Source organism: Brassica napus, chromosome C8, assembly GCF_020379485.1.
Source record: "Brassica napus cultivar Da-Ae chromosome C8, Da-Ae, whole genome shotgun sequence".
NCBI lineage: Eukaryota > Viridiplantae > Streptophyta > Magnoliopsida > Brassicales > Brassicaceae > Brassica > Brassica napus.
Genome location: NC_063451.1, coordinates 16,182,651 through 16,254,003, shown reverse-complemented (window position 1 = coordinate 16,254,003; position 71,353 = coordinate 16,182,651). Strand labels below are relative to the sequence as shown.

Genomic DNA, 71,353 nt, shown 5'->3' with positions numbered 1-71,353 from the left:
TAGGGTTAGGTAATAGAATGTTGCTTGCGATTTTGTGATCAATGGAGTTGAGACAGTTCCATTTCCCGACACAACCGCATTAGTTCCAAAGTTGATCTTGCTTGTTTTATCGTTATCTGAAGAGAGAGGGACCAAGCAGTACGAGAATTTGCCATCGATTGAGTCTCCGAGTTGCGAAATGAGCGAAACCGAACCGCCACCAAGTCCAATGATTCCAGAGCCCTTCTTGCTGAATGTTCCAGCGTTATTGTGACCACATCCAATGACGATATTTTTGAGCTGCACGGGGCGGTTATCAGTGGAGCCAAGCGTTACGGTGTCGGCGGCAACATTACCCTTTGTGTAAGACTTGTCCCCGTAAGACAAAGTGTAGGAGCAAGTGTTGTCTTCTGTCGAACAAGTGGCTTGATTCTCAAGGGCAGTACATTGTCTTGAGGAGCAAGAAACGTCTTTGTATGTAGAAGACGCTTTAGGGTCAAAAAGAGGACCATCCTGAGTGTAACAGTCATCGCATGGCTTGCACTGGGTCCATAGGAGATCGCTTCCCGTGTCAGCGATCGCCATGATCGGGAAGGGAGGAGTCCCCAGCGATATATTCATGAGATATTCACCTCCATCTGAGGTTATCTCAGTTTGAGGTGAGTTAACTGATGCATCTTTTCCGTTGAAATGGACAACACGGTTTACGGATCGGTGAACCACGTTTCTTAGACGCTGAGCAGAGGTTTCTGTCGGATTGTAGAAAGGCGATTTAGGAGAGTCGCGGTGGATCAGATCCGCGCTGAAGCCAAGTTTTGTATGAGCGTTTGCGTTTAGGAGAAAGGGTGAAGAGAGTACTGATAGAGCCAAGAGAACTGAAAAGAATATAGAAGCCATCGTCTTTGTATTTGAAGTGAAATGATGAGTTTTTTTTATTAGTTGGCAATCTAATGTGTTGGTATATATAAGGTTTGTGGGATGGTGGTAAATTAATTGCAACGCGCATGCTGAGATTTTTTTAAAAGATTTAATACAATCTACAAAATTCATTTCCCATTTAGACCTTTATATCTAAGGCAATGAAGAAATTAAATCAAAGAAATAAACACAAAGACTTGACCAAAGACTAAGCAGAAGCTATTATAGAAGAGATTTTATCATTTTAATGCACATATTTTATTTGATTTTATCTTTCATTCATTACCAAGAGTGATTCATCTCATATAGACTTGTTTCTTGTATTTTTTATTCTGTGTTTTCTTTAAATACTAACATATATTCCTATCCTCTTTGGATCCTATATTATTCTTCAAAACACTCAATAAATTTAGACGGATATTTTCATACATTTGTGATTAACAAAACACTCAACATTTTAATTGTTCTCATTTGGATTCATGTACCATTTCACCAAGTATGAATTTTAATTTTTTTTCATATAAAATTTTCAAAATAAACAAATCGACAAAACACTCAACATTTTAAGTGTTCTCATTTGGGTTCATGTACCATTTCACCTAGTTTGATTTTTTTTTATTTTTTCATATTATATATTCATAATTTTAGTTCAGCTATATTTTATCAACAAAATTATCAAAATAAATAAAATATTGATTATCAGTATCTTACAATTTATTTATTAAGAGCACATTTTTTGAATTATTTTTATTTTTGAAATGAATTGGTCATTATATTTTCATGATTAAAAAACAATACATTAAGATATATAATCTAACTTTTTCACTCATGTAATCTTAAGTTATAAAAAGGCAAACTCTCTTCAACTTTCTACCACGTTGGGACGTATAAGATTGATACGTATAAAATATAATTTTTTTTTTTTTTGCAAGAATTTAATCCGCAATATGGATAACCCACATGTCAATTTCTGAAGTAGCAGTCACACCGAACCCACAATATAAGACATTGTGAATCGATGACATAGATTTTTTGTAGAAAACATGGAAAATGTAACACATATTATTTATTAACTATTTAAAGAAAATCCAAATTAAGTGTTCTAATTGTTGAAAATGGCTTGTTTTGTTTTTAGTTTTTACTGTCATTTTAAATTAAAAGAGACACTGCTGCTTATTGAACTAAGGTTAATTAAGTCCTGATTATGGGCTTTCAAGTCAAATTAGGATTCATTATGTGAAAACTGATGGCTTAATATATGTGAATGGTATTTTATGAGGACAAGTTTAACTTAGTTTTACAAATAGATAATCTACTTAATCAAATAGGTGATATTGGAGAAGATGACCACTTTTATAAACAGACTCGTGAAGACTCTGCAAAACAAGTTGGTAACTCCGAATCCATGTGAACGACAAACAACAGTTGTTTCCTTGCACTGAGTGCTAGGTTATCCGCATTTGAATTCTGAGTTCGGGATAAATGAATGAGTTCTGAATTGTAAAAAAAAAATTTCTGGATCTTGATATCTTCCAAATAACTTGCAGAAGCTGAACATTCTTCTGGTTCCAAAACCATCTTAACCAATTATGAACAATTGATTGCAAATGTGACATGAAACTGACGTAAATTCTTCATCTATTTCATTGCTCAAATGACGACATCCACTTCCGAGTGCTATACCAACCTTGTCTTGATAAAAAGTTCATGATCTTTCCATAACCAATCCGTAAAACACCATCTGACTGGTATGGATGGTAAGGTTATGACCTCTACCTCCCTATTTTGAGCCATCCTTTGTGTAAGTGAAGCATGTGCCTCAGCCCAAACTCCAAAGTAAAATATTCCGTTTCAGCCAATTTATAGTGTCCATGGGGTTAATATCCATATTATTGAAGACTGTTATTTCGTCCCTTCCATATGTACCATAAAATCCATGCAAATTGATGATTTTCCATTTGCGGAGAAACTCTCCAGTACAGATGATCCATATCTGCGAAGAATGATTGGGTAGGCAAAATATCTGGATTCGATTGAATCTATGAGAGTGTCCAAACTTGAACCATTGGTGGACAGTAAAAAAATACATGGTTAATTGATTCCTCTGAAGCTGCTTGACTACCGAAAAGAGGGAAACAACCATTCTTCTTATTACATTAATTTCATTTTGTACATAGACCATGGCTTAAAGTTGTGGAACCTTTTCCATCAGCTCACTGATATCATTCCTTAAACTTCCTTAAACTTATTAAACTTGGCAGCATACTGCCACATCTCACCCGAGAATGCAAAACAATGTTCCACATGATTATATGGTCAGCATAATTGCTGTCAATAGTTGTTGTTATATACTGATTTTGATCCTCTGAGATATACATTTGGTCCATAATGTTACAGATATTACATCAACCATTGCAGTATGAAATTGAAGCAAATAACCAAGTGGTGGTAGCCTAGTAGAAATCTCTTGGGGCTTGGTGTGTATCCACATCAGTCATGGGTTCAATTCCTCCTCGGAACTAAATTATCATTATTTGGTCAGTCTAGGCTTGGGCTTTGGCCCAAGTGGTTTACATGATGGATCGTAACAGATGATCGATTCACCCCCTGACATTAGTCGGAAAGTATTCCAAACTCGGGTCATGCAGTGTGGTAGCCAGTCCACTCTGTAGCACTAAGTGTGTTCCTCCCGGGGCCGACCGGATCAGCCGATAGGGTTTATCAAAAAAAAAAAAATTCAAGCAAAGTATGATAACATACAATTTTTATTACCTCACTATTTACATAAGTGTAGAACAGTGTTTCACGACTGGAACCGGCCTTTATGATTTGCAGTAGTGCTACATCACCACAAAAACAACGACTCAAAATCCCATATTACCGTATTGACGACTTTTGAAGATAAAGCGAGATGCAGATGATGGTGGATGTTGTTAAATCGGAATAAACTATTATCCTTATTCTAGTTTTACGAAGTACTAACCAATATTATATACTATATGAAAAAGTGACTTATAAACCAAGACAAAAACCATAAATTATGTGCATATCTATTAAATGGAATTCAAAACTCAAAATCCATATACAAAGAATGTCTCTTTCTTTTTATTTGCTTTTACAAAGAATGTCTTATTTTAAATAAAGTTACATACAAACAAACTGAAAATAAGCCGAAAACCGTCTAGTTCTAGGAAACAACCGTCTTTCGTCGTTCACATGGATGCAGAGTTACCAGATTGGTTTACAGAGTCATTATAAGTCTGTAAATATTTGATTCCAAAAGAAAAAAAAACCGGAAGCCCAAAATCATACTAACCATGAACCTTTAAAACCCAAAATTACAATAAGGAGGAAAAGAAGAAACCAAGGAAAATTCAAGGAGACAGAAAAGAGAAGGGAAGAATGAAAGAAACCCTGAAACCGGAAACCCTAGAAAATATTTTTGGGGGAAAAAATAAAAGAATTATTGAAAAAATGATAACATATGTTTAATTTAAATATTTAACAAAAAGTCAAACTAAGCGTTTTAATTGTTGAAAATGGCTTTTGTATTTATTTTTATTTTCATTTTAAATCTCGATCAGGGTTTTTCAAGTCAAATTTAGACTCATTATGTGAAAACCGATGGCTTAAGGCGATTCCATGACAATCCGTCATTTCAGATCTCTTATAAGAGAACATCGACTGATTTTTTCCTTACAATTTCAACTTTTATTTATGATGTGGTAGATAGAGATGTGTACCATGATGGCGAAGTTCATGAACAGAAGTATGAGAGCAGCTGATGGTCTTTCCTTGCAATCAGCTTGCGGAATACATCGTTTATGAATAAAACATGAACAAAATTTCATCGTTTCAACCTGAAACTCTTGAGAAGAAAGAAGACACTATTGACAACATGATACTAAGAAATTTTGGTTCACTATGAAATTGGGTATGGGAAAATGATGTTGTTTATCGTTAGAGAAGATGATTCTTATATATGTAGGCATCATAATATGAGTGGGTTGTTAAATGATAATGAATATGCTAGTGGAATGAGGGTGGTATTTAGGATGATAGGGTATTAGTCTTCTAGTAGTAATTAAAGTGGCGGGATAGGGCTGGAAGATCGTTTTGGTGCTAGTGAGTAAATTTGGTGCTTCTATGGTTGGTGATAATGAAAAAAATATTCATGTTGGGGCATTAGCTTTTGAGGGATATCAAGGTTGACAAGTCTGATAGCAAGCATGTTCTTTGTTTGAACCAAAATTCACACCGTCGATTTTCGTTAACAGAGGAAAGCAAAGAAAACTCTACTTTCCTTGAGGTTTGGATTCTCTGCGAGAACCGACGACAAATGACCAAATAAATGCGGAAAATATGGAAAGATAACAAAATGAATTTAGAAAACAACAGATCTTTATTTCGAATTTGCGTATGAACATTCCAGAGACAAAAGCATACATGAAGCTTGTCTGAAAATGGGATTACAAAGGAAATCTTCTAACACAAACAGTGAAACGAGACTAAGTTTACCATCATTACCACCTATGTGGAGAAAAACCTAGGTGGCCGAAACCCGCTTAGCAATAGACGAAAAAGACGAAAAAGGTTTAAAAGATTTCGGACAGGACCTTATGAAAGGCTGCCTACTTACCCCTTTCGAGGATCAAACCGAACGTAGTTCAATTAATAGAATGGAACAAGAGATCGAACTGCCTAGGCGAGTTCGTCTAATAATCGAGTGCCAGTCATAGAAACCGAAATGGTCGAGAATAAAGCCTAAGGTTTCTAAGTGCAAAGAGTTTGTGGAAGTCAGCCCTCTTTCTTACGCCTCTCGCCTTAGCATCCCTTATATACTCATCCTAGGTCGGTTTTGGCTTTCCTTTTCCACTCCTAGGTCGAGTTTATCTTCTCGCAAAAATATTCCATTTCTCTCGATCTTCATGATTATCCTTTGAAACTTGACATTTATCTTCGAAACTTGACATTTATCTTCTCCTGCGAGTAAAAGATAAGCCGTCATAGTAGTCTTGGGCTCATTCTGGTCTAAAATCGCAAGTAGGCTTTGTAGCAGCGTTTTTAGACCTATGTGGACTGTTTAACGACTTTAAGCAATATTACGATTACTTAGAGAAATTGCCTTTGGTACGACGTTGGTTTTATGAAAATGTTTAAATCAATCGTATACTCAAGGCAGCTGGTTTTTTTAACTTAACTGTTGTCGCTTTATACGATTGATTCGAACTTATACAAAAAAAAACAAGTCTTCGCAATTTTTATCGTATAGTTTCAACGGTAACTCCAATCGAGACGAAACAAGAGACAGTGCTTTCACGGTCGAAGAATGGAGCTAAGGGGATGAGATGAGAATGCGTGATATTGATATGATGCGGTAATAGTCGCCATACGAAGAATTGAGCGGAACGGACGCTTGGTCGCTACGTAGCGACCGAGCTTCGGCTCGAGCTCGGTCGCTACGTAGCGCGACGGACGCTCGGTCGCTACGTAGCGACCGGACAGCGTGCATGTGCGGTAGTAGCGTAATGACCGAGCTTGGTTAATCCGTGTTCCGATCGTCATACTCGGATTTATCCGTAACCGGTCTGGGTATGTTGCCGATGGCTTATGTTTGATCTAAATAGAATTCGGATGAAGCTTTATCTCGGGAACATACGTTGTGACGTTCTCTTGACCGAGTATGATTTGTTGCGAAAAGACATACTTGCATTTTGCGGGGATTTGGACGTTAACTTCGTCGTAACCGTTTTCGACCCCAACAGTTAGCCCCCCAGCTCGTTAGGATCGTGGATTTCTAGTGAGATCCCAACCTGCGGTACGGCGAGTTCGGACGAGATTGGTGTATTTGGGCAAAGTTCGTGTCCAAAAATCCGCAAGTAAATAGTAATATCTCATGCCTATAAGAAGGGAGGTAATTTCTTCACAATCTTTACACTTACTCATTCTCATATAGAGGTTTCTTGAAAAATTCTTTCTTCTTTTTCTTTCTCTCTATCATTTCCTTCTTGGTAAAAAAGAAAAACACGAGATGTCGAGTAAGAAGAGGAGTTCGAAGAAAGGGTCCTTGCCCGCTAATGTGGCTGAAGAGCTCTGTGTGCCAAAGATAGAATCCGTTCCTCATTCGGTAGACCCGGCCGAGAACGAGACATGGTGGGCGGCGTGTTATGGTTCGATCACGCCTCCCAAAGAGAAATCATTCCCGGTCATGAACCATCGCCCGGTCGAGGAAGGTGCACCAAGTAGGAGTACTAGCGAATTCCTCGAGGTCATGCGGTCGTTCTTCCATATTTTGGATGCGGTGGAGTTCAGGGTTCCTCGTCAAGGAGAGCGCGCTAGTAGTCCCCCAGAGGGTTATTTTACTTGTTACGAAGCATTCGTAGTGCACTGTCGTTTGTGGTTCCCGATTCCCGAAATTATCGTCCGTGTGTTGGATCGTTTCGGGGGTGGCGATAAGCCAACTGAATCCCCTTGGCATCCAGCACCTCATTGGAGTCCTGATCCTGAGCTATGAGCATGGTCTCTCTCTTACCGTCGATCATTTCGAAGCGCTTCTTAGGTTGCAGATCATCAAGGATACGGACAAGTACATGCTGGTCCCTCGGAACTTCATGTCAGTGGTTAAGGGGTTTACTTCTAACTTCAACTCGTGGAAGAAGTTTTTCTTCTTCGTTCGTGTGGACGCTGCGTCTATCGAGAAGAGTTGTATCACATTGTTCCGGAGGTTGCCGAACGATCGTCCCTTCATCAATCCCCTTGCTCCGTTTCCTGAGGACATTATCGCGGTTAGGGATCTGCTCAGGAACGGTCCTTTCTTCTGGACGGGGTTGAGGTTTGTGCATCCTAGTCCTGCTTTGGGCGGGGAAACAGGGAGTGATTCCGAGCCTGACGATCAAGGTCCCGACGCTGCTCCCGCAGTTGCGACGGGGCTGAATTCTTCGAAGGGGAAAGATATTAACCTCGGTGACCTGGAGTTTTCGGTGGACGATTGCATGCTTCCAGGATGGGATCCGGACCTTGCTTTTGGCGATGGAAGCGGTACGAGCGAGGTCCCTATCCCGGACTTTGATGATTTCTTCGCTGGTCTTCCCTCGGGCTTCGATGCTCCTCCGTACACAAATGAGTCGGGGAGGCTGAAAGTCGCCGTATCATCAACGGGGTATAGGCTTTGAGAATTTTGACGATCGTTTCAAGTGTATATATATATATTATTATTTTTATTTTTTTGCTTATAACGTGTCAATCGGTTTTACAGGGCTTGAACTTGCTTGGATCGGCCCTTGAGGCGAGCCATAGAGAAGCCATGATCTACCGCTTTAAAGCGGAGAAGGCGGAAAAGGATCTTGCTCGCATGCGAGACGAGATGTTGGCGCGAGATGCTCAACTCGATCGTGATCATGCGAGGACTGTTCGTAGGTCGGAACGGAAGGGCAAGAGGGAGATTGTCGAGGTGATGAAGACTCGCGCCTCTTAATTCCAGGTCGAGTACGGGAACCTCAAGGATGCATTTAACTCGGTGGGCGACTTCCATGAGTGTCGCGGTTCAGTTGGGAGCCTTTGGAAGACGCGGGCGGATGAGTACGTTTTCGAGAGGGAGATGGAGTTAATGAAAGGCGGCATGAAGGATCATGCTCACGCTGAGACGCTCATTTCTCCGATCGACGGGAGGATTCAGGGATTCTGGGATCCCATCCCGGTTTCTCCTGATACCATAGAGACCACGACCGAGTTTGCCGGTGGCGATGAGGAAGTGAACTATCCTGCGGATGCATTCGGAGCTTCCTTGTCCGGGAATTCTCACTTTGATCTGTGAGAGGTGAGTGTTTGACGGGAAGAAGTTTTTCCCTTATCTAGTATTCTGCGGCCAAGTGTGGCCTTCATTCATATATGTCTGGCCGAGTGTGGCCTTTCGAACTTTGTATGGGCCTGTTTTGGCCGCTTTTATTTTTATCGGGACTGGCCGTTGGTGGCTTTGAACCCCTACCGCTCTGCGGTTTATATATAATGGATGTTTGTTTGAGTTACTTTGTTTCGAGTGGGTTTGAAGTAAACATGAGTTGTCTTCTCATATTTAACTTCGTTGAGGCGTTCGATCTGTTGGTTTGTTCGAGACGTGAGTTTTCGTAAAAATTATTTATTCTTACGAACTTTCGAGAACGTTGAGATATGAACGGAGAGACATGTTATAGGATCTCGTATCGTTTAGATATCATGTCTTTGAGATGTCTGAGACCAATGCGATGGGTTTAGGGCAAGACCTAGGTTTACTCTCGGTTTTAAGGTTTGTGCGGTGACTAGCCGGCTATCGATTTTCCTGTTGCGATTTCTACCTGATTCGTACCGATTTAAAGTCCGTGATAGGTTCTCGGCTTATATGACTTGTATGGTACGAATCGAACATCTTTCCAGAGACAATTTTTAAGCCAACAGGAAGTGCCAGACCAAAATTTTGGATTTTTTTTTTGTAGCGCGCTTTCGTCCTTGTGTTGGACGTTCGAAGATCAAAAGAGTGATCAAGTTGCGTTTGTTTAAGACGGCTGATGTGTTCGTCGGGGCCAATCGACGAACGGAGTGTAAGGTTTTTGTGGTCGCGTTCGGACAATTTGTTCGCATCGTCTCGACTTTTAACTTGGCGACGTCTCGCAGTTATTTCGAAGACTATACGTATATTTTCGGTGCTGAAGAGCGATTGTTTTGTGATTTTGGGCCGTATGAGGCTGCTGAATCGCAAGTGTCTTAAAAAGGAGCGATGCATATTGTAGTAAAAATTTTCGAAATCTCTAAAAAACTCAATTACAATAACGCATCTTTTCCTATGTGGGGGTATACGAGTATACGCACCCACTCCCCCCCCCCTTTTTAGAGAGGGGGATAGGTGAACTCGTCTTTCGACGAGCTGCCTACGTACCTCTTTCGAGGATCAAGCCATCTCGTAGTTCTATTTTATGCCGCAAGCGTTTTTACTCGGCGATTGTCGCCGTGCTGACCGCCTTGATCGTGACGACCGTGGTCGGGTTAGTGTTCTCTTTCGGATGTTCCGGTTGAGTCGTAGTGTCGGCTTCGGACTCGTGTTGAGTTTCGACACCCGAAGCATTTGCGTCAGCAGACGATGTTAAATCGTCTTTTCTTGAAACGTTTTTGGCCGAAGATTTGTCTATCTTCGTGCGCTTGTGATTTGCAATTGCAGAGGTCGTCATCTGCCTTAACTTGTGCTCCGCGAGGAAGCATAGTCGCGACTGTTTATGACATCCCCAGATAGCTACGACTCCGTTTGGGGTCGGGAACTTGACGCCCAGGTGGTACGTTGATGGAACGGCTTGCATGGTGTTGAGCCATGGGGTTCCCATGATCACGTTGTAGATGGTAGGATGATCGACCACTGCGAATTCGACGATTTTCGTGATCTCCTTGGCCATGAATGGCAGCTGGATTGACCCGAGGGTCATCGATACTTCGCCTGAAAAACCCGTGAGCGGTTTCAGCGTTGGGGTTACTTCTCCCAGTTCGATGCTCATCCGATTGAGAGTGTCACGGATGATTACATTGACCGTGCTTCCCGTGTCAATGAGTACTCTGCCGACCTCCAGATCTCGTATGACGAGATCTATGACGAGCGGATCGCAGTGAGGTAGATCGATCCCACCGGCTTCCTCCTTCGTGAAGGTGATTGAGCAATTCTGATCATCTCGGTTAGGAGACCATGTAGGCCAGTTTGCGCTCGACTCCGCCTTCCGCTGGTAAGCCTTGATGGCCGAAACCGTATCGTTGCAGAATTGCGATCCTCCAATGATCATGTTGACTCTGTGACGATTGTTATCGTTCCCCTTGTCGTCCGGCCTTCCGCCGCGTTTATCCCCAGATTGGTTTCTTTGAGGATATTTTTCCACGGGAGGATTTCTGTCCGCTTTCGGGGGGCAATCGGTCTCGAGGATGAGATCTTTCACGCTGGTCACTTCCGAGAGCTCTCCAGCTAGTAGCTTCGCGGCCAGCCTTGCTCCCAAGACTTTGCAGTTAGTCGTGGAGTGTCCTCGGGACTGGTGGAACTCGCAGAAGGTGTTTTCATCGTATCCTTGATTGCGAGTCCACGTATTACCCGTGGTTCGGCCCTGGTCCGAGCTGATCGCGCAATTGTGCGCTCCTTGGAGATCTTTCCCCTCGTGATGGACATACTTGTCGTTACGAGGGTTCTTCTTCTTCGTTTTTGGATCTATATCTTTCGAGGATGATCTCGCCAACTTATGTTTTTGCGATAAGACTTACGTTTCTTCCTCGATCATGATGTAGTGGAGGGCGTCCTGGATCGTCTGCGGTTTGTCGAGGGCTATCCATTTTCTGAATTTCGACTTGTACCAGAGCGCTTTTCTGAGCGCATCAATGGCCACCTTGTCGCTTATCCCGCTGACTCTGAACATTACCAACTTGAATCGGCTGATGAACTCGCGGAGGGCTTCGTCTTCCCTCTGGGACAGACTCCAGAGATCGACATCGGAAGTTTCTCTATCTATGAACATAGAGTATTGCTTGAGAAATTCCGATGCGAGCTGTCGGAAACTTCCGATAGAGTTTCGCTTAAGGCGTGCAAACCATTCGAGGGCTGCCCCTTCCAGATTCTCGACGAACAGGCGGCAGTAGCCAGCGTCTTTTTCGCCATCCTTCAACCTCGCTCTTCCCATCGTGATGTGGAAAGCCTGAATGTGCGCCTTCGGATCAGTCGTACCATCATACCTCGATACTTTGAGTTTTCCCGGATCGGATACCCTCATATCTGAGATGCGAGTGGTGAAGGGGGTCTTCCGAGCCCCTTCCAGCAGCCTGTCGATCTCGGGTGCACCGCTGGTAGCGTGATGGATTTGGGATTTCACAGCTCTTACTTCTGCCGCAGTCTTGGTGATATAGTCGCGAAGACCGCGGATATCCGACGTCTCGCCAGTAGATTTCCGAGCCTGTCGGCGTTTACTGCGAGTAAGCTCGGTTTGCTTTTCAGCCAGCTCTTCTTGTTCGTTCCAATAGAGGATTTCCTCCTCTTCTGTCATTGGTTTGTCGAACGGAGAGCTTTCCCGAGTGAATCGGCTTCTGGTCCTCCTTGGATGTCTGTCGACGTCCTAATCAGTATCGTTCGAGACATCGCTAGGATCCAGGTCGAAGTGCTCGACTCCGTTGTCCTCCGAAGCCTTCGCGGGAGGCGGAGGACTTTCGGGGTTTCCCTTTTCGATGGGAGATTTCTCGCTAGGGTTTTGACCCGAAGGGCGTTCCTGCGCGGCTCCAGGTCTGTCGAGTGGGGTTGTGAAGTCGACTCTTTTCCCGCGGACTTTAGTGGTTCCGCGGGGGCGGATTGTTCGAGTCATTGCCGTTAAAGTTTCAACTTGTTTGGTCAAGGTGCTCACGAGCTTATCCTGTTCTTCCAACCTTTTTTCGTAGGTGGCGAACATCTTTTTAAACTCCTCGAGTGCCGTGGCGTTGGCTGGTGCGTTGGCCGCGGATATGTCCGCTGCGGGAGTGTGGAGATCAGTGCCACTGCTTCCGTTAAGAGGAGTCTGCACATTAACCACGTCGCCAGTTGACATATCTGGTTGAGCGTGATGTGGTTGGGAGTTAGATTGATCCGTACCCCCCCCCCTCCTTCTAGCGCCAAACTGTGGGAACCGAAATTCGCACTGTTGATTTCCGTTTAAATAAGGAAACTAGGAAAATCCTAATTTCCCAGAGGCCCTGGATATCTTCTAATACCACACGCCAAGCAATCAGAACACAAAAATAACAACGATAAAGTATAAGAAATCGAAAAGAGAGCAAAGTAGATCTTATTCCGAATTCGCGTTTTAGCGTTACAACAAGGTAAGAGCCTGGGTTACAAGAGCTGTCGGCGAGATTCCTATTTCTAAAACCCTAAGACGGCAATAACCTAGTTGATTCGCAACTCGAATAACAAAAACGGAAATATCCCTAATTGCTCTAAGTGCTAAGTCTACTCTGAGAAAAAGTCCTCCATTGCTTCTCGCATAGGACTCCTTATATACTGGCTCCTAGGTCGGTTTGCGCTTTTCCTCTTCTGCCTTTAAGCCGTCATAGCATAAAAATGGAGATATTCCATTTTTTCCAATCCTTGTAATTATCTTCCAAATTTCGTATTTATCCGCGGAAACTTGACATTTATCTTTCCTTGCGAACCAAGCGTAAACCGTCATGCGTCTTACGGGCTGCTGGTTAAGAAATCGTAAGTTGGGCCTCGAGTCATGTCTTAGGTCCCTTTGGGCCGTCTTCTGACTCGAAGCGTTTATTACGGCTTCTTTCGATAAAGAACGAAATTTCCGCGGTTTTTACCGTAAAGTTTGATCGATGACTTAGAATGGCGGGAAATATGAAATGGGTTCGCTACGGTCTTCGGGAGATAGCAACGAAGGGTAGACGAGAATGCATGGACTAATTGTCGTATCGATGTTTCGGAAGAGCTCGGTCGCTACGTAGCGACCGGACAGCGTGCATGTGCAGTAGTAGCGTAATGACCAAGCTTGGTTCGTCCGTGTTCCGATCGTCATACTCGGATTTATCCGTAACCGGTCTGGGTATGTTTCCGATGGCTTATGTTTGATCTAAATAGAATTCGGACGAAGCTTTATCTCGGGAACATACGTTGTGACGTTCTCTTGAACGAGTATGATTTGTTGCGAAAAGACATACTTGCATTTTACGGGGATTTCGACGTTAACTTCGTCGTAACCGTTTTCGACCCCAACAGGAGGTCGGTCCTCGCCCATGGGCGAGATGATCTCTGTGCGGGTCGTCCTCGCCCATGGGTGAGGTGACCTCGGCGCGGGTCGTCTTTGCCCATGGGCGAGGTGACCTCGGCGCGGGTCGTCCTCGCCCATGGGCGAGGTGACCTCGGCGCGGGTCGTCCTCGCCCATGGGCGAGGTAACCTCGGCGAGGTGACCTCGGCGCGGGTCATCCTCGTAAATGGGAGAGGTGACCTCGGCTCGGGTCGTCCTCTCCCATGGGCGAGGTGACCTCGGTGCGGGTCATCCTCGCCCTTGGGCAAGGTGACCTCGGTGCGGGTCGTCCTCGCCCAGGGGGTAGGTTACCTCGGTTGAGACGGTCCTCGCTTACGATCGAGACCTCCTCCAGACTGATCCTCTTCTCGACATTCCTCGGTTCGCATACGCGAAATACTATTTTTTACTTGATTAATCGTTTTCCGGGAATGTCTAGTTTTCAAGGATCGATCGAGAGTTGGTTTTCTGGGAACTTCCAGGCATTGATTATGTCGTGACCAGTTTTGACCCCAACAGTTAGCCCCCCAGCTAGCTAGGATCCGCGGACCTGGGTGTGAGGTCTTAGCTTGCGGTATGACTTGTTTTGATGGAATTAGACGTAATCATTTGCCGAAAGTCCGAGAATGAATTGTACCTTTTTTCCTATATATAGGTGGAGTAAGTTTTTTTTTTTTTTTTTTGCAGCGAACAGTATCCTCCCCGCGACCCCCAGGGACCTGTTTGCTAAGCGAGATCTTCTCCGCAATGGTCCGTTCTTTTGGGATTCCTTCACCCTAGACGGGATCCAAAATGCAGTGGCGCTCTACCGATCGCGAGGCATCTCCCGACCTTTACGTGCATCTGACATGGACGAGCCAAACCCCGACACTGTTCCCGATCAGAGGGAGAGAGTTAGGCCCCGAAAGGACAAGGGAATCACTCTCGAAGATAGAAACTTTGTCTCAGAAGATCTTCCGCTACCCGGATGGAACCCGGGTTTTACCCCGAGTGATGGGAGTGGAACCAGTGAGGCTCCTCTTCCGGACGACTTCTTTGCCAACCTTCCTCCCAGTATTACTACTCCAGCGTCACTGGATGAAGCGTCGAGGAGAGAAGTGGTCGCGAAAGGTTCTCGGTTGATCAACAAAGTTTTATTCTATGAAAAATTATTTTTTTTTGGCGAGTCTTCGTTTGTTGCTTCCATGTTTGACCCTTGATTCGTGTAGGGAATGCGGGTCTTTAATTCAACGCTTGACAGAAGTTTCAGAGAGGCGCGTCTTTCGCACTTCAAGGCCGAAGAGATCGAGAGGAAATTCATCTGTTTTCAGAACGAGGTTGCGGAAAGAGAGCGCAGACAGGCTGAGTCCCATTCCCGAGCTCTCATTCGTGCGGAGAGGAAAGGGAGGAGGACGATTGCTGCTGAGTTAGCGAGGAGAGCTACATTGTTTGATGCTGAGTTCAGGAGTTTCAAGGACGCTCAAGACTACGTGGGTGACTTCCGCGAATGCCGCGGTTCGGTTGGTTCCCTTTGGAAGTCGGGCCTCATGGATGGGTGCGCCCAGGCCGAGTCGATGGTTCCTCAATTCGAGGGGAGGATCCGAGAGCTTTGGGAACCCATCGAGGTTTCGGAGGACACGACGGAAGCGGGAGCCGATGCTGCGGACGAGGGAGGAGAAGTAGATCAGCCTGCGGACTCATTTGGAGTCTCGATGTCCGGGTATCTTGACCTTAATCTCTGAAGGTCGTCGGGATTGTTTTCCCTTTGCCTTTATCTCAAGATTTCGTGTGGTGTTTTAGGCCGAGTGTGGCCGTTTGTTATTTGAGTGTGCTATGGCCTTGCAAGGTCATTTGACTATGTATGCGGGACTGGCCGTTGGTGGCTTCGAATCCCAACCGCTCTGCGTCCTTTTTATATATAACGAATGTTCTTTTAGCATTCTATGTGTCGAGGGAAAGACACGAGTAGTCACTTCGTATCTTAACCTTAATTTGTCGTTCAGTTCGTTTGCTCTTTCGAGGGTATTCGAAAACGTTTAGGAGTTTTACGAAGTTTCGTGAGCGTTTTAGATGTGGACGATGAGACATGTTTTAAGATCTCATATCAGTTTCAATATCATGCCTTGAGATGTTAATGGACCAGTAGGACCGGTTTTAGGGCAAGACCTAGGTTTACTTTCGGCTCTAAGGCTATGCGACGACTAATCGGCTTTCGTTTTGCCCGTTAGCGATTTCTACCTGATTCTTTCCGGTTAAAGTCTGCGACTGGGCGCCGGCTTATATGACTTGTGTGGGAAGAATCGAGCACTCTCCAGAGAATGTCTGGTGTGCTAACCAAAATTTTGGATTTTCTTGTATAGTGCGCTATGGTATCCTTGTCGGATGTAAGAGAACCTTTAGTTTTTATGAAGGTTTGACTACGAGTTCTTTTTTAGAGAACGTTTTGGACTTGTCCGTCGGGGCCAATCGACGGGCATTTTGTATTTTAGAGTCACAGACGGACTGTGTATTTGGATAATATCTTTCGAGAAATATTTGCGACGTCTCGCTTTCTCGAATATATGTCTTTTGCTGTGAGACGGCTACGATCTTCGTTTTTATAGAAGATGCGTTTTTCCGGTCTTGCTTGACCATGAGTATGTGTGAATTATGTAGGAATTAGTTTTCATCCAAGGACTGCGTAGACGGTATGCCCTTATCTTGGGCGTTTCTTAGGCCAACCTTAGATTACTGTGACTTATTGCAAGTGAATCGTAAGGTCGAAAGAAGGTAGAATTTAGTGAAAAAATTTCGAAAATATCGAGTACATTCATGGATATTTCGGACTTTGTGGGAGTATACGAGTATACGTACCCCCCCCCCTTTTTAACGAGGGGGATAGCTGAACTTGTCGATATGACAAGCTGCCTACGTACCTCTTTCGAGGATCAAGCCATCTCGTAGTTTTTCTTGTTGCTGAAGGTGTTCCTACTCGCTGGATGGATCGTTCCGGTTACTTCAGCCGTTGGGGCTTCAGTTGGATCGACGACCGTTTCAGGAGTCGGGCTGTCCGCTGGCAAGGCGATGGACTCGGGGACTATGTCGCTGTCTGGAGTCATCGCCTGGTCGGGTGATTCTGGATCACTTTTTATGGAGCTCTCGGGAGCGTTTTTAGCTTTCTTAGCCCGCTTCGGGTTGACCGCGGGGGTGTTCTGAGTTTGTCGTAGTTTATGCTCGGCCAAGAAGCAGAGCCTAGACTGTTTCTGGCATCCCCAGATTATCGCTGTTCCGTTTGGAGTTGGGAACTTGATGCCAAGGTGGTAAGTCGACGGTACCGCTTTCATGGCATTGATCCAAGGAGTTCCCATGATGACATTGTAGATGGCCGGGTTATCGACTACCGCGAAGTCAATGATTTTCGTCACCTCTTTAGCCATCACTGGGAGTTTGATTGATCCGAGGGTCATTGACGTTGCACCTGAGAAACCGGTGAGAGGTTTTGGTTTCGGGACGACACCTCCGAGTTTGATGTTCATTCTCCGGAGGGTATCGCGGAAGATGACGTTGACTGTGCTTCCCGTGTCGATAAGGATCCTTCCCACTTCCAGGTCTCGGATTATCAGATCGATAACCAATGGGTGAGGTTTGTCGATTCCGATGGTTTCCCGCTCTTCGAAGACGATCGTATCGTTAGGGGCGTCATCGGTTGGGGACCAAGCCAGCCAGCTTGAACTCATCTCAGCCTTCCATCCATAAGTTTTGATCGACGAGATCTAATTGCGATAGAATTGCGATCCCCCGATGATCATGCTCACCCTTCTACGGTTGCTGTCGTTTCCTCGCTCATCCTGCCTCCTTCCCCGTTTCTCGCCCGACTGATTTACGCGGGTGTCTTTTTCGGGGGACTCTTTATCAGTTTTGGGAGGGCGATCGGAATCCAGGAGGAGGTCTTTTATGCTTGTGACCTTCGAAACTTCACCGGTGAGGACCTTTGCAGCAAGCCTTGCGCCGAGAACCTTGCAGTTCATAGTGGAATGACCTCTGGTCTGGTGGAACTCGCAGTAGGAATTATCCTTGAGCTGGTTCCTGGTCCAGGTATTTCCAGAAGTATTTCCCTGTTCGGGGTTGATAGAGTAATTATGCTCGCCCTGGAGATCTTCTCCCTCGTGGTGGACATACCTATCGTTGGGAGGGTTTTTCCTTCTCGCAGACATCTTCTGCGGGTTGTACTTCTGGGAGAGGACTTTCATCTCTTCTTCCAACATGATGAAGTCCGTTGCCTTGTGAAGAGCGTCCTGGATTGTTCTCGGTTTTTCAAGGGATATCCATTGCCAGAGTTTCGACTTGTACCAGAGAGATTTCCGCAAAGCGTCGACTGCCACTTTGTCGCTGATTCCAGTGACTCTTGCCATTACCAGCTTGAACCTGTTCATGAATTCGTGGAGTGGTTCGTCTTCTCTTTGAGATAGACTCCAAAGGTCGACGTCTGAGGTTTCCCTGTCCATGAACATGGAATACTGTTTGAGAAACTCCGAGGCGAGCTGACGGAAACTTCCGATGGAGTTTCGTTCCAGACGAGAAAACCATTCGAGCGCGGCTCCTTTGAGGTTTTCGACGAAGAGGAGTCAGTAGCCAGCGTCTCGTTCGCGTTCCTTGAGTTTGCACCTTCCCATCGCGATCTGGAAAGACTGCAGATGCGCCTTCGGGTCGGTGGTGCCATCGTAGACTGGAATTTGGATCTTCCCAGGATCTGAGATGTTAGTTTCCGTGATCCGGGCAGTGAACGGAGTTTTCCGCGCTTCCTCGAGAAGTCTGTCGATCTCGGGTGCAGCGCTTGTCGCGTGGTGAATCTGCGACTTTACGGCCTTGACTTCTGCCGCAGTTTTTGCGATGTACTCGCGGAGATCATGGATCTCATCAGGATTTCTAGCAGCCTTGCGAGCCTGTCGGCGTTGGCTGCGGTGGATCTGAGCCTGATTCTCGGCCAGTTATTCCTGCTCTACCCAATAGAGGTTTTCTTCTTCCTCTGTCATGGGCTTTTCGAACGACGCATCCTGCCGAGCGAACTGGCTTCGTGTTCTTCTCGGATGGACGTCGGCACCTCTGTCCGAGTGATCGGACTGGTCGCTTATGTCCAGATAAGAACATGCCACACGATCGCATGTGTGTCGTCTCGCATGCTTCCGGTCGCATGCGTGGCAACACATGGGCGTCCACATGCCCTGTTTCATGGCCCCTGGCCATGCCATAAGACACCTCCACGTCCACTTGCCCTTCAGCATATCTGGTGTTCATGCATCGCGACACATGGGCCTCTGCATGTCGGTTCGCATGCGCAGATCGCAGGTAATGCGACACCTCGTGCTTCTGTGTGTCGAGCTGCATGGAACTGCTTCATGCACGTCTACACCTCATTCTTGTGTTGACACTCAGCAAGTTTAATGGTTGATACCACGTCCTGATCCCTTAGATCAAGCCACCTCGAGCTTCTCGGTCGATTTGCGCGATTTCGGCCCTTCTGGTGAATTTTCGTCCCTCGATCAATCCTGAATATTCTTCCGCTCCCGTTCTGATGAGCTCAATATTTTTAATAGACTCCAGACTAACCTTAACCTTGAGGATAAAAATTTCCCGAGCCTTCGGCTTCCCTGAGAAATTCCATAAAACCGAAATTAGGGTTTTTTTTTTTTTTTTTTAAGACGGGGTATTACATTCTCCTCTCCTTATTAGAATTCGTCCCCGAATTCTCTAAGGATCCGGTGATCCCCCTTCTTCCATCACTACATCTTCGTGGAAGAACTCTGGATGCAATGCTTTGAATCTTGATTCATCCTCCCAGGTCACAACTACACGGTTCCGCTTACCCCATAAAACTTGGACTTGAGGAATTTCTCGATTCTTCAATCTTCGTATCCGACGCTCACCTATTCGGATTGGTCCCTCTAGATAAGTGCGGTTTGTTTGCAGGTTTTCGATTTTCTCTGACTCAATAGCATTGGGATCATAAACATGTTTCCGCAGCATTGATACGTGAAATACAGGATGTATTTGCATCTCTCCAGGTAGGTTTAGACGATAAGCTACCTCTCCGATTCGTTGTATAATCTGGTAAGGCCCAATGAATCTTACCGCTAGTTTCCCGACCTTCCCGAGTCGGTCCTTTCCTTTTTGAGCTGACACTTTCAGATAAACCCAATCACCAATACTGAACACCATTTCTCTCCTTGATTGATCAGCGTACTTCTTTTGTCTATCCTGCGCTTTCTTCATATTGGTTCGAATGATCTCCAACTTTTTCATCGTCTCTTCTACAATTTCGGGTCCAAACTCTCTTCTTTCTCCAACTTCGGTCCAGCATAAAGGTGTTTTGCATGGTCTCCCATAAAGCGCCTCATATGGTGCCATACCTATGCTAGAATGAAAGCTGTTGTTGTAGGAGAATTCGACTAATGGTAAATGCTTTTCCCAGCTTCCCGCCCAATCCAATATACATATCCGCATCATATCCTCTATGGTGCGAATGGTTCTTTCGGTTTGGCCGTCCGTCTCGGGATGATACGCGGTGCTTATGAATAACTTAGTTCCCACTGCTTCTTGTAACGCCTTCCAAAAATTTGAGGTGAATCTAGGATCTCGATCGGAGACTATATCTGTTGGCACACCATGCAACTTCACAATTTGATCCACATACATCTCTGCCAATACTTCTACCTTATTTGTTTCCTTCATAGGTAAAAAGTGCGCCACCTTCGTCAGTCTGTCGACAATCACCCATATTGCATTATTTGATCTTCCTCGAGCCGGAGGTAACCCAGTGATGAAATCCATGGATATGGAATCCCATTTCCACTGAGGTACTGGTAAGCTTTGTAACAATCCTCCTGGAATCTGATGCTCGACTTTGACTTGTTGACAAGTTTGACATTGAGCCACCCATCGCGCCACTGATTTCTTCATTCCTGGCCAATGATAATACCTTCGGATATCTCGGTACATTTTCGTACTCCCGGGATGGATACTGAGTAACGAGTGATGCGCCGACTTCAAAATCTCATCTCGTAGCCCTTCTCCCTGTGGTACTGATATCCTCCCATTAAGTAATAATGTACCATCTGCTGCCGCATGATAGCCACTTGCGTTTGGAGCTTCTTGATTTTTAACTTCTGCAATGATCCCTTTTAACTTTTCATCACATTGTTGCTCCTGTCTGATCCGTGCGAGTAAACCTGTCTGGTTTACGGCTCGCATGCCTAAAGGCTCAATTGGCTCCCCTTCAATTTCCCATAAAGTCATCAACTTGAGTTCACTTGATAACACTTCCACTTCCTTTCCAACATTAGAAGCCAACTTTCTACGACTTAGTGCATCTGCGACCACATTAGCTTTGCCTGGATGGTATTGAATCTTCAGGTCGTAATCCGCCACAAACTCCATCCATCGCCTTTGTCGGAGGTTCAAATCAGACTGTGTGAACAAGTACTTGAGACTCTTATGATCTGTGAATACTTCCACAACTTCTCCATATAAGTAAGATCTCCAAATCCTTAACGCAAACACCACTGCCGCCATTTCTAAATCGTGTGTTGGGTAGCTGCCCTGATGCATAAGCAATTACTTTGCCTTCCGCATCAACACACAACCCAACCCAACCCTAGAAGCATCTGCATACACAGTGTAAGGTTTACCTTGTTCAGGTAAAGCCAATACCGGTGTTGTGGTCAAAGCTTTCTTCAGTCTTTGAAATGCTTCCTACGTTTCTTTTTCCCACATGAACGGAACTCCTTTTCCTGTCAACTTCATCAGGGGCTTAGAAATCGAAGAAAAGTTCTTGACGAACTTTCGATAATACCCGGCTAACCCGAGGAAACTTCTTACCTCAGTTACCATTGATGGCCTTTGCCATTCCTCGATGGCTTTCACCTTATCCGAATCTACGGAAACTCCTTCTCCAGACACTTGGTGCCCCAAGAACCCGATCTCTCTTTTCCAGAAAGAACACTTGCTAAACTTGGCATACAGATTCTGGTTTCTTAATCGTTCCAACACTAGCTTCAAGTGTGCTTTGTGCTCTACCTCCGTCTTGGAATATATTAAAATGTCATCGATGAAGATTATCACGAACATGTCGAGATAATCGTGGAAGACTTCATTCATCAATCTCATGAAGGCCGCCGGTGCATTAGTAAGGCCAAAAGGCATTACTACGAACTCGTATTGTCCATACGAGTTCTAAACGAAGTCTTCATGACATCACCTTCTGAAATTGGAATCTGATGATAGCCCGACGCCAAGTCGATCTTTGAAAACCAACTTGCTCCCCTTAGCTGATCCAACAACTCGTCTATCCTCGGAAGAGGATACTTATCTTTGATGGTGATATTGTTGATTCCTCGATAATCAATGCAAAGCCGCATGCTACCATCCTTCTTCTTGACAAATAAGACCGGAGCTCCCCATGGTGAAGAGCTAGGTCTTATGAAACCTTTCTCCATTAAATCTTTAAGTTGTTTCTTCAACTCTGCTAACTCTGCAGGTGCCATGCGGTAGGGAGCCTTTGCTATCGGCTTCGCTTCAGGTTCCAAGTTAATTGTGAAAGGGTTACTCCGAGGTGGAGGTAATTCTTTCAACGCTGCAAACACATCCTCGAACTCTTGTACTACCGCAATATCCGTAATTTCAACTCCATTGCTAGTGGGCCCTTCACTAGCAGATATTGTTACCAGATATGCTTCTCCATCCTTAAGCAAACCTTCCACTCTCAAGGCAGCTACTAAAGACACAGACTTGCTTGGACTGATCCCGTAAAACACTATTTGTCTTTGCCCGTTCTCCTTGAACAAAATACGACCTTTTCCACAATCTAATTGTGCCTGATAGCCTGATAACCAATCCATGCCCAAGATAACTTCATATCCTTTTAAGGGAACCACCAACAAATCTGCCAAGAACATCTTCTCGCAAATGACTAACGGAACTCTTCTGAGGCATTCTTTTGCTTGGAGGGTTTGGTCTCCAGGAGTCATCACAGCCACATCCATCCTGTCAATCACAAATGAACCCACAAACTCGGCAGCTACCTCAGGGGCCACAAAGCTATGTGTTGCCCCCGAGTCGAACAATACATGTGTGGGACGTCCCGCAACATGTAAAGTTCCTGCCACAACATCAATATATATATATCAACAACATAAAAATTATCAAATAGAAGGTAACCAATCCATCACAAGCAATAACACGACACAAAATAAATCTAGTAAGGTTAAAGAACCCAAATACCTGTGATGAGACCTTAGATGGGCCTGGAAGTTTAGTATCCTCTAGTTCTAAAGCGTAAACTCTACCTCCTATAGCTTGCCTTTTCGGCGCTGGTGCGATTGCAGGTGGAGCTGGAGGAGGACGGACAGTGATTGGCGTAGCTGGGATAGGACGGTTGACGATGCACTGGGTAGAGATGTGCCCTTTCTTCCCACACGTGAAACATGTAGGATTGTAGGAGTTTGACTGAAAGGATCCAGGTTTCTTCCCGAAGCATTCACTTGACTTATGGCCTGTCTTGCCACAGTTAAAACATTTTCCTGTGAACAAAGATCGTCGACTTGGCCCTCCCGATTCTTTTTCCTTATCTTTACTCTTAAATGATCTTTGGTTTCCACCATACTTTCCTTCTTGATGCTGCTTGGATTTCTTACTTGCCGCCTTCTCAGCTTCCAATCCGATCTCCACATTCACAGCCTTTTCCACTAGCTCGGTGAGACTCTCGTAGTTACCCACTGCTAGTCTATTCTCTAACTCTAGTTTAAGACCAAACATAAAGTTAGATATCATGGTCTCCTCATCATCTTGTCCTCGCAGCACGTGTCGTCGCAGTCGCATAAATTCAGATTCATATTCTCTAACTGTCTTATCTCCTTGTACCAAGTTTGCAAACTGACGTTGAAGCCTCCGCTTAGATTCAGGAGTGAAGTACTTGCGTTCAAATTATTGTTTGAATGCCGCCCAAGTGGTGACCAGATGTCCTACTTGGCGATCCCTACTATCCCACCATTCTGCCGCGTCTTTGTCTAAGTAATACACTGCCATTTTCTTCTTAGATTCTTCGGAACACGTCAGGGTCTCAAAGTTTTTCTCCATTGTTCGAAGCCACTGGTCGGCTTGAAATGGATCTGTCCCTCCTTCAAAATGTGGTGTCTTCATATTTTTCATGGCAGTTATCAACGGTAACATCGGTGTACTAACTGAAGGTTGTGGTGAAACGAGTGGCTGAGGTTGCACCTGAGGTTGTTGTAATGACCTCGCTATCACGTCATGAAGCATCTTCAGAGTGTGCTCCATTCCTACTCCTTGTTGTGGTTGATCATGAACTTCTGGTTCAATCGGGTTGTTCCGCCTTATTGGTCTTGGTCCTTGAACACTCGACTCGCTATCATATGTTTCTGGTCTTCTCCTTACAGTACGGTTTGGTGGAAAGTTTTCTTCTGGTGGTATATCTTGATCATGTCCAAACAGATTGTTGTTTCTTCCTATGTTTTCTTCACTGAATCCTTGGTTAGTGTGCGTCAGTGTTTGCACTCTCCCCTCGGATTCATATCCCAGTATCCTTCTTCTTGGGACTCTGTCTATACCCAGCATCCAATCCTGTCCCCCATCACTCCTTCCCCTCCTTGCCATCTTCAATCCACAAACAAGGAATTCCTATTTAGAATACTAATTAGAGCGGAACTCTGCTGGTTTCCTTATACATATTTTGCGACACATTTGACTCGATAAAACACGAAAAACGCGTGATTGACCGCATGATCTAAACCATGCTCTAATACCACCTCTGTAACACCCCCGAACCGTTTTAGACATCGGTCAGTCAGCCGGGCAACAATCAAACAAGACCATGCCCGAACAACCTTCCTCTGCCAAGTCCGAAAGTGTTACGACGGGTTGAGAATAGACATTCCAAGTCACAAACATAATTTTGTAACCCAGAGAATCCATTCAAAACTCGTTTCCTCTAATCTTCGGCTTAAGGCTTTGCAACCCGTACCAAATCATAGAGTTGTGTTAGGTTGGATTAACCTAATATCAGATTCAACACGTCACAAATATAAAACATACTTTATTCCATATATATAAAACATGAAGTTCACAAGCCCAAAATATTATACATATGGTCCATGGACGCAGTCGAAAGTACAACATACATTTAGATATCTTGAAAACGAGTCTTTAGCAAAAGATGTCCAATCTACACCAGCTCCTACAGTTCCGCGAGCGCTATGGTCCTTTCTATTGGTCACCTGCAAAAGGATATGAGGAGTGAGTGAACTAGTTTCACTCAGTGAGCCAGGGTTCCCTATCTAGCATAAACAACTACCCGTCATTCTAAACTCAACCCCAAACACAAGCAAGACGGGTAGTTCAACAATCAATATTCAAATATTAAATCCTAAATGATTAATCAGTAAACAATTAAACCATAATAAATCCAAACACTCTTTATGAGTGTCCTCACATCAATCAACCATATATATACTCTTAGGGCCCAACAGAATCATTCTTCCTCCACATAAGGGACACCGACAATCCCTTCACTATTACACCACACAGGCGTAGGCGCTCGGGAATCGCCCGGTCACGGTCCTCAATCGGAATCGCCGTGCCCCGGTCCTCTATCGGACTCACCGGGGGCTGTCACATCCACGTGTGACACTCGGCCTTGGTGATCAAGCCAAGTTAAACCGAGCCCACCACTTTCCAGACCATGACCGGCTTAGTGGTACCATTTGAGGAAGCAATGACCTGCAAACTACTACTAGAACCACCACGAGGTTCTCACACAACAGTACCAACACGAGGTACACACTATAACAACATATAATAATCACACAATAACAATAATCCGGGTGCTTAGACTAGTCTTGCTATCCACTTAGCCCAGACATCGTCTCAAGCCTCGGATCCACAAACTGACACCTAGACCGGTCCGGCTATCCTAGCTCGGAAGCCGTCTCCAATGTCAGGAACCTGCATTAAAAATTGTAAACAAACAATTAACCGTGACTCACAGTGTTTAAGCGATGTGGCTCGACTCTTTGATTCTGGATGTTGACCAAACCCCTTTTATCCCCTCCAAATCTTCGTCTTGGTACCGTGATGTTAAATCCCAAACCCAACGTCGATGTCTTGAGTGGACTGGTCTGGACTGATCAGAACTCTGGAAAAAAACTTCTTTCACTTCTGGACAGTCTTTCAGAATTTCCCGGCAGTTTATCGGTCTTTGGAAATGTCTATACTTCTAAAGCACCTCACTTCTTTTTTTCTCTCTCTCTAGCCACGTTTTGCTTTGGTTTCTATGGAATGACATGAGTAAAAATGGTGAAGGGTGGCTGGGTATATATAGAAGTTTCCGGCCAATAAGAACATGCCATCCGATCGCATGTGTGTCGTCTCGCATGCTTCCGGTCGCATGCGTGGCGACACATGGGCGTCCACATGCCCTGTTGCATGCCTCCTGGCCATGCCATAAGACACCTCCACGTCCACTTGCCCTTCAGCATGTCTGGTGTTCATGCATCGCGACACATGGGCCTCTGCATGTCGGTTCGCATGCCCAGATCGCAGGTGTGTCGAGCTGCATGGAACTGCTTCATGCACGTCTACACCTCCTTCTTGTGTTGACATTCAGCAGGTTTAATCGTTGAGACCACGTCCTGATCCCTTAGATCAAGCCACCTCGAGCTTCTCAGTCGATTTGCGCGATTTCGGCCCTTCTGGTAAATTTTCGTCCCACCATCAATCCTGAATATTCTTCCGCTCCCATTCTGATGAGCTCAATATTTTTAATAGACTCCAGACTAACCTTAACCTTGAGGATAAAAATTTCCCGAGCCTTCGGCTTCCCCGAGAAATTCCATAAACCAGAAATTAGGGTTTTTTTTTTTTTTAAGACGGGGTATTACATATACTCTCTCTAGGTAGCGACTGAGCTCGAGCCAAGCTCGGCCGCTAAGTAGCGACCGAGCGTCCGTCTCGCTCGGTCGCTACGTAGCGACCGAGCGTGCGTTTCAATCGGTCGCTACGTAGTGACCGAGGTCTTCCAAAACGTCGATACGACACGAATCCATGCATTCTCGTCTACCCTTCGATGCTGTCTCCCGAAGACCGTAGCGAACCCATTTCATGTTTTCCGCCATTCGAAGCCATCAATCAAACTTTACGATAAAAACCGCGAAAAGTTTGTTTTTATCGAAAGAAGTCGTAAAAAACGCTTCAAGTCGAAAGACGGCCCAAAGGGACCTAAAACATGACTCGAAGCCCACCTTACGATTTCTTAACCAGTAGCCCGTAAACCGTGGTACGGTTTACGCTTGGTTCGCAAGGAAAGTTAAATGTCAAGTTTCCGCGGATAAATACGAAATTTTGAAGATAATTACGAAGATCGGAAAAAATGGAATATCTCCATTTTTAGGCAATGACGGCTTAAGGGCAGAAGGGGAAAAGCGTAAACCGACCTAGGAGCAAGTATATAAGGAGTCCTAGGCGAGAGGCATAGGGGGACAACTTTTTAGACTCAGAACTCTCGGCACTTAGAAACTCTGAAGCATTATTCTCGACATGCTCTGTTTCCATGACTGGCACCCGATTACCAGACGAACGCGCACAAGCTGTTTGATCTCTTGGTTCACTCTTGAACTACGTTCGGCTTGATCCTCGAAAGGGGTACGAGGCAGCTTTTCATAAGGTTCAGTCCGAAATCAATCAAAAACCTTTTCTGTATTTTCTTCGTCTTTTGTTATCGAGCTGCGACTCAACTAGGTTTGAGCTTTTAGGCCGCTAGAACTAGGTAACTCGCTGACAGCCTTTGCGGCCAAAGCTTTTATGATCTCTTGTAATGATCGCAACGCTCTTACTTGGACTCGAAATAAGATCTACTGTTTTCTCTAAACTCGTTTGTTATCTTTTCATGATTTCCGCATATATTTGGTCACTTGCCGTTGGCTCTCGCAGAGATCCGGGACCTCTAGGAAATTAGGGTTTTCCTAGTTTCCTAATTTAAACGTAAATCGACAGTGCGAATTTCGGTTCCCACAATTCACAATTCGCGGAATATGTTACTATAGAAGCGACACTTGAATTTTTACGGAATCTTAGGTTTCAGAAAACGTTTTAGTGGTGAGGATACGATCCCCCATTTTTCTTTGTTTAGTCTTCGTCAACCGTTTTAGGTTTCGAGTGACTTTATAGCAATTAACTTCATTTCTCCGAAAGTTATTCGGAAGAAGTCCAGCCATGGGGGATTGTCAACCTGATTTTTTGTGCTTCTATTTCCGTGAGTAATCTAGGGTTTTTCTGAAAGTTATGCGGAATAAGTACATCGGTGAGTTGTATACTCGATTTTCTGTGCTTCCCTTTTCCGAGAGTAATCTAGGTGTTTTTCGGGGTTTTAGGGAGAGCAAGTTTTATTTTTCCAAAAAAATTTTGAAGAACGCTTTTTGGTCAAACCCTTAAGCGTTGAGATTTCTTCAACTCGGTAATGAAATGAATTTTATGGGGTTTGATAGTAATTATTGTTGCCCTTTCTGTTAAGATAGAGAAATTGCGATCTCGCTTTTGTGCTCTTCCTGTGGTGAAAAGTCGCGACTAGGTTTTCGATTTTCTCGAGCAGGGCTTGGGAGGATGGGGCCGTGTGTAGCCAAGGCCGAACCAGGGCTTGGGTAAAGGCTAGGGGAGTTGGTTTTTGATGGAGAAACTGCCAGGAAGCAGTTGGACGGTTAAGAGGGCCGGTTGGGGGGCAGTTATAGGCGAAAGGGTGCAAGAGGACAAGTGGCACCATTTCGGCCAATCCCTTGCAACCGATCGGCCAGACAGTTCTCTGACCCCTCTCTCTATAAATATAAGTCTCTGGGGTCAATTTTGCACATGAATTTCCTTAGGGAAAACTCTGAGCAAATCGTGAGAGAGAGAAAGAGATCGGCGGCAAAGAAAGGAACCGTGGAAGTGGTGGTCTGATCTATTCCGGCAGGGCTTGAGAATGGATACCAGACAGAAGGAGAAGGACATGGCGGCAGGGGAAATAACTCCTAAAATTAGTGGTGTAGATCGAGAACCATCAGCCCTAGCCGTCGGTTGATCTGATCGGGCTTGTGGCCGGTTTGGTGATCGGATACATCCATCTCTCCCTCTCTTCTGTTTTCGCCTTGCTCCCTGTATATTATGTGATAATATGATAGATCAGATGTGGAGAGACTGAACCAAGGCCTTGGCCGGTTCAGAAGTGAAGTCCTTGGCCCTTGGCCGGACTTGGGCATGATCGGATACACCAAGGACTGTTTGGGTTGATTTAAATCGCTTGGGTGGGATCCGGTTTTGGCATAGTGTAGGCGCGCCTGATCCTATGAAGGATCTGAGTGTGGCCGGTTGTTATGGTGTTGTTTTGGAATAGGATTGGTTAAGGAACACTAGGGAACGAAACCATGCATGACTAGTTATTGATGTTAGGATATCGGCTATGTATTGATTGATGTGTATGGATTGGTTTCAGGATCGGACTTGGACCGTGGTAAAGGAAAGGCACCGTGAGGATTTAAGCCATGGGAAGATGTCTGGTGTTGGGTCATTATTGACAAGTGTGAAGTATTGATAGCCTATTGTGCAAACTGTGAACTTTTGATAGATTAAGTGTGTAACTTATTAGCATGAACATATGAATGATGTATCGATCTCATTTATTATATATTCAATCGATTTGCCCCTTATGTTCATCTTGTTAAGTTAATTTGTTCATGAACCTCAATTATAATGAAATGGACTTAGAACCTAAAGACTTAAAACCGGATTCATATAGACATAGGGAAATGGTAAGGTCGCGGATCAGCTTGAGCCTAAGGGCCGGGATCGGGTCATTACAAGTTGGTATCAGAGCATGCTTGATTCTATGATTTGTTTTGGGTTATGTGTTCACCACACATCTGGCTTTGGGTCTCATGGTAAGGTTGTGTAGTGATTGTTGAATTGTTTGACCGTATATATGGCTTGAGGTTTATGTTAAGTCATTGGACTAACTTGATGTATTTTGAAGTCCTAAGGGAACTAAGAAGTCTAAGACTCGGAAGGGAAAGGAAGCGGTTGGCGCATCCGGACAGATTGGGGTAGATGGGACTAATCCCACCCAAGTATTGCCAACCCAAGAGGGGCTAGTAAACAATGAGACCGGAGAGCCTTTGGTGCCGATCCTTCCTACTGAGGTTCAGGTAACTGACCTGGACAATCAACATGAGTTGAGACGAGCGGAGGAAGCTGAATCCTCTCACGCGGGAGACCAGGCCGGTCATGGGACTGGCGTAGAAGAAGTGGCTGAGCCGTCCATGCGTGAAGTACTGGACGCGGTGAAGACAACGGGCACGCTGATGCTGGCTTTGACTCAAGCATTCACCCCTTTGGTGAATTCCTCAGTAGGTCAGGTCACGCCAGCTCAGGCAGCCCGGAGGATAGCTTAGACAGCTGAGACCGCAGCTCAAGTAGTTCAGACCGCCGCATAGGTAGCTCGGGCAGCTGTTCGGGCAGTCAAGGATCGAGCTACGGTTGATGCAGAAGTAATGGAAATCGACCCACCAGCTCGGCCAGCTAGGAGGATCGATTACCTGAGCTTGTTAGCTGACATATCCAAACTGGGCACGAAACGGTTTGCTGGTAGTGTTGATCCCATTGAGGCAGACGAGTGGAGGAGCAGATTGGCTCGTAACTTCAGCTCAACTCGTTGCCCAGAGGAGTATAAGAAGGACATTGCAGTTCACTTCCTGGAAGGTGACGCACACAACTGGTGGTTAGCTCTGGGCAAACGCACCAACGGGTCTATTGAGCGTTTCTCAGACTTTGAGGTTGAGTTTAACCACAAGTACTTTCCAGTTGAAGCTTGGGATCGTTTGGAGTCTCAGTTCTTGGATCTGACTCAGGGACGCATGTCAGTTCGTGAGTATGAGGAAAATTTTAATCGGTTCCGACGCTACGTGGGTAAAGAATTGGCGGACGAGACGGTTCAGGTTCGCCGGTTCATCAGGGGCCTAAGGGTCGAACTCCGAACCTACTGCTCAGTTGGTACTTACCACACAGTGTCTGAGCTAGTGGAGAGGATGGCTATGGTAGAGACCAATCTGGCGGAGGAGGCCAAGCAGAAGTCAAGGAGCCACACGGCTTCTAGTGGTAGTGGAGGTGACCGGAAGAGGAAGCGAGACTCGACTGAGGAGGGTAGAACCTCAAGTGGTATGCCAGAGTGCTCCAATTGTGGAAGACACCATGGGGGCGAGTGCTGGAGGCCATGGGAGCTTGCACTCGTTGCGGCAAGATGGATCATTCAGCTCGGGACTGTCCAGGACCGGAACAGGGCCGAAGGCAGGGCTCGAGTGGTGGTGATACCCGAGGTTGTCACTATTGTGGAAAGACAGGACATTTCAAGAGAGAATGTCCCAAGCTCCAAGCAGAACAGGAGAAGGGCCGCGGTGAGGCAAGCAAGCCGAGCCAGAACCGGGGCCAGACCTCCACGCCAAGGGTGTATGAGCTGTCCAAGGACACGGACGAGGCTAGCCCATTCAAGGCGATCACTGGTAATGATTCTAGACTTATTCGTTTTAAATTCAGTAGAATTGCATGGTACGGAACCTAGAACGGATTAGATACTTAGATTGGGTCTTTGTAGGGACCCTAAGTATTGGTGGTGTTGATACACACGTACTTTTCGATACTGAAGCTACACATAGTTTTGTGAGTCCAGAGTTGAACGGAAAAGGGTTGTTCTAGATTGGGACAGGGGATGATCCATGCATAGTGAATGCACCGGAGGGCAAGTGATGCATTCGCTAGGGCTGGTTAAAGACATCCCAGTGATGATCCAAAATAGGGTAATGCCGAGAATAATGCTTAGAAACTCTGAAGCATTATTCTCGACATGCTCTGTTTCCATGACTGGCACCCGATTACCAGACGAACGCGCACAAGCAGTTTGATCTCTTGGTTCACTCTTGAACTACGTTCGGCTTGATCCTCGAAAGGGGTACGAGGCAGCTTTTCATAAGGTTCAGTCCGAAATCAATCAAAAACCTTTTCTGTATTTTCTTCGTCTTTTGTTATCGAGCTGCGACTCAACTAGGTTTGAGCTTTTAGGCCGCTAGAACTAGGTAACTCGCTGACAGCCTTTGCGGCCAAAGCTTTTATGATCTCTTGTAATGATCGCAACGCTCTTACTCGGACTCGAAATAAGATCTACTGTTTTCTCTAAACTCGTTTGTTATCTTTTCATGATTTCCGCATATATTTGGTCACTTGCCGTTGGCTCTCGCAGAGATCCGTGACCTCTAGGAAATTAGGGTTTTCCTAGTTTCCTAATTTAAATGTAAATCGACAGTGCGAATTTCGGTTCCCACAATTCACAATTCGCGGAATATGTTACTATAGAAGCGACACTTGAATTTTTACGGAATCTTAGGTTTCAGAAAACGTTTTAGTGGTGAGGATACGATCCCCCATTTTTCTTTGTTTAGTCTTCGTCAACCGTTTTAGGTTTCGAGTGACTTTATAGCAATTAACTTCATTTCTCCGAAAGTTATTCGGATAAGTCCAGCCATGGGGGATTGTCAACCTGATTTTTTGTGCTTCTATTTCCGTGAGTAATCTAGGGTTTTTCTGAAAGTTATGCGGAATAAGTACATCGGTGAGTTGTATACTCGATTTTCTGTGCTTCCCTTTTCCGCGAGTAATCTAGGGGTTTTTCGGGGTTTTAGGGAGAGCAAGTTTTATTTTTCCAAAAAAATTTTGAAGAACGCTTTTTGGTCAAACCCTTAAGCGTTGAGATTTCTTCAACTCGGTAATGAAATGAATTTTACGGGGTTTGATAGTAATTATTGTTGCCCTTTCTGTTAAGATAGAGAAATTGCGATCTCGCTTTTGTGCTCTTCCTGTGGTGAAAAGTCGCGACTAGGTTTTCGATTTTCTCGAGCAGGGCTTGGGAGGATGGGGCCGTGTGTAGCCAAGGCCGAACCAGGGCTTGGGTAAAGGCTAGGTGAGTTGGTTTTTGATGGAGAAACTGCCAGGAAGCAGTTGGACGGTTAAGAGGGCCGGTTGGGGGCAGTTATAGGCGAAAGGGTGCAAGAGGACAAGTGGCACCATTTCGGCCAATCCCTTGCAACCGATCGGCCAGACAGTTCTCTGACCCCTCTCTCTATAAATATAAGTCTCTGGGGTCAGTTTTGCACATGAATTTCCTTAGGGAAAACTCTGAGCAAATCGTGAGAGAGAGAAAGAGATCGGCGGCAAAGAAAGGAACCGTGGAAGTGGTGGTCTGATCTATTCCGGCAAGGCTTGAGAATGGATACCAGACAGAAGGACAAGGAGAAGGATAAGGACATGGCGGCAGGGGAAATAACTCCTAAAATTAGTGGTGTAGATCGAGAACCATCAGCCCTAGCCGTCGGTTGATCTAATCGGGCTTGTGGCCGGTTTGGTGATCGGATACATCCATCTCTCCCTCTCTTCTGTTTTCGCCTTGCTCCCTGTATATTATGTGATAATATGATAGATCAGATGTGGAGAGACTGAACCAAGGCCTTGGCCGGTTCAGAAGTGAAGTCCTTGGCCCTTGGCCGGACTTGGGCATGATCGGATACACCAAGGACTGTTTGGGTTGATTTAAATCGCTTGGGTGGGATCCGGTTTTGGCATAGTGTAGGCGCGCCTGATCCTATGAAGGATCTGAGTGTGGCCGGTTGTTATGGTGTTGTTTTGGAATAGGATTGGTTAAGGAACACTAGGGAACGGAACCATGCATGACTAGTTATTGATGTTAGGATATCGGCTATGTATTGATTGATGTGTATGGATTGGTTTCAGGATCGGACTTGGACCGTGGTAAAGGAAAGGCACCGTGAGGATTCAAGCCATGGGAAGATGTGTGGTGTTGGGTCATTATTGACAAGTGTGAAGTATTGATAGCCTATTGTGCAAACTGTGAACTTTTGATAGATTAAGTGTGTAACTTATTAGCATGAACATATGAATGATGTATCGATCTCATTTATTATATATTCAATCGATTTGCCCCTTATGTTCATCTTGTTAAGTTAATTTGTTCATGAGCCTCAATTATAATGAAATGGACTTAGAACCTAAAGACTTAAAACCGGATTCATATAGACATAGGGAAATGGTAAGGTCGCGGATCAGCTTGAGCCTAAGGGCCGGGATCGGGTCATTACAAGTTGGTATCAGAGCATGCTTGATTCTATGATTTGTTTTGGGTTATGTGTTCACCACACATCTGGATTTGGGTCTCACGGTAAGGTTGTGTAGTGATTGTTGAATTGTTTGACCGTATATATTGCTTGAGGTTTATGTTAAGTCATTGGACTAACTTGATGTGTTTTGAAGTCCTAAGGGAACTAAGAAGTCTAAGACTCGGAAGGGAAAGGAAGCGGTTGGTGCATCCGGACAGATTGGGGTAGATGGGACTAATCCCACCCAAGTATTGCCAACCCAAGAGGGGCTAGTTAACAATGAGACCGGAGAGCCTTTGGTGCCGATCCTTCCTACTGAGGTTCAGGTAGCTGACCTGGACAATCAACATGAGTTGAGACGAGCGGAGGAAGCTGAATCCTCTCATGCGGGAGACCAGGCCGGTCATGGGACTGGCGTAGAAGAAGTGGCTGAGCCGTCCATGCGTGAAGTACTGGACGCGGTGAAGACAATGGGCACGCTGATGCTGGCTTTGACTCGAGCATTCACCCCTTTGGTGAATTCCTCAGTAGGTCAGGTCACGCCAGCTCAGACCACAGCTCAGGCAGCCCGGAGGATAGCTCAGACAGCTGAGATCGCAGCTCAAGTAGTTCAGACCGCCGCATAGGTAGCTCGGGCAGCTGTTCGGGCAGTCAATGATCGAGCTACGGTTGATGCAGAAGTAATGGAAATTGACCCACCAGCTCGGCCAGCTAGGAGGATCGATTACCTGAGCTTGTTAGCTCACATATCCAAACTGGGCACGAAACGGTTTGCTGGTAGTGTTGATCCCATTGAGGCAGACGAGTGGAGGAGCAGATTGGCTCGTAACTTCAGCTCAACTCGTTGCCCAGAGGAGTATAAGAAGGACATTGCAGTTCACTTCCTGGAAGGTGACGCACACAACTGGTGGTTAGCTCTGGGCAAACGCACCAACGGGTCTATTGAGCGTTTCTCAGACTTTGAGGTTGAGTTTAACCACAAGTACTTTCCAGTTGAAGCTTGGGATCGTTTGGAGTCTCAGTTCTTGGATCTGACTCAGGGACGCATGTCAGTTCGTGAGTATGAGGAAAATTTTAATCGGTTCCGACGCTACGTGGGTAAAGAATTGGAGGACGAGACGGTTCAGGTTCGCCGGTTCATCAGGGGCCTAAGGGTCGAACTTCGAACCTACTGCTCAGTTGGTACTTACCCCACAGTGTCTGAGCAAGTGGAGAGGATGGCTATGGTAGAGACCAATCTGGCAGAGGAGGCCAAGCAGAAGTCAAGGAGCCACACGGCTTCTAGTGGTAGTGGAGGTGACCGGAAGAGGAAGCGAGACTCGACCGAGGAGGGTAGAACCTCAAGTGGTATGCCAGAGTGCTCCAAGTGTGGAAGACACCATGGGGGCGAGTGCTGGAGGCCATGGGAGCTTGCACTCGTTGCGGCAAGATGGATCATTCAGCTCGGGACTGTCCAGGACCGGAACAGGGCCGAAGGCAGGGCTCGAGTGGTGGTGATACCCGAGGTTGTCACTATTGTGGAAAGACAGGACATTTCAAGAGAGAATGTCCCAAGCTCCAAGCAGAACAGGAGAAGGGCCGCGGTGAGGCAAGCAAGTCGAGCCAGAACCGGGGCCAGACCTCCACGCCAAGGGTGTATGAGCTGTCCAAGGACACGGACGAGGCTAACCCATTCAAGGCGATCACTGGTAATGATTCTAGACTTATTCGTTTTCAATTCAGTAGAATTGCATGGTACGGAACCTAGAACGGATTAGATACTTAGATTGGGTCTTTGTAGGGACCCTAAGTATTGGTGGCGTGGATACACACGTACTTTTCGATACTGAAGCTACACATAGTTTTGTGAGTCCAGAGTTGAACGGAAAAGGGTTGTTCTAGATTGGGACAGGGGATGATCCATGCATAGTGAATGCACCGGAGGGCAAGTGATGCATTCGCTAGGGCTGGTTAAAGACATTCCAGTGATGATCCAAAATAGGGTAATGCCTATGGATCTGGTGGTAGTCCCCCTTAAGAATCACGAGGTGATATTGGGTAGGACTGACTTGGGAAGAATCGGGCCACCTTGGATTGTCACCGGGGAAGGGTGCAGTTCGAGAGTGGGTGTGGACCCCCGATCAGGTTCCATGGTATTAGGCCGACCTCTGGCTGCTTAGTGGTATCAGCAATCCAGGTAGAACGGATGCTTGGGAAAGGTTGTGAGGCATATTTGGCCACAATCACCACTAAGGAGGTCGTGGGGGGTAGTGACCAGGACGGGATTAAGTTAGTCAGTGAGTTTGAGGATGTGTTTCGGGCGCTACAGGGCATCCCCCTTATAGGGCTGACCCGTTCATAATAGAAATGCAACCAGGGACGGTCCCAATGTCTAAAATTCCCTATCGAATGGCTCCTGCCGAGATGGCCGAGCTAAAGAAACAACTAGAGGAGTTGTTGGACAAAGGGTTTATACGCCCGAGTGTCTCGCCTTCGGGAGCACCAGTTCTTTTCGTGAAGAAAAAGGATGGTAGCTTCAGGCTGTGTATTGATTGCCGAGGGTTGAATAGGGTGACTGTGAAGAACAAGTACTCATTACCTCGGATTGATGAGCTGTTGGATCAGCTTAAGGGAGCCAAATGGTTTTCCAAGATCAATTTGGCCTCAGGGTATCATCAAATCCTAATAGAGCCCAATGATATGAGTTTGTGGTCATGCCATTTGGTCTGACCAATGCTCCAGCTGCGTTCATGAAGATGATGAATGGTATCTTCCGAGACTTTCTGGATGAATTTGTAATAATCTTCATAGATGACATACTTGTATATTCCAGAAGCAAAGAAGACCATGAGAGGCATCTCAGGGCGGTGTTGGAACGACTGAGGGAACATAAACTCTTTGCTAAGTTGAGCAAGTGTAGTTTCTGGAAGAGGAGCATTGGATTCGTTGGACACATAGTGTCTGATCAAGGAGTGTTTGTAGACCCGGAAAAGATTCAGTCTATACGGGCGTGGCCACAACCTAAGAATGTTACGGAGGTTAGAAGCTTCATAGGGCTGGCCGGCTACTACAGAAAGTTTGTCAAAGGGTTTTCAAGCCTGGCTCAACCCATGACGCAGCTCACAGGCAAGGACATGAGGTTTGTCTGGACAGATGGGTGTGATAAGAGCTTCTCGGCTCTGAAGAACATGCTGACAAGTGCACCAGTCCTGGTACTGCTTGAGGCTGATCAGCCTTATGTAGTGTACACGGATGCGTCCATCACGGGGTCGGGATGAGTCCTGACTCAACATGGGAAGGTGATTGCTTACGCTTCAAGGCAATTGAGAAAGCATGAAGGGAATTACCCGACCCATGATCTGGAAATGGCAGCCGTGGTGTTTGCCCTGAAGATATGGAGATCATATATGTATGGAGCCAAAGTCCAGATCCTCACCGATCATAGGAGTCTGAAGTACATTTTTACTCAACCTGAGTTGAATCTAAGACAAAGAAGGTGGATGGAGTTCGTGGCTGACTATGACCTGGAGATAGCTTACCATCCAGGTAAAGCAAATCTGGTGGTCGATGCATTGAGCCGAAGACGAGCTGAGGTCTCGGCCGAGCGTGAGGCAGACAAGTTGGAAGGGATGGTTCGATCCTTACATCTCAACAATCTGGTCGGGAGTGACGAGCCATTGGCGTTGGAGGCAGTGGATCAGGCCGATCTCCTTACCAAGATACAACGCGCCCAGTTATTGGACGAAAACTTGCAGAAGGTGGCTCTCAATGATAAGACTGAGTACCAAATGACGAGCAATGGTACCATCTTAGTCAATGGACGAGTCAGTGTGCCAAACAACAAGGAACTCAAAGAGGAGATCCTGAATCTGGCTTCATAAGTCTAAGTTCTCGGTTCATTCGGTGCTGAACAAGATGTATAGGGATCTGAAACGGTATTACCATTGGGTGAGGATGAAGAAAGATGTGGCTGAATGGGTGGCTAAGTGTCCAACTTGTCAACTCGTGAAGGCTGAACATCAAGTGCCCAGTGGGATGCTTCAGAGTCTCCCTATACCAGAGTGGAAATGGGACCACATCACAATGGACTTTGTGACCGGATTTCCTACGACCAGGAACCGGAAAGACGCGGTTTGGGTAGTAGTCGATCGGTTAACAAAGTCGGCTCATTTCTTGCCCATCCGGAAGGGAGATGGGGTCGACCAGATCATTCGGATCTACTTGGACGAGATCGTACACTTGCATGGAGTACCGGCCAGTATTGTCTCGGACAGAGATCCTAGGTTCACCTCTTACTTCTGGCAGGCTTTTCAAAAGGCTTTAGGAACAAGAGTGAACATGAGTACAGCCTATCATCCCCAGACGGACGGACAGTCAGAGAGGACGATCCGGACGCTGGAGGATATGCTTAGAGAAGTGGTTCTAGATTGGGGCGACTCTTGGGAAAAGCATTTACCCTGGATTGAGTTTGCCTACAACAACAGTTTCCACATCAGCATTTGTATGTCAACATAGGAAGCAATATATGGGCGGCCCTGTAGAGCACCACTATGTTGGACCCAAGTGGGGGAGCGTAGTATGTTGGGTCCTGAGATTGTGGAAGAAACAACCGAGAAGATACAATTCTTAAAAGAAAAGATGAAGGAGGCGCAGGATCGCCAAAAGAGTTATGTAGACAAACGAAGGAAATATCTTGAGTTTGAGGTTGATGACTTGGTCTACCTCAAGATGATTACTTTCAAGGGAAGAACCAAAGTTGCTGGGAGAAAAAAATTGGATCCTAGATACTTAGGTCCGTTCAAGGTCATTGAGAGAGTGGGAACCGTGGCTTACAAGATGAATTTGCCATCGGCCATGTGTCCCATAATGTGTTCCATGTGTCCCAGCTCCGCAAATGCTTGACGGATCAGGACATTGTGTTGCCTGAGATCCCTGCTGATCTGGTTAAGAACCTAACCTTAGAGACAAGGCCAGTATTTTAGATCGGACAAAGAAGGCAACCAGGAAGAAGACAATCCCAATGATCAAGGTCGTGTGGGACTATAACGGAAAGGATGTTATCACTTGGGAAACCGAGACAAGGATGAAAGCAGAGTATCATGAGTGGTATGGTCAGTTCGTTCAAGGAGAAACACTTAGTACGGATTCGAGGACGAATCCATTGCTAGTGGGGGAGACTCTTAGTGTCCCCGATCCGAGATAGGATAGAGAGGGACGAGCCATGGTGCGAGGAGACGCACCAGTCAGGTTAAACGACTTAAAGACAAGCGTATCATGGCTCAATGGCATGGTTAAGGGCATCAGGAAGCTGAGACTTAACCAGAATAGGGTAAAGGCAAGTTAAAGAGAGTTGGACGAGTGATCCAGGAGCTAGGCGAGTTCCGGTTCAAGATCAGTCAGCTGGAGGAAGTGAGGAGCTAGCTCACTCAGTCTTGGTCAGCTCACGGGAGCTTATAGACTAGCTCACTCAGCTGGGGACAGCTGGTGACCAGCTCATCTCAGCTTGGCGGAGTGTTCCGGTCCGGACCAGTGTGGCCAGTGCCGAGCGGTTACCAAGTCGTGCCGGCGGTTCCTGTGGGACGATGGGGCCATGTGTAGCCAAGGCCGAACCAGGGCTTAGGCAAAGGCTAGGGGAGTTGGTTTTCGATGGAGAAACTGCCAGGAAGCAGTTGGACGGTTAAGAGGGCCGGTTGGGGGCAGTTAGAGGCGAAAGGGTACAAGAGGACAAGTGGCACCATTTCGGCCAATCCCTTGCAACCGATCGGCCAGGCAGTTATCTGACCCCTCTCTCTATAAATATAAGTCTCTGGGGTCAATTTTGCACATGAATTTCCTTAGGGAAAACTCTGAGCAAATCGTGAGAGAGAGAGAGACAAGAGAGATAGATCGGCGGCCAAGAAAGGAACCATGGAAGTGGTGGTCTGATCTATTCCGGCAAGGCTTGAGAATGGATACCAGACAGAAGGACAACGAGAAGGAGAAAGGGAATGAGAAGGACATGGCGGCAGGGGAAAGAACTCCTAAGGTTAGTGTTATAGATCGAGAACCATCGGCCCTAGCCGGCTGTTGATCCGATCGGGCTTGTGGCCGGTTTGGTGATCGGATACATCCATCTCTCCCTTTCTTCTGTTTTCGCCTTGCTTCTTGTATATTATGTGATAATATGATTGATCAGATGTGGAGAGACTGAACCAAGGCCGGTTTAGAAGTGAAGTCCTTGGCCCTTGGCTGGACTTGGGCATGATCAGATACACCAAGGACTGATCGGGTTGATTTAGATCGCTTGAGTGGGATCCGGTTATGGCATAGTGTAGGTGCGCCTGATCCTATGAAGGATCTGAGTGTGGCCGGTTGTTATGGTGTTCTTTTAGAATAGGATTGGTTAAGGAACACTAGGGAACCGAACCATGCATGACTAGTTATTGATGTTAGGATATCGGCTATGTATTGATTGATGTGTATGGATTGGTTTCAGGATCGGACTTGGACCGTGGTAAAGGAAAGGCACCGTGAGGATTCAAGCCATGGGAAGGATGTGTGGTGATTAGGTCATTATTGATAAGTGTGAAGTATTGATAGCCTATTGTGCAAACTGTGAACTTATGATAGACTAAGTGTGTAACTCATTTGTATGAACATATGAATGATGTATGGATCTCATTTATTATATATATACAATCGATTTACCCCTTATGTTTTTCTCGTTAAGTTAATTTGTTCATGAACATCAATTATAATGAATTAGACTTAGAACCTAAAGACTTAAAACCGGATTCATATAGACATAGGGAAATGGTAAGGCCGTGGATCAGCTTGGGTCTAAGGGCCGGGATCGGGTCATTACACCCCCCTCCTTCTCGTGCCAAACTGTGGGAACCGAAATTCACACTGTCGATTTTAGTTAACGGAAGAAAACAAAGAAAACCCTACTTTCCTTGAGGTCTGGATTCTCTGCGAGAGCCGACGACAAGTGACCAAATAAATGCGGAAAATATGGAAAGATAACAAAACGAATTAAAAAAAAAACAATAGATCTTTATTTCGAATTTGCATATGAGCGTTCCAAAAACAAAAGCATACATGGAGCTTGTCTGGAAACGGGATTACAAAGGAAATCGTATAACACAAACAGTGAAACGAGACTAAGTTTACCAGCATTACCACCTATGTAGGGAAAAACCTATGTGGCCGTAACTCGCTTAGCAAAAGACGAAAAAAACCAAAAAGATTTAAAAGATTTCGGGCTGGACCTTATCAAAGGCTGCCTACGTACCCATTTCGAGGATCAAGCCGAACTTAGTTCAATTAAGAGAATGGAACAAGAGATCGAACTGCATGCGCGAGTTTGTCTAGTTATCGAGTGCTAGTCATAGAAACCGAATTTGTCGAGAATAAAGCCTAAGGTTTCTAAGTGCAAAGAGATTGTGGGAGTCAGCCCTTTCTCTTGTGTCTCTCTCCTTAGCATCCCTTATATACTCCTCCTAGGTCGATTTTGGCTTTCCTTTTTCGCTCCTAGGTCGAGTTTATCTTCTCGGAAATATTCCATCTTTTCGATCTTCATGATTATCCTTTGAAACTTGACATTTATCTTCGAAACATGACATATATCTTCTCCTGCGAGTAAAATATAAACCTTCATAATATTCTTGGGCTCATTTTCGTCTAAAATCGCAAGTGGGCTTTTTCTGCGTTTTTAGAACTCTATGGGCCGTTTTTTGACTTTAAGCGTTTTTACGATTTCTTAGAGAAATTGCCTTCGGTACGACGTTGGTTTTATCAAAGAGTTTAAAACAATCGTATAGTCAAGGCAGATGGTTTTTTAAGTTAACCGTTGTCATTTCATACGATCGATTCGAACTTATACGAGAAAACAAGACTTCGCGGTTTATATCGTAAACTTTCAACGGTAACTCCAATCGAGCCGAAACAAGAGACAATGCGTTCACGGTTCAAAGAAGGGAGCTACAAGGATGAGAGTAGAATGCATGATATTGATATGATGTGGTCGTAGTCGCCATATGGCGAGCTGGTCGGGACAGGCCGAGCTCGCCATATGGCGAGCTTGTCGGGACAGGCCGAGCTCGCCATATGGCGAGCTTGTCGGGACAGGCCGAGCTCGCCATATGGCGAGCTTGTCGCGACAGGCTGAGCTCGCCATATGGCGAGCTGGTCGGGATATGCCGAGTTCGCCATATGGCGAGCTGGTCGGGACAGTCTGAGCTTTGGCTATCTTTGGGTGGTTTCGGACATTCGGGAAGCGTTGGTAACCCCTTTTCCTGTTTTGTCGTTTGTTTCCCAAGAGTTGTTTGTCGAAGAGATTGGATCTTCTAATTCTATAACTTGTCGTATAACTTCTTTTAAAATTATACGAGACTTTTCTTTCCGAAAATATTTTCCAGAGACTTTTAGGCATTGATTCCGTCGTGACCGATTTTGACCCCAACATTCTTCCAATTTGATTGAAAATGAATGGTCGAGATCCAAATAGCAACAACACCAGAGTTTTTGCTAGCACATACCAAGAGGAGCACAACTGAACATAGAATGGTAAAGTCTCTTGCTGGCGAATAGAAGGATTAAGAAAATCTACATTGAAGAATTCAAGATTCATCTCCTGATCTCAACAAACCACTTGCAGTAGAAGCTTCAAAGACAAAAAAATATATATATAATGTGCCATAAAAATTGTGAAAGGACAATGCTGAGATGCTTACAGAATTTTGACGATTCGCAAGTTGAGTCATTTGCAAGTTTTTTTCTTTATGGAGGTCTTGAACATCACAAATCCAAGATCTACAGCTGAATGCGAGGTGAGACAGACAAGATTTATAGGATATTTACAGTACACTTTAACTTAGACTATTCCAAATTAAACAACATATGACGCTAGAATCCTTGCACCTCTTGCTACTTTATCGGCCATAACGTTTGTCGCCCGGAGGATACGTGACATGGTGAAAATATTGAATAACCATTTGCATCTTTGAAACTCCTCTATATGGATTAAGAAGACCAGCTACTATCAGTGCAGGACCAACCTTTTATATTGCCCCAATCAAAATTTAAAACTATGCCCTCATACATATTTTATCAAGATCACAAAACAGTATAAAAAATAACTTAAATTTTCATTAAAAAAAATCAAATTTCATAATATATTCATAAAAAAAATTGATATAAAAACACTTATTGCTGAAATATAGATCTTCTTGCATTTTTCCCTGCAAAATCATCCATTAAACTCCTTTTTTTTTTGTCACGAAAAATCCATTAAACTCCTATAGTCAAGTTTTTCGACCATAGCAGTCTCAATTGATAACATAGCCAACCCATTCAACCTTTCTTGTGACATGGTAGACCGCAGATAATTCTTTATTAGCTTCAACTTCGAAAAACTTCTTTCAGCTGTGGCAACCGACACCGGAATGGTCAACAATATGCGATAAGCAATTTTTGTGTTTGACAAATCTTATTATAACTAAATATGCCCGATAGATAATCTTTTAACAAAATAATCTACAGATTTTCTTTTTATGTATATATTAATAATTTTTTAAAAAAAAAAAATATGCCCCACTAATTTGGATGCCCTAATCCTTGGCTTGAGTGGCTTCCCCTCAAGGCCGGCCCTGGCTACTATGTTGGTGTCAACACTATCTTCCCGCAATTCCATGCAATTTGCTTCAAATGCTACTTCTGTATGCCAAAAAATAATCCTACATTCCATTGTCCATAATAGAGCTTAGAATTCAGCATGCAGAGGAGACAAAATCCTTAGTGTATTCATTGCTTTCCAAAAGCCCATCAAACTCTTCTTGTTTGGTTGTATAACATTTTACTAAAATTGAAAAAGAATCATTTTTTAAAACTAAATATGTATAACAATTTCCTAAGATGTAGGAAATTTTTCATAATTGTTTGTTTAAGAAACATTTTTAAGACTGAATTTAGGAAAGTATTCATGCAATAAAAATATTTTTGAAATAATTTTTTGAAAAATGTTTTTTTTTAATAAAAACTCATCTTCTAATATAATAGTTATTTTCTTCATTTTACTACTATATAAATGTTATTTTGATGAAATTTATCACTGGATACTATTTTTGGTAGAAATCTTCAAAACGTGTTACTATGGAGATTTGTCCTATAAAGTATTTTGATGTTAATTTAAATATATTTTCTATAAATTATTTAAAAGAACAGATACATTGATTGTCTTATTTTTAATTTAAAATTATTACCAAACAATTTATGTTTCTTTTACTTCAAAATTAACTTCTTAAGATAACTTTTGGTTTTAATGATCAAAAACAAAGAGGTATATAGTGAACAAGGAAAAGAGAAGTCAATATACAATTTTCTCCTAAGATCCTCAAATCTTATACAAATAATTGAGTTTGATCCCTCCTGAGGCGTCCACATCACTAATTAAGTGTATGAGATAGTGACACATGGCATCATACCTTTGATGCATCCATGATCATATCATAGCATTGAAAACCATAAACCATTATACAACCCTCTTTTGGATTGGTATTCACTAGTGGCAGAAATTCTAGCCTCAAAGAAATATGTAAGTGTACTCAATCTCTCGACATGGGTATTGTATGTGGCATTTGTCCAAAACGTGATGAGAAAAGCGTCCGGTGCTAACAAAGATGTAATTGAAGATCTATTCAAAGAGTTTGGTAAGATTTACATGAGGGAGTGTGTTTTTGGTGATTTTAGGAAACATATCCTTATACGGCCACATATCTAGTTTAAAATGTATAGGAGGAAAAATAGACAATAATTTATTTTCTAAGAAATGTAAAACATAAACACCATGAATACCAGTGAATATATGAACAGCATTTTAAAACCGCGTAAAATTACTCTTTATTTCCTATGATTGAGTTGATTTTTTTTTTTTTTGACGTCAAACGGCCATTCTATTACTCAAACTTGAGGTGGACTGGATAACCAGACCGGAACAGAAAGACCAATAAAATGTAACTTCCTATGGAAGGATCTAGCAGTCCTAGCTAAAAAATCTGAAAACTGATTGCGCACTCGTGGAACATAAATGATGTCGAAGTCCGGAAAGCAAATCAGCAGCGTCTCTATCCTTTCCAACTCTGTCGCAAAGCTAGGCCAGGCATGAGGATCCTTTATCATTGCTATCAGCTCTTTACAATCTGTCCCAAAATTCTGGCAAGTTGAGTGTTGAAGCATGTTCTCCATTGCCCACCGCAGTGCTTCGACTTCCGAATGCAGAGCTGATTCCCGTCGATCGAAATTTCTTGTCCCCAACAATTGAGTGTTTCCTCCACTGTCCAACCAGACCCATCCACATCCACTATACTGAGCAGAAGCTGTCCAAGATCCATCTATCAAGCAAATATTACCCAAGCTTATGACTTGGGGCTCCTCATGAAGGCCTTCTTGTACCACGGTTCGTGCCACTTCATTCGCATTAAACCAGGCTTGACACTCACTCTCTGCATGTCGAACCAGTTCCAAAGAATCTCTGTCTATTCCCCTGAAAAGTTTATCGTTCCTAGCCTTCCAAATGTACCAAATTATCCAGGGATAAGGATCCATGTCCTGCTCCGGCTCGATAATGCTGTTTTTCCTCCAAAATAGATAATCCATATTTGCGTAAATACTTGGTACTGGAAATAGACCTGGGCTAGACGGAGTCGCTGATAAGGACCATACTTGTAGAGCTGGCGGACACTCGAAAATAGCATGTGTTACAGATTCTTCTAGCTCTCCACATCTTGGGCAGTAGTTATCACATCTCATATTACGTCTTGCTAAATTCCTCGTTACCGCCACATAACCAGTTAATAGCTGCCATATAAGATGACATATCTTCGAAGGTGCTTTTATCTTCCAAGCAAAGGCTTGAAGCTTTGTGATACTCGGTTCTAGGACTTCCTTTTCCCCCTCTGTCATTAACACATTCTGAGCCACCCAATATCCAGATTTAACCGTGTATTGGCCATTCCTTGTGTAATTCCAGCAGAATGTATCACGACGATGTGCTGAGCTTGTGGCCAAACTCCTTATAAGTGTTATGTCCTCTGGATTGACATAACTCTCCAAAAGACCAACATCCCACTCTTTCGTTTCCGGGTCAATGAAATCACTAACTCTCATGTTAGGATGCAGTACCGGTGCTATAGGGAGAGCTGGTCTTACTGGGATCGTTGGAATCCATGGATCTTCCCATACCTTGACTTCATAGCCTGAATGTATCTTCTGTCTGATTCCCGTTAGAAGCAACTTTCGCGCAGCACTAATGCTAGACCACACGTATGATGGGTTACTAGCAGAGATTACTCTGAGAGGTGAGCTCATCTTGTAGTATCTTCCCCTTAAAACCCTGGCCACCAATGAGTCTGGGAATTGAACTAGTCTCCATAATTGTTTTGCCAATAAAGCCAAGTTGAACTCATGGATCATACGAAATCCCATCCCACCCTCTTCCCTTGGTAAACAGACTTTTTCCCATTTCGCCCAGTGGATCCCTCTTTTTGGTGGGTTTGAACTCCACCAGAATTTAGCAATGGCACTTGCAAGGTTTTCACATATCTCCAAAGGGAGCAGGAAAGTAGACATTACGTATGTCGGAAGAGCTAGGAGAATAGATTTAATCAACACTTCTTTTCCTCCTTTTGAGAGCCATCTACATGTCCATACGTTCACTCTATGCATCAGCTTATCCTTCAGAAACGCAAAAAGTTTGCACTTAGAGCCACTGATGTCTTCCGGGATCCCTAGATACGTACCCATTCCACCTTCATTTTGAATTCCCAACACATCTTTAATCTCTTGTTTACTTGTTGCAGTAATCCGCTTACCAAAGAGTAAGGACGATTTATCAAAGTTGATACATTGGCCTGACGCTTTGCCATATTTCCTGACTACTTTCATTACTTCTTCACATTCACGGGGCTCCGCCTTACAGAAGAAAAGGCTATCATCAGCAAAAAGAAGGTGGGACACCGATGGACACGCGCGTGTAACACGCATCCCTGTTATCTTCCCTTGGCTCTCTGCATGATTGAGAAGGCTAGCGAGCGCTTCCGTGCATAGAATAAATATGAAAGGAGACAAAGGATCTCCCTGACGTAGACCTCTGCCTGGAACAATATTTCCCCTTGGCTCTCCATTTATGAGGACCTTATATTTCACCGACGAAATGCATCTCATTATCCATGCGATCCAAATTTCTGAGAAGCCCATCTTGCGCATGACAGCTTCAATAAAAGACCATTCCATCCTATCATATGCTTTGCTCATGTCAGTTTTAATGGCCATCCTCTTATTGCGCCCACTTGGTTTAGTCCTCAGAGCGTGGAACATCTCTTGTGCGATCATAATATTGTCTGAGATCTGTCTCCCAGCAACAAAGGCTGACTGGGTTTCCGATATCAGGCCTGGTAACACTTTCTTTAATCTCTGACATAAGACCTTAGAGATTATCTTGTAGCTGACGTTACACAAACTAATGGGTCTGAACTGAGCCATCGCATTAGGCTTTTGTATCTTCGGGATGAGGCATATATTTGTATCATTCAGTCCACTCGCCATTGTTCCCTCAAAGAGGAATTGATTAACCATAAGAGTTAAATCCTCCTTTACTATATCCCAAAATTTTTGATAGAAAAGCGCAGTCATCCCATCTGGCCCAGGGGCCTTTTCTGGATGCATAGCAAAAAGCGCTAATTTGACCTCCCATTCAGTGACCGGGGCGATAAGATTGTCATTCATTGCACCAGTGATCGTGGAAGGAACTTGAGCTAGCGCCTCTTCAATGTCCTCTGGATTTGATGATTCAAAAATATGTCTAAAGTAACTAGTAGCAATGGCAACTAGTCCTTCTTCATCCTCAACAATATTCCCATTCTCATCTAAGAGCTGTGTGATCTTATTTCTTGCCCTTCTTTGCTTTGTCAAGGCATGAAAGAATTTTGTGTTTCTATCTCTTTCTCTCAGCCAGAACACCCGACTTTTCTGTTTCCAGAACATTTCTTCAGCTTTAAGAGCATCAGAGAGTTCCTTCAAAGCTGCTGCAATTTCTTCAGTTAGGGCATTATTATCTGCATATAAACCCTCCACTTTTTCCTTAAGGTCCTCCACTAATTTCGCCGAGTTGACATTATGTTGCTTCCGCCACTCACTCAAAGCTTTTCTACAACTGGAAATATGTTCCATAATCGTTGCATTGGGAGGAAGATCAGGAGATTTCCATCCCTCAAGGATAACTTGTCTTAGCTCCTCATTATCCAACCATCTTTTGTCAAACTTGAACTTTTTTGATCTTCTCATCGGCTTTATAAGAATGTCTGCCAGAATCGGACGATGATCCGATCCCCATAACCGCATATACTTCACCGCCGAATGGGGAAACTTTTCATGCCAATCTGCATTTCCTACTGCTCTGTCTAAGCGACATCGAACAGTTGATCCGCCTGCTCGCTTCCCCACCCAAGAGAGCATGTCCCCCGTGAAAGGAAACTCTAGCATCCCACAATCATGAAGCATCTGCTTAAAAGGGAGGAATGAACTATCAGGACGTCGTCTTCCCCCCTTCTTTCTCATTGTGACATATTATTTCATTAAAATCTCCAATCATGAACCAAGGTCCATTTCTTGTTGTTGAGAAGCGCGTAAGACGCTCCCAAACTTCGTCACGTCTTTCTAGTACAGGGTCTCCATAAACAAATGTCATATAGACTTTTATTCCATCTATGACTGCCTCAATGTCAATCATACGGTTATTCGAAAATAAAACATTAACTTGAAATTCATCCATAAAAAATAAAGCTAAACCTCCGCTGAGTCCAAGTGGCTCAACAGTAAACAAATGATCGAATCCTAAGTTGGCTTGAATGTTTTGCAACAGCAGCCTCCTATTCTTCGTCTCAGAAAGGAACACAAGTCCTGGGCGATGCTTCTGACACATCTCCGTAAGGCGTCGAACTGTGAGGTCGCTCCCTATCCCTCGACAGTTCCAACTGATTGTCTTCATTGATGACTTTTTGGGGTTTTTTTGGACCCCTCCAAACCATTTTCCAAATGAGAACTAGCTTTTGATTTTTTCGAATCGCTAAGGCGATTCTTATTATGTGCGGTTCTCTCATAAGAAGAAAACCTGGACGAGGAATGTTGCCTTTTCATTGGAGAACCCTTGCTCAAAAGCCGTGCCTTTGTGCTTTGCAAACCCAGCGGAACTCTACTTCTTGAACGACTCCTTGAGGACCGAGCTCCTGGGCGATCCATCCTAGCAGCAGAGCGTGATGATGATTCTTGAACGCATTCCACATCTTCCATCGTCTCCAGTTCCGCTCCCAATAAATCATCTTCATCACAATCCATCGTCATAGCATGTTGATCTTTCTCGCCAATACCCGCAATGTCCATATCCTTTAGTGCATCTATAACCAGATCATCACCTTTGGGGGATTGTTGCATTGCCTTCTCCGTAGGAGAGAAAGTCATTGATCGTACAATTTCATGTCCCCGAACCGTAACGTTCGTATCATCAAGAGCGATACGTGATGGTGTGACAATAGCACTAGCCAGTTTCTTCCCACTACTGTGTCTCACGTTTTCAGATCTTGAGGCCACCACCACGTCTTGATCACGAACATGTTCCTGTGCAGCAGAGGATTTCGATGCTCCGCCATTAATTTCTAACGACCTATCAGACGTGTGAAGGCCACCAGACCTGGATTGCTTCTCCCTCCACTGAGACGTCGCACTATGCTCATAGGGAGCAAACCGGCGACCATATCTAGCTGCATTAGTCTTGCCCATCACATGACTATCAACTGACCGACGTCCATTTCTCTCACGGTTATCATAACGTCTGTCTCGATTATAGCCTTCATGAGCAAAAGAACTCTTATATTTGAGCTCTCTGTCAATGCGATGTGAATAGTAATCGTCAGACCTATGTGCTGTAGAGGCAGCCCCATAATGGTATGGCCTAGATAACATACGGTCCTTAGACCCATCCATTATTGGCTGTCGTACTGTGTTGTTTTCTGGTAACTGAACACGATCAAAGACTCCAACCTTAACTGTTTGCGCCTTCATCATCTCCACCTTCTTCGAGCAATAAGACTCTTCATGGGTAAGCAGGCCACATACAGTACAGTGTTTAAACAATAAGTCATACTTGATCGTGATGGTGACTTCCTCTCCAACTGGGGATTGCACTTTCTTCTTAAACACAAGAGGCTTCCTTGTGTCAACATCAATCAGAAGCCGGCCAGCCTCAAGCTCAATGGTATCAACATGGCCGAGCTTTCTGCCAATGTTTTTTAAATTTTTCACTGTCCAAAGATGCAATGGAATTCCAGATATCTCAACCCAAAAAGGTATGATCCATGGATAGTCATCATGAACTATCGGTTCCCACCGCACCAACACAAACATACAGAAATTATAATGGAAGGGCCCCTGCTTAAGAACAGCTTGAAGATCCTCCTCAGATGCAAAGTTGAAAAGAAATTTCCCATTACCAAGATCATTTGCCGTAATTCGATATTGCATCTTCCATTGAGTAGGCATATACTGGATAAGCTTCTCCACATTTTGCTTCTTAGGGTTTAGAACCTTTCCAATAAGAGACATACGGTACTCTCGTATTGTGTGCGCATCATCATCATCAAACAATAGGATTGGTTCATCATCTTCTTCATAGAGAATTCCTTTCCCTTTGAGATCTACCATTGGAGTAGCTCTGATACGATTTGAAGAACCCATACAATGATATGGCTTTTCTACCCCTTGGAATGCTAGATCGTAACCAAAAGAGTTTCTAACGCCAGGGTGGAATAGAAACCGGTGACTTGGGGTAGAAGACAACGAGATTGACGACGGGGAACGAATCCAAATCGAGTAGCAAGACAAACGGAGGGAGAGAGACGGGTGATCTAACGCCAAGGAGCATATAGATCAGGAGAAGATCAAAATCTCAATGAAGATCTTGATCTGAGTCGCCGCCATGCTGTGTCGCCTTTCTGATCACCTTCTAGGGTTCTTGATTGAGTTGATTATAGACAAATTTATTGAATAGTTTAATAAACATAGGGAATGCTTTGTTTATGGAACATATTCACATAAACTAGTTCCCTTTACGGATAATTTAATTGGGTGAACGATCTATTTCCCCCGCGAAAACTATCATATAGCATCAAATATCCACCAAACTATAACCTCGTTCTAGTTAAGTTCTAAACTTATTTCTTCCCAAATCATAAATTCTAAACTTATTTCTCTCCGAACCGATTATTCAAAACTTAATAACCCATAAACCATTGTGTTTTATTGGTTTACTATTAACCAACCAATTTTAAACCAATTTAACCAGTCAAAACTCTAATTTTTATTTAAAATGATTTATCAAAAAAATTAATAAACTATTTTTGATTCCCAGAAAATAAAATTGAATCATCATGTGTGTATCACGATCTCTAACACCTACTCTTTCCATCCTCCCTCAGCAGTCACCAATGAGGCAATGAGGAAAAACATCAACCTCGTAATCGCTACTCCTACGGGCCTTCAACCTCCACTCTTCCCACATCTCTCCCTTCCGCTGCCAGATCCAACCGAGTTCGTAACAGTCTGTGAGAGAGACGAAATTGGCAGAGATTAGGGATGTGAGAGACGAGTCGAAGTTGGAATTGAGATTTGAGAGGTGAAACCGGTATAAAACTCGTCGAGTTTTGTTCGTATGCCATTTAACATTGAAGAATTTGATTGAATGTGATAGTAAAATCAATAAGGATATTGCTTTGATTGCTCTCTTGGTGCTGGATATCTGTTAATGCCTTAATGGGTTTGACGAGAAAGAAAACAAATTTGTCTGAGAATTATGTTTGATGAATCAATTATATGGCTTAGGTAAAGTTATTGAGATGTCTGTTTGAGATCGAACGAAGGAGTGTTAATGAATCAATTCTTTTCTGAGAATCTTTTTTTTTCTTATAAATTTTTTTTGATAAAACAAAGTTTTAAAATAAAAATTAGAGTTTTGATTGATTTAATTGGTTTAAAATTGGTTGGTTAATAGTAAACCAATAAAAACCATGGTCCGTGGGTTATTAAGTTTTGAATAACCGGTTCGGAGAGAAATAAGTTTACAACTTATGATTCGGGGAGAAATAAGTTTAGAACTTTAAATTCATGGAGAACTAGAATGAGGTCATAGTTTAGTGGATATCTAATGCTATATGATATTTCTCGTGGGAAAATAGATCATTCACCATGCACTGGACGTGAAAAAGTCAATGTCTTAACTTTAGGGAGGTAACATCTTTGATCTGGAACACAATGTCAAAGAGCTAACGACAAGTGATATTTTGTGATCTTGATGAGGAAACAATACAAGTGTTTTGATCAGATAGGTAAATATCCTTGTGAGCATGAAATTTCTTCTGCCATAGAACTAATGAAACATGAAGATAGAGTATGAGGTTGTCATATGCCAGATTCTTGCTCAAGATATTATTGGACTAAGAAGTGGGCATGCACCGACATATTATAGGATAATTTATCAAGTATCGGCTAAGTTTAAGTGAGTTATTGGAATTTCATATTTTACCTACGGCGTACTCTAAGGGAAGAAAAAGATCTTTATTTTGGAAGGTGCACGGTGCACACAAAAAATAGGGATGGTAAGATGATGCTTGAGTAGTTGGTTTCAGCTTGTTAAGTGCCACAAATTGCATAAATGCCTTTGTTTGTGTTCTAAAATATGTTGTTTTGAACTTTGTTTGCGTGTTTAAAATTTATTGTTTTGACATTGTCGTATTTGTATAATTGGATAAACTGGTTTCGTCTTGGTAGAACTACGTGAAACAATATTTCATTTTATTATAACTAAGACTACTTATATATATATATATATATAAGTTCATCTCATATTCGTAAAAATAGGTAAAACTGGTTTTGTGTTGGTACAACTGCGTACCATATTTGTATTACTTGGTAGAAGTTGATTTCTTAGTGGCATAGCTCTGAACAGTTCATTTTTACAAAGCTCATTTTGTACTTGTACTTGTACAACCAGAATGATAATCGAATTGAACAGACTCAAAAACAGTGAATCCAAACCAAACCACATATGAAATAGATACCTAGATAAGTTCTATTCTATGGTATTTTGGATTTTATCCGAACAAACTCAAAGCGAGCGAATATCGACAAAACTCAAAAATTCATAATGCCAAAAAACAAACTTAGCAAACCCAAACTCAGTCCCAAATAAATACTCAAAGATTCTAATGAAAATGTAAAATAAATATATATATTACATAAAGAATTAACTCAAGTATTCAATTTTGGCATTTGATCAAATATTGAAGTTTTACTGTTTTCACAATTACATTTGAAGTTTTAGTTTTTTCTAAAGTTTAAACAGTGTTTATTTATTTTTGAAGCTTAAATAATAGAGTTACCATTTTCTAATTTTTATTTGTTTATTCTCTTCTCTTCACGACACTCATGCTACCAAGCCAAATTGTTTAAACTTGCCTAGTTTATCAATTAAGTTTGCAATTTTGAATCACAAACAAGCATTTGAGTAACAAAACTCCGAATTAGAACTGGGCCCAAATTTTAAAACAGATACAACCAAATTTTAATGTTTTAATATATCCAAACCGTCCATAAGAAACCAAAAATGAATCCGAAGTAACCCATAAAAATATCTGAAAGGGACTAGTTTTCATCCCCTAAATAACCTAATCCCTAATGAACCAGAACCAACACCGATTGGACACCAGAACACCCATGCGTAAACTAAAAATGTGCATTTATGGTAAAAGAAGTTAGAATACTAGAGAAAAAAGTGCACCTGGATTTTATTTTTTAATTCCCACAATTCCAATAACTTTTTTAGTTTTTCCCCAACTTTTTATCTAGGGTTTGTTTCAGGTTTTCTTTCATTCTTTGCTTCTCTTTTGTACCTCCTTCAATACTCCTTGGATTCTCCTCTTCCTCCTTCTCCTTTCGGTAAATAATTAAAGCTATTTTGGGTTTTAAAGGCTCAATGTTAGTGATACACTAAAATTGAATCTTTGTCTACTGCAAGTTAATAGTGTTGTTGTAATATTTTAATATTCAATTCCAGAAGACCAGTTCACAACTTATCTTTATTGGATCAATACTTAGCTAAAACAATTAGGGTTTTCAATATTCAAGTAAGCGTAAAACACAAGTAACACGATTGGTTTGGGTTTTCAGACTAATTAAAGTGCTAGCCTAGGGTTACTTCATCGGGTGTTAACGCTTGTGAGTCAAACAATTATTCAAGTTCAGCTAAGCGCAAGTCTAGAACTCAGATCTCAATAACTAGATCCGCCCACTCTCGTAGAACTTCTTCTTTCACAGTTTGATCTTGATACCTAAGCTCTCGCTTGGATCAAGATGTGAATGTGACCCTTAAGATCGGGTCCAATATGTTCACAGAACACCCTAATATCTACTCTCGCTGATTAGGGATGCAATGCTCATTTATAACATGTCTAGCAACCTATTTCATGATTAGTGAATAGATTAAACCTAAGTTCATTGATTAAGTGATCAGTTTAATGCAAGCAATAACAACAGTTATAAATGAATACAATCAAATGGTTAACTTATTTATGTTTAGCTCAGTTGATTAACACCCTAGAACCCTAGTTTAACTAGCCGACTACTCAGCCATGGCACAAGAGACAAAAGACATTGATTCTAAATAATACTAAATGTAAATAACAAAGATAAAAAGAGGGTTCAGTGTAATCTTCTCTAGGCGAGAGAGATGGAGCCGTCTCCCTTAAAAGTTGCAAATCGCAAATCCAAAATCTAGGGTCTATGGTATCTTGCAAAAACTAATGTAAAAAGAAATAATAGATAAATGGCGTTTTTATATGGAGGCACCATTAGCTTAGAAGAGAAGATATGGTAGTTAGGGAAAATTCCAAAATATCTTGAAGGTTTCCATTAAAGCCGAGGCAATCACCCTGCTGCTCCTCGTGGGATCATCCGTTTGGCTGCTCTGTTTGGCTGCTCCGCATGAAATACTCCAATTATGACACTTTTTTACATGCACCCTCTTTAAACTCTGCAACATACTCCAGACCAAAAATGACTCAAAAAGGATTAGAAAGACTCGATAGAAGACCGAAAACTAATGAGAAAACATATTTACAATGATGTCAAATAGGGCTGCGCATTTTATCCAAAATCTGAACTCGTATCCGAACCCGGTCCAAAAAATCCAAACCAAAATCAGAACCAAAGTTGCAAAATACTCGAATTGGTATTGAATTAGGAGAGATTGGATATCCGAACCCGAACGGGTAATATCCGAACATGAATGGATATCCGAAGGTAACTGAACACATGTATACTTAACCCTATATTCTACTGTACTTCTCTCATTTTATTCAAAATGTTTATATTAATGATGCACATTGCTTAAAATTAGATAATATACATATATTTATGGAAAAATTCATTTGCTACTCACTTAAAATACGTATCAAGCTCTTATTTCTTGCATTAACAAAAGTTGCATCCCAAATTTTAAAAAACAACTAAATTAGTGTCTTTCTATTTAAAATTTTTATCTCCAAATCTATTACTAGTTTAATCTATTAAAAAAATAGAAAACCAGTTAAGACTAAAAGTATATTTTAAAAACAAAAAAAAAACTTAAACAATGAATCATTTATTTATTTTCCTTCAAAATCTAAATATCCGAACCCAACCTAACATATCTGAATCCGGACATAATATACTCGAACCCGACCCGAAGTGTAGAAATACCTGAACGGGTTCTATACCTCTATACCGAAATATTCGAAAATCTGAAGTACCCAATCCGAACCCGAATGGATACCCGAACGCCCACCCCTAATGTCAAAAACACCATATATCAGTTAATCATATTTTGGGTTTCCGACCTATTTTCAGTTTGTTCGTTTGTATGTAATTGTAATTAGAATAAGACATTCTTTGTATATGGAAATTGAATTTTGGATTCTAACTCATTTAATAGGTGTGCAAATAATTTATAGTTTTCATCTTGATTTATAGGTTACTTATTTTTCATATAGTATATATACTATTGATTAGTACTTTGTAAAACTAGAATAGGAATAATAGTTTATTCTAACTTAACAACATCAACCATCATCTGCATCTCGCTTTAACTTCAAACGTCGTCAATATGGTAATATGGTACTTTGAGTCGTTTATTTTTGTGGTGGTGCAGTAGTGCTGCAAATCACAAAGGCCTCAAACCATGAAAGACTGTTCTACACTTTGGTAAATAATGAGGTAATAAAAATTGTATTTTATCATACTTTGATTAAATTTCATGCAGCAATGGTGGATGCGATCTGTAACATTAAGTGCCAAATATATATCTTATACGATCAATCAGTGATTATGCTGACCATCTAATCATATGGAATAATGTTTTGCATTCTCGGGTGAGATGTGGAAGTCTGCTGCCAAGTCTAATGAGCTTAAGGAGGTTGCTCCTCTTGCAAAGGCTGATAATGATATCAATGAGCTGATGGAAAAGATTCCACAACTTTAATCCATGGTCTATGTAGAAATTAGATGAATGTAATAAGAGGAATGGTTCTTCCCTCCTTTCAGTTGCCATCTTCTCCATCACCTATTTCATTAAGTAGATTATATATTTGTACAATTATGTTAAGCTTTTTCTCATAAAATACCATTCACATATATTAAGCCATTGGTTTTCAAAAATGAATTTTAATTTGATTTGAAAGCCCCTACTCGAGACTTAATCAATTTTATTTCAATTTTAAAGCAGCAATGTCTTGTTTTCGGATTAAAATGACAGTAAAAATTGAAAACAAGCCATTTTCAACAATTAAAACACTTATTTTGGTTTTTTGTTAAATAATTAATATATGTTAACAGTTTCCATGTCTTTCTATCAAAAAGTATTTTCCATCTCAACCATATCTTATATTGCGGGTTCGGGTTGAGTTCTACTTCAAGAATTGACATGTGGGTTATCCATATTGCGAATTAAATTACAAAATATATCATTGAGAAGTTCTTTTTGCAGGAAATGCTTGAACTTTCTTTTTTTTTTAAATATGAATTTAAACAGTAAAACTGTTTTGTTTTTGTTAATTTACCTACCTTACAGATTTGAAATCTTTGGTTTGATTTTTTAATGGATTTGCTACTACAAATTCTTACAAAATATAATATTTTGTATGTAGCAATCTTTTAAGTGCCAAGTTGGTATAAAGTTGGAGAGAGTTTGCATTTTTTTACAATAGATTATTAACTTAGGATTATATGAGTAAAAATGTATCTTGACTTCTCTGTTGACTAGTTGACGTGTATTAGATTATATAGCTTAATGTATTGTTTTTAATCATAAAAAGATAATCAACAATATAATTCATTTCAAAATGTGTGTTTGAGAAGTAAATTGTAAGATACTGATAATCAATAGTTTATTTATTTTGATAATCTTGTAGGTAAAATATATTTGAATTAAAAATTTGGATATTTTATATGAAAAACTAAAAAATAATACTAGGTGAAATGTTACATGAATCCAAATGAGAACTCTTAATCATAAATGTGTGAAATTTTCCGTCTAAATTTATTGACTGTTTTGAAAAACAATTTAGGATCTAAAGAGGAGGAATATTAATGTTACATGAAACAAGTCTGTATGAGATGAATGAATGAAAGATATAAAATATGTGCATTAAAATGAGAAAATCTCTTCTATAATAGTTTCTGATCTATATAAATCACAAATGGGCACTGAATCTGTAGATTGGCTAATAAATAAAATTAATGAGAAAATATCCTATATCATAGTTTATGATCTATTAGATTCTCTAAACACAAATGGAAATGAATTTGGTAGATTACAGAATTTTTTAAAAAAAATCTCAGCATGCGCGTTGCAATTAATTTACCACCATCCCACAAACCTTATATATACCAACACATTAGATTGCCAACTAATAAAAAAAACTCATCATTTCACTTCAAATACAAAGACGATGGCTTCTATATTCTTTTCAGTTCTCTTGGCTCTATCAGTACTCTCTTCACCCTTTCTCCTAAACGCAAACGCTCATACAAAACTTGGCTTCAGCGCGGATCTGATCCACCGCGACTCTCCTAAATCGCCTTTCTACAATCCGACAGAAACCTCTGCTCAGCGTCTAAGAAACGTGGTTCACCGATCCGTAAACCGTGTTGTCCATTTCAACGGAAAAGATGCATCAGTTAACTCACCTCAAACTGAGATAACCTCAGATGGAGGTGAATATCTCATGAATATATCGCTGGGGACTCCTCCCTTCCCGATCATGGCGATCGCTGACACGGGAAGCGATCTCCTATGGACCCAGTGCAAGCCATGCGATGACTGTTACACTCAGGATGGTCCTCTTTTTGACCCTAAAGCGTCTTCTACATACAAAGACGTTTCTTGCTCCTCAAGACAATGTACTGCCCTTGAGAATCAAGCCACTTGTTCGACAGAAGACAACACTTGCTCCTACACTTTGTCTTACGGGGACAAGTCTTACACAAAGGGTAATGTTGCCGCCGACACCGTAACGCTTGGCTCCACTGATAACCGCCCCGTGCAGCTCAAAAATATCGTCATTGGATGTGGTCACAATAACGCTGGAACATTCAGCAAGAAGGGCTCTGGAATCATTGGACTTGGTGGCGGTTCGGTTTCGCTCATTTCGCAACTCGGAGACTCAATCGATGGCAAATTCTCGTACTGCTTGGTCCCTCTCTCTTCAGATAACGATAAAACAAGCAAGATCAACTTTGGAACTAATGCGGTTGTGTCGGGAAATGGAACTGTCTCAACTCCATTGATCACAAAATCGCAAGCAACATTCTATTACCTAACCCTAGAATCCGTTAGCGTGGGTAGCAAGAGTATCAAATACCCATCGGTATCAGATTCTTATGGAAGCAGCGGCAAGGGGAACATCATCATCGACTCTGGCACAACTCTGACCATGTTCGCAACCGACTTTTACTCCGAACTCGAAGATGCGGTTGCGTCCTCAATCGATGCTGAGAAAATTAACGATCCACAAAACGTGTTGAGTCTGTGTTACAGCGCAACCGCTAAGCTGAATGTTCCAGTCATTACTATGCATTTCGATGGAGCAGATGTGAAGTTAGACTCCTCCAATGCCTTCATACAAATCTCTGAGGATTTGGTTTGCTTCGCCTTCCGTGGGGACGACCAGTTGGCCATTTACGGGAATATAGCACAGATGAACTTCCTTGTTGGCTACGACACCGTTTCTAAAACGGTCTCATTCAAGCCAGCAGATTGTGCAAAAATGTAGCTGGTTCCGCTCCACCTGCCTAGTTTTTCTTTCCTTTCAGATTATATAGTTTTATTACTATTATATTAATGGCTGAATTCATTTTAGCCTCGTTTCTTCTTTTAAAATTATGATTATGTAGAATCCTTAATTTATTTCATTATGATACAATATTATTGGCTCTCTTCACAATTGCATATTTATCTTACCACTATTTAATAGGAATGACTTGATAACTTTAGAAAACCATGCTTTCTAATATTGTTTTTCTAAGCGGTGTTAGAACATCTCCACGGCTCAGAACCATGGGTTCTAATGAATAGTTTAATTGTAAATTTTGTAATTTGTGAAGTTTACAACCCCTTGTAAGGTAAATAAATTTGTCATGGTCCAATGGCAGAACCCCTTTGAAGTTCTTAAAAATTAATTTTTTGAAAATTTTAGGAATTGAATTATTAAATTTAAATTTTATAAAACTTACAAATTATTGGATTTCATAAAACTTAAACAAATATGACATAAAAGCATAATAAAAATAGAAATACAAATTTATAATTAAAATTTTTTAAACTAAACATGAAAGAAAAGCATAAATAAAATTTTAAATAAACATAACATAAAATCATATTAAAAATATAAATACAAAAAAAAAAATCAGCTTTCAATTGTTGATGTATTATTTTATCACGAACACGATTTCGAATGCTCATCATATTGCCGAGATTTGAAGGCATATCTGTAGAATACGTGAAACCCACTTGTGAACTTTGGTTTGATTCTGCTTGTGCGAATTTTGATACATCAAACTGAGTGTACCCATCTCGTTCGTCTTCTGTTATCATATTATGCAGTATGATACATGCTCTCACTATCTTTCCAATTTTTACTTTATCCCACATAAGAGCTGGATTTTTTACTATGGCAAATCGAGCTTGCAAGACTCCAAAAACACGTTCGACATCTTTACGTACAGCTTCTTGATATGTAGCGAATATAGATGCTTTCGGACCTTGTGGAAGTGGAATAGATAGGACAAAAGTAGCCCATTTTGGATAAATACCATCTTGAGATACTAAGCCAAATGGTACTCGTGTCCGTTGACAATGTAATTCACTTTTGGAGCTCGGCCTTGTAATCTATCATCAAAAACTGGTGATCGATCAAGAATATTGATATCGTTTAATGTACCTGGAGGTCCAAAAAATGCATGTCATATCCAGAGATCTTGTGAAGATACAACCTCTAAAATAATTATTGGCTTTCCTGATCCACATGTATATTGACCTTTCCATGCGGTCGGGCAATTTTTTCACTCCCAATGCATACAATCAATTCTTCCTATCATCCCGAGAAATCCGCGTATCTCTCCAATATTGAGTAGTCGTTGAAGATCTTCTGACGTGGGTCTTCTTAGATACTCATCTCCAAATAAATTTATGATTTCTTCAACAAAATGTTCCAAGCATGAAATCGCAGTGGTGTCACCAAGTCAGAAGTATTCGTCAACCGCATCAGCTGGGCAACCATATGCCATCATACGAATTGCTGCCATTGACTTTTGTAATGCAGTGACTGAACCTTCCAGAAGCATCTCTTCTTTGTTGAAAGAATGGGACTTCAGTGGAGAGTCGATCAACAATACGCATGAACAAGGGCTTGTTCATTCTAAAACGGAGTCAAAATATTTGAGAAGGATATGTTACATCTTCACTAAAATAATTGTTCCATAACCGGATGTGTCATTGTACACGTTGTCTTTCAATGTAGGTTCGTTTTTTTTTTACTTGGCCTCTTCTTGACGACCACCATGATGAATGAAAAAAATTTCAAATTGTTGATCGAAAATTTGGTCGAAATTTTCATCCATCATTTCTTCAAAATTATTAGAAGAAGAAAAAGATGTCATCTACAAGATGTTAACTCTTGCTATTTTGGTGAATGTGAAGAAAGAATTGTTGTAAGATGAAATTATTAAAAGAAGGTGAAGAGAAACAAAATCTTAAAACTTAGGAGAAAAATAAGAAAGAAGCAAAATGTGGTTGTTGGAACAAATGGTTATAGTTTTTACTTATAAAGAAAACATGGAAACACATCTAAGAAATTTTGATTCCAAATATCTATGTATGTCACATGTAAAGGTTCTTTTACTTCTTGTCTTCTTCTTTTTCTTATTGTCTTCTTCTTCTTTAAATAATGTGAAATGAAGTGTTTACTGTCTTTTTCCACAAGCTACAGCAGAATTTGCTTGGTTAGAATTAATGCATAACTTAAAAATGATAACAAAAATTAAAAATATGCCACACCAAGTACGGTTTACTCATATTGTCTGCTTTTTGTCTTGGCTCCACCTGCAAAAACTGATCAGAAACATGGTAGAGAGTCTTCTTGTTACACAATACACACAATAATTTCTTGGTAAAGAACCAACTCCTTTACGGTCAATTTAGATGCTCACAAATAGTATAATAACATTAACTCAAAGTTTCTCTTCTTAACATTAATAATCCATGATAAGTTTCTCTTAAATCGACACAGTTTTAATAACATTAACTAAAAATATGACAAATTAAATAACATAAACTCAAACATTGATTAAATCGAAACAAACTTAACAATGTCAAACTCAAACTCAAACTAACTTGCCAACATGTCATTAATTAGCTTATTTTTCAAAGTAATTTATATTTCACTAAGTGGCTCTATCTTCGCAATTAGGCGTTAAGCAATTTTTTCTTATTAAGCTTGTCCTTCAAAATAAAGTCATTTTTGTCTTATCTCCCACATGCTCTGAAACTCCACAAGCGGCTTCCCCTCCTCTTCCAAAGTCGTTGGCTTTCTCACATACCGTTTACCTTTGGCCTTTTCTGCTTTAACGCCAACAGGCCGAGCCATTTTTTCATCCTCTCCATCGCTACATGGCACAAAGGTTAATGACTGTGCGGATTGGTCATCAAACTTTCTTCTTTTTGACTTTACATTATCTTTAGTAGAAGAAGCTCCACACCATTTCTGATCATGGCGAAGCTCTAACCATGCATGCTCAAGTGTGAACTTGACCTTGTAATCATTGAAGAATATTTCATGAGTCATTTTCATAACATCGTTCTCATTCTGCCCACTAGATTTATCTTTCGTTGCTCTAACCATGCATACACCCTCACTAATCATGCATACACCCTCACTAATCTTCTCCCACCTTTGTTTACAGTGTCTTGGCTCTATCTTTTGCAAACCAGCAAGCTTTGGACTTGATGCAAAATAAGTTGCAATTCGTTTCCAAAACGCCATTGCTTTTTGCTCATTCCCAACAACATGATCTTTTGAGGTGTTCAACCAAGCATTGATTAGCACAATATCTTATGTTGGTGACCAATTCCGTCTTTCTTTACGGTTATAAACAGTGTGTGAATCTACGTTTGCATTTGCAGTCCATTGTGTACCGAAGACAGAGACATCCGACTCTCCAAGTTCTATACTAGGTGAATAACTCACATACTAATTATGGTATTGACTGTTTGGTTGTTGATTGTTTAAGAGGTTTAAAAAGCTAAAAGATTGACTATATGAATCCATAAACTTGTTTAAAAGTTATAAGGAAATGGCAAAAGAGAAAGGGTGAGTTGTTCAGTTTGAAAAGGAAAGTTAAAAGGAGAGTTTTTAGTTGTTAAAGTTTCAGATTTAAGTGTTAATTAATGGCAATCCATGTCTTTACCTAAAATTAAAACAACCAAGAAAAGTAAATGTAAAACACTTCTATGCAACTAACAAATAGATGACACTAAAGTCCATTTGATTCCCAACCTAATCAATATCTAACACGCATTAAAAGAAAAGTCTACTTACCTCTTGCACTAAAATGAAAGAGAGATGCTTTGATGATGTTTGATCCGTTTCTGAGAGAGAGTGGGCACCATAATGAAATCTTACACAACAAATAAAAAAAGTAAAATTAAATGGCACTAAACCATAAACTGTAAAGAGATAAAGGAAAACAAAAACCAAAAAGAAAACAGATGGAGACTAAACGGTATGAAAATAAAGAAAACACAAGCTTGGTGTGACGCATCATCTTGTCATCAAAACTTAAAGAGAGTCCAAGTAATTCATGAATACTGATTAGGACCGTAGATGAAAATTCTAACCTACCTCAACAACCTAATTTTAAGTATTCATTCTTGTCATCATGTCAACCAAAATTCTGATACTACCACAGAGCCTTAACCAATTTTATTTGCTTGTTAAGCCTAATAAATAAGAAGCTATTACGAATCATACAACATATGTATAAGAACTAAGCATATCAATTTCCTGAAAACAATCATTCCCACCATCGCTTAGCTTATACAAAACACACAAAAACTGATTTAACATTTATAATAAAGTTTTTTGCCTTTTACCTTGTAATCACTATTAACTTTTGCTAATGAAACTATTTGTTTTATCGTTGATAGCTCCAATATGCCTTCTTAAACTGTTATGTGATCTTGACATTTTGTTTCTCCCTCAATAGAAACCTGGAAAAAAAAACTCAAACCAAATCGGCTCTTTCAATTACAACGAAGTTTGGAAACTCGACAAAGACATACAAATATTAAGATAGAACCAAATCGATATAATAAGAGAGAAAAAGAGAGGAGATGTACAGTGTCAAATCTAATCTCAAATCTCATTATCAAAACAAAAATTTTGATTATAATCAACGGAATTCAATTCACGAGCTTCAAATCAATACAAAAAAATTCAAAGAATCTGAACCTTGACGGTGATTTCATGGACGGATTTGGAGGAGGATGTAGCAGCCATCAAGCAAGAGAGAAAGTGATTCGGTGAGAAACATCGACGAAGAGAGAGACATGGGCAAGTTTTTCCCCCTTTTGTCTAAAATTAATTAGCCAATACCAAAGGGGCATGTATGGGGTGTTTACCAGTTTTAAAAGTGCTATAGACACCGGTTCTGATATTTTATCTTATTTTTTATTTATTTATTTATTGGGTTTTTTTGTAGAACATCTTATTAAACCCTCCACTGGAGGTGCTCTTAGTTTCCATCTTTGCAGAAAAAAAGAAAAATAACTATAAAGACAAAAAAAAAAAAAAAGCATACCACTTTCATATAAGACGCATATGTCTCTTATGATTATGTATAATCCTTAATTTATTTCATTTTGATATAATATTATTGGCTCTTTTTGCAATTACATATTTATCTTGTTACTATTTAATAGGAATGACATGATAACTTTAGAAAACTCTGCTTTTTAATGTTGTTTTTCTAAACAGTATTAGTTTCTATCTTTGCTGAAAAAGCAAGATTACAATAAAGACAGGAAAAAAAGCATATCACTATCATATAAGCGCAGATGTCTCCTACTTTGGGACGACAAACAATTTTACTATAACATATGCCTCTTGCATGCCAATGAAAGAATGCCAAAGACATAAATTGGGTTAGCCCATGTTTATTTTTGTCTATATTCATTTGTCCATTTTTTGTTGGGAAAATCGTATTTTAAACACTAAGAGTGTCATTTTCTAACACTTTAAACACTGAAGTTTTTTGACTAGCACTCTAAACCTTCAAAGTGACATTTTTATCATAATAAACCTCCAACGACGTTTTCCAGTTCATAGGCGACCGGTACAATTCATTTTACAGGTTAAAATGATGACGTGTCGGTTTCTTTTTTTTCTTAAAAATAAAAAATAAAATAAAAATACAGAAAAAAATCGAATGAAATTGGAAAAAAATATAAAAAATTCAAAACAAAATTAAAAAAATTAAAAAAATTAAAATTCAAAAACATAAAAATTAAAATTTCAAACTAAAAAATAAAATAAAATATTAAAAAACCAAAAAAAAAATCAAAAATAAGATCTAAAATTAAAATATCAAATTTAAAAACGAAAATAAAATATTAAAAATTCTAAAATAAGATCTAAAATATTTAAAAAAAATAATAATTTGAAATTTTTCTTTATTTATTTGTATTTATATATTTAGAGAATAAGAGTCTTTTGCATCTTTAATGAAACATTTTTGGTCATTTTCTTTCTTAGAAAATTTTTTTGGGACAAAACTCAATATAATCTATTTGAGAGAATTATTAGCCATGCGTGCGGTCAACATCAATTAACATGGGGTGAAATTGGCGCCCCCGAGATGCTTTCTACGAAGTGTAGTTAGGCTCTAGTCGGGCTATGTAAGGTGTCTGGATATTCGGATGATCAAAAAAAACCTTTTTGATGGTAGCAAGTTTTGATATATTTTTTTTTATGGCGGCAAGTTTTGATATCATCATAAGTGACAATCAATTTAATTGGATGGAATTTTTAAAATAAATATAATTTTTTTGGTTAAATATTTACATTTTTGTTTACAATTTTAATTTTTAAGTTTGAAGTTTTAACTAAAGATCTTATTTTAGAATTTTTTTTAAAAAAAAATTAAAAAAAATTCTTTTTAAAATTTGACATTTTAATTTTAGATTTTATTTTTGAATTTTTAGAATTTTAATATTTTATTTTTAATTTTTATGTTTTTTGAATTTTTAGATTTTTTTTAAAAAAAAATTATTTTTTTTTTCAATTTTTCCAATTTCATTCGATTTTTTCTATAATTTTTTTATTTTTTTTTTAAAAAGAAACCAACACGTCATCATTTTGACCTGTAAAATGAATAATATCGGTCGTCTATGAACAAGAAAACGTCTTTAGAGGTTTATTATGATAAAAATGTTACTTTGAAATTTTAAAGTACTAGTAAAAAAACTTCAGTTTTTAAAGTGCTAGAAAATGACACTCTCAGTGTTTAAAATGTGATTTTCCCATTTTTTGTTTGTAGACAATTAGTGACGATATCGGTTAAGGACTGAATCCATTAAGTACAAAATGCATGAAGTCCATTACAGGAACATATAAAAAAAATACAAAGTTCATAAGACTGAAATTCATATGTAAATTCATAAGTATATCAATACATAAGTTCAAAATCGTAACTAACATAAGTTCAAAAGCATAAACACATACTACATAACTTCATTACATTAAGATGATAGCAAGATAAAGATGGCCGATTTGAAATACCATCAAAAACTCAAACTTAAACTCTTTTCATATCTTCTTCTAGGACTTCCTCCATGAACTTCAACTCCACTTGATCACCTATAACAAGCAAACAAGTAAAACCCATCAAATCCAATTATAAACACAAGTAAAAATCTGATTACAAACACAAGTAAAACACGAGACAAAGATGAAAAACACTTACGATCCAAAGCTTCAAAAGCCCTTAACCAATTTTTTGCACAGATCAATGCTTGCACATTCGAAGGAAGAAGACAACTTATATACTTGTTTAACACATAGCTTTCTATGCTGAAGGATAATTCTGAAAAAACCGTGGTGATAGAGACACATCAGGATGTCATATGCCGTGTATGAGAGCTCTTTAAACCGGTTGACATTTTCTATCCAATAGGAGAGAACATCCAAGATCTTGAAGGCAACCATGTCTAAATATAAATACTTATCCGAAGATGACTTTCCACTACCACCAGTATTTGTGAAAAGAAAGCATAAAACCCCTAAAAAGAAAGCATAAAACTCATTCATATCGAAATGAAAGAAGCACACAAGCAATGAAGCAAGCAAACAAGCAAGTGAACAAGTAAACCCATCAAACCCGTAGCAAGCAAACAAGTATATGAACAACTAAACCCATGAAATCTGTAGCAAGCAACCAATGAAACCGTAACAACAAGTAATCAACATCTCAAACAAGTAAATGAATCAACATCTATGAAACCCTTAGCAAGCAACCAATGAATCCCATCAACCCCGAATCATAATCTATGAAACCCATAAAACCATAGCAAGCAACCAAACCCGAAACCCATCAAACCCATCAATATCCTTTGCATGTCTCTCAAAATCAATGATATATGAGAAAACAGTTAAAATCCATCCATTTTATACAATAGAAAGATGAATCGCAAACTTTTGAAACACTAACTTTTTTTTTTTTTGGGAGAATGTCCGATGAGTCAACGAAAGGAGACTCGAAGAGATGAACGGAGAGATGAATGGAGAGAATCGAGAGATCAACTGACGACGGCGAAACGAAACGCCAAATGAGTCGCCAAAGGAGAGAACTCCGACTCTCAGAAGGAAAAACGATGAACTGATTTTTTTCTAGAATGACAAAATCCTTTGCTTATTGGCCGACCGCGTCCAAAGTAACCAAATTCATTAATACCCATGGATCAATTGCTTTTTGTTTCTTGACCAATTAAAGCTCATGTAGAAACATAGGTGAACCAAATAAAACCCAGCTAGATTTAGATATGGGCAACCAATAGTCAGCCCAACCATTTGACAGCTTTAATCTTCATTAACTGAGAACAATGTATTGTAAACATTGCTTATTGGCCGTCCAAAGTAACCAATAATACCCATAGATCAATTGGTTTTTGTTTCTTGACCAATTAAAGCTCACGTAGAAACATAGGTGAACCAATTAAAACCCAGTTAGATTTAGACATGGACAACTAATGGTCAGCCCAACCATTTAACAGCTTTAATCTTTATTAATTGAAAACAGTGTATTGTGAACATTACTTATAAAAATTCTAGGATTCTGATGCATTACATAATCCAAATCAAAACTTAATATTCTCCATATATATGTGATTAGTTTCTTGGATATTTATGGCTCCAAAACGTTGTCCGTTGAGCTTCATGTGCTGCATAACCATTCTTGAACCGTAAAATATCTTATTATCTCCAATCTTCATCTACATAACCAGACCATAGCAGTAGTCCATATTAACATGGGTGTTAATGGATTTAGTTCTTATAGATTTCGTCTTTAATAGACATGCTCACTCTTTATCCACAACCAAGAAATAGACAAGAAATATACAATTGTATATGGACCAACAAACGGAGGTTAATCCAATTGACAGTTCTAATGAAAATAGTGTGTATACAAACAGAATGACCAGTTTTCACTTCTTATTTGGATGAATTCATCTTCAACAATATACGAACTTCCTATTTGGATGAATTTCAACGATATAACGAATCTTTCCCAGCCTACATATTCTCAGCAGAAAGAACACAATAACAAACAAACTTACATAGAGGTGTTCAAATTTCTCTTTAGAAGTAGTATTGGTATTTAATTCGAAGTAGTATAGTTATTATTCAGCAAAGAATGTACTTTTTAGTTTTTTCACCAAAGTTTAATTTTATCAATAGAATTATTATTGTTACAAAAACAAAAAAAAACAATAAAATTATTATATAGTAATATAATAAGTCGCTGATAAAATATTAAATAATCAAGAAAATCTTTAATTTAATAATACAATAATAAATACTTTTAGGTGACATTTGATGTGGTTTGAAAGAAAAAGATACAACTCTAACTACGTAAAAGATAGTGTAAACTCCACTATGAAAATAGATTTGTATAGTTGGAAATGCTCCGACGACCAATTATTGTTGAAAAAACTGTAAAATATTTCAAAGAGTAAGTCAGCAAAGAGAACACATAATAAAGAGAAGAAACGTATCAAGAATCCGCGGAAAAATAAAACCATCTATCTGAAAGAAAACTTCAGCTCAAGAAAATTGTATTACATATAAAAGCAGTAGCAGATAGTTTGCTTAGGCAGTCTTAGGCTTTGGCTTGATACGCTTCACTCTGGAGTATAAGAAAACTCCCGCTAGGGCGATTCCGGTTCCTACAGCAAAGCAAAGAAAACAACAGTTAATGAGCTTCAAAAGATTGTGTAAGAGATGGGTTTTACACAAGAAAAGAGACTGGATATTACCAAAAGCATTAACAGGCGAGACCGGTGTCTTGAAGAAGATGACAGAGCTCACGATGACCACCACACGCTTCACACAGTTTCCTACAGAATGTGTTACGGGTGATACTCTCGCCAATATCATGTACGACACCTGTATTTTTAAGGAAAAAAAAAAATCAAATTCAAATCGAAGCAACAAAATCAGCAAGAGAAAAAAGAAAAAAGAAAAAAAAAAAAGGCTTACCTGCTGGTATGCGTGGAAGCAGAGTGCAGCAATAAGAGACTTCGTGTAGATTTGTTGAACATTCACACCCTGAAACCAAGAGGCTTTGTTAACATTTAAAGGTTGATTTTGCAATATATAAACAAAACTTACAGCTGATTGGATGTATGACGGAGTGAACTTGATTCCTTCGGAGAAGAAAGTCACAGGGGCCATCAGAAAGAGAGACATCAACGTTATTATAGAGAAGAGGGTGATGTTGTCCAAAGAATCCTGCAGAGAATAATACAACATGAAGTTTTGTATTTTCTTGTTTTCATTTCATCCACAAGACGTTTGAGCAATGTACAGGGAACTTACATCTTTCTTGACCATGACTTTTTTGCTAAGCACGTTACGGGATTGGTTAGTCAAGTTTGAAGCCATTGCACTCAAAAAGCCAGCCCTGCCACACAGAAGAATTAAACGTAGTTAGTATCTGCAACTATTAGCAGAAGAAATTGACAATTCCCGGAAAAGCTTACCAGTTGAATGAGACCTCTGTCACTGAAGCAAGTGCAACTCCACCAACGATTGGAATAATGGAACCGATGACCCATGGAGTAGGCACCTAATAAAGATTTTTTTATAAAAAAAAAAAAATAAAGCTTTGAAAACTTAAAATAAAGGAATGAGAGAAGAGGGAGGGCTCACCTCGCCGAGAAACATAGCAGACAAGACAACGGAGAAGAAAGGCTCCATGGCTTTAATGGTGTGAGTAAAGGAAACAGAGACTTTCCCGAGGCTCATGTTAGTAAAGAGATTACCAAGAGTGTGCACAACTGCAAGTGGCAAGATGGCCGCAAGCTATCAAGATTAAATCAAATATCCATGAGTGAGTAGAGTAAATATACCTCCAGAAAAACAACAGTTTCCAAGAACAAGAAAAAAGGGCACCTACCTGAGCAGCAGAGATCTTGGGCCTCTTGTAAAGGTTAAGAGCCCACATGAAGGTAATGAGGACACTACCGACGGCAAACTGAACTAAAGTGACAGTCATTGGGGCGTGAAGAGCTTTCAAAACCTGCAGGAATCAAAATCAATCAATCACTTGGGACTAAACAAAACAAACTTAGTATTGGTTAAATCAGCAATCAGGCGGACGAAACTCTCTACAGATGAGAGATAATAATCAAAATTCTCCATTTCTAAACAAAACACTAAAGTAAAACATGTACAGAAAGCGATCTCAGAATAATAATAAACTAATCAAACAAAAATTATAACATATCAAGAATCAAATCAGCAAACAAGAGGACGAATCTCGCTCTAGATTCAATCATATGAGAATACGATATAACTTCATCTACGTTCATACCTGCTTGTTGTAGATGTTGAAGTAGATATTGAAAAGGTACCACATCGCAAACAGCAAGCCGAGCTCCAGAACCTTAGTCATCTTTCCACTTCCTTCTCCTTCCTCCGGAACTGCCGTAGCTGCAGTTTTGAAGCGGTTAGTGTCGAGGGAAGGGGAGGATACGGAAGGGAGACCGGACCAGGCGCGAAGCGGCGAGTCGGAAGAGGCGAGACGCCAAGATCGGCGAGGTAGAGGAGGAACAGAGACGACATTCGGAGGAGAGACGCTGAGATTCGAGGAGGCGGTGACGGGATGGCGAAGGGAGAGGCGGCCTGGTTTCAGGAGAGGGAGGGAGGGAGAGGCGGAGAAGACGGCGGAGCTCTGCATCGTGGGAGATCTGAGAGAAGGCGTTGGAGACTCCGTCGAGTGGGTGGGTGGGTGGGTTGGTGTTGGTGGGGGCTGATGATACCAATACTCTCCACGAGCAACTATTGCAAAGGGAGGCGAGTTATGTAAATATATATATAATGGAATGAGGAAATGAGAAAGCGTTGTTTTATTATACTTTTAACCTTACTGCAAAGAGGAAGGAATCAATCTCTCTCTCCTCGCTTCCTTGAAAAGTCCGCCTTTTGTAACTAGTTTCTTTGCTATACTCCTAAGATTTTTTTTACCCCGTTTCTAATAATTTTTTATTAAGTATTTTATGTAATGTCCATCGAGTTTTTTTTGGTATTTTTCAGGTATAATGTCAAATATCT

The 71,353-nt window shown here is 41.5% G+C and overlaps 5 protein-coding genes and 1 long non-coding RNA gene across 13 annotated transcripts in view; 1 reads left to right on the top strand and 5 right to left on the bottom strand.

Annotated features, from left to right (window-relative positions):
* The window catches only part of LOC125591385 (aspartic proteinase CDR1-like), a 2,332-nt gene extending 518 nt beyond the window's left edge, over positions 1-1,814 (bottom strand). The window contains exon 1 of the mRNA XM_048765552.1: positions 1-1,814. This exon is cut by the window's left edge and continues 518 nt beyond it. Within this exon, the coding sequence (XP_048621509.1) occupies positions 1-1,029 (1,029 nt within the window). The 5' untranslated portion in view covers positions 1,030-1,814.
* Positions 1,815-16,568: 14,754 nt separating this feature from the next.
* Positions 16,569-18,032, bottom strand: LOC111208936. Its single transcript, XM_048766767.1, has 2 exons — positions 17,436-18,032; positions 16,569-17,393 (listed from the first exon to the last, which is right to left on the bottom strand). The coding sequence occupies exons 1-2, from the start codon at positions 18,030-18,032 to the stop codon at positions 16,569-16,571; spliced, it is 1,422 nt and encodes a 473-aa protein (XP_048622724.1).
* Positions 18,033-44,789: 26,757 nt separating this feature from the next.
* On the bottom strand, positions 44,790-48,443 carry LOC106412827. The gene is made up of 3 exons (XM_048766766.1): positions 47,022-48,443; positions 45,329-46,694; positions 44,790-45,205 (listed from the first exon to the last, which is right to left on the bottom strand). Exons 1-3 carry the CDS (start codon positions 48,441-48,443, stop codon positions 44,790-44,792), a joined length of 3,204 nt encoding a protein of 1,067 aa, XP_048622723.1.
* Positions 48,444-56,713: 8,270 nt separating this feature from the next.
* Positions 56,714-59,582, top strand: LOC106414901 (aspartic proteinase CDR1-like). Its single transcript, XM_013855483.3, has one exon. It carries the CDS (start codon positions 57,665-57,667, stop codon positions 59,237-59,239), a length of 1,575 nt encoding a protein of 524 aa, XP_013710937.2. The 5' UTR covers positions 56,714-57,664; the 3' UTR covers positions 59,240-59,582.
* A 1,933-nt stretch (positions 59,583-61,515) lies between these two features.
* LOC111208615 lies at positions 61,516-64,119 on the bottom strand. The gene is made up of 4 exons (XR_002660507.2): positions 63,974-64,119; positions 63,616-63,732; positions 63,062-63,140; positions 61,516-61,575 (listed from the first exon to the last, which is right to left on the bottom strand). It is a non-coding gene; the product is annotated as an uncharacterized LOC111208615 (long non-coding RNA).
* Positions 64,120-67,765: 3,646 nt separating this feature from the next.
* On the bottom strand, positions 67,766-71,136 carry LOC125574782 (triose phosphate/phosphate translocator, non-green plastid, chloroplastic). Of its 8 annotated transcripts, none has more exons than XM_048765550.1 (10): positions 70,614-71,136; positions 70,197-70,319; positions 69,950-70,102; positions 69,781-69,866; positions 69,617-69,701; positions 69,410-69,529; positions 69,278-69,346; positions 69,055-69,184; positions 68,861-68,964; positions 67,766-68,010 (listed from the first exon to the last, which is right to left on the bottom strand). In XM_048765550.1, exons 1-9 carry the CDS (start codon positions 70,977-70,979, stop codon positions 68,888-68,890), a joined length of 1,209 nt encoding a protein of 402 aa, XP_048621507.1. In that variant the 5' UTR covers positions 70,980-71,136; the 3' UTR covers positions 67,766-68,010; positions 68,861-68,887. The 8 variants fall into 8 exon arrangements, with proteins under 8 accessions (XP_048621507.1, XP_048621503.1, XP_048621508.1 ...); XM_048765551.1 differs by lacking the exon at positions 67,766-68,010 and adding an exon at positions 68,048-68,311; XM_048765549.1 differs by lacking the exon at positions 67,766-68,010 and adding an exon at positions 68,534-68,731.
* Between the last annotated feature and the right edge of the window lie 217 nt (positions 71,137-71,353).

Excerpts from the sequence above, each read along its gene's own strand:
- LOC111208936 (XM_048766767.1), bottom strand. The coding sequence starts at position 18,032 with ATGGCAAGAGTCACTGGAATCAGCGACAAAGTGGCAGTCGACGCTTTG. Across the intron at positions 17,394-17,435 it reads ACGACAGCAACCGTAGAAGG|ATCTCGTCGATCAAAACTTA; the intron begins GTGAGCATGATC and ends TATCGCAATTAG.
- LOC106412827 (XM_048766766.1), bottom strand. The coding sequence starts at position 48,443 with ATGAGAAAGAAGGGGGGAAGACGACGTCCTGATAGTTCATTCCTCCCT. Across the intron at positions 46,695-47,021 it reads TTTCGTCGGTGAAATATAAG|CGGATTACTGCAACAAGTAA; the intron begins GTCCTCATAAAT and ends CTCTTTGGTAAG. Across the intron at positions 45,206-45,328 it reads ACTGGTTCGACATGCAGAGA|CTTCTGCTCAGTATAGTGGA; the intron begins GTGAGTGTCAAG and ends GATCTTGGACAG.
- LOC106414901 (XM_013855483.3), top strand. The coding sequence starts at position 57,665 with ATGGGCACTGAATCTGTAGATTGGCTAATAAATAAAATTAATGAGAAA.
- LOC125574782 (XM_048765546.1), bottom strand. The coding sequence starts at position 70,979 with ATGCAGAGCTCCGCCGTCTTCTCCGCCTCTCCCTCCCTCCCTCTCCTG. Across the intron at positions 69,530-69,616 it reads AAGTCATGGTCAAGAAAGAT|GATTCTTTGGACAACATCAC; the intron begins GTAAGTTCCCTG and ends TATTCTCTGCAG. Across the intron at positions 69,185-69,277 it reads GCTTCCACGCATACCAGCAG|GTGTCGTACATGATATTGGC; the intron begins GTAAGCCTTTTT and ends TTAAAAATACAG.